The following is a 72,089-nucleotide window of genomic DNA, read 5'->3' as shown; positions in this document are numbered from 1 at the left end:
CTGGGTCATGTACAGATTCTCACAGCTGCACAGGAACTGGCCAGCAACCACCTATGTGGTGTGAACACTGCAGAAAGACCTATTCAACCAAGCACCATCCAAGCGAGTGGGACATTTAGACAGAAGTGGCTCACACAGATGGAGAACATTGAAAGGCTATCTGAAAGACTAGAGCGGCCTCTCCCTTTAACCACTCTGAGGTTGCTTCTGCACTAGCAGGTTAATCTACAACCGTCACCCTTTGTCTTTTTATAGAGAAGCCTGCACAAATCGTTGACATTTTTTCCACAGTATTTCCTGTCTTGCCCTCCCGTTTTTGTTGTTTTTGTTTTATGGAGCTTGATTCCTAGCAAACTGTATTTTTTTAAAAAATCCTCTCGTCGTATCCCAGCAATGCAATGGGAAGGGAGAGGACTGCATCTTCTCTCCAGCGACTGGTCTCTGAAGAGTGGAGATGGTGTTTTCCTGTCACAGTGCTGGGCTGGGAGGAGAGCTTCGTCCCAGTGCTGTGAGGAGCAAGAGAGCAGTTTTACATAAGGAAATAAGAAGAGCCTGTTGGTTCAGAGCAGCAGCATCCTGTTCTCTCAGTGGCCAGCCAGGTGCCTATGGGAACCCCACAAGCAGAGTCTGAGTGCAATACAGTAGAAGTAGTGTAAATGTGGCACCACTGCTCTTCCAGCTTCCCAAACACAGTGGGTCACTGGCACTTACTGGAGCAGGAGGGGCAAAGCGCTGGGAGCTAGTTATGTGCAGGCGCATTTGGGCGTTCAATTGGCAGCAGCACCCAGGACCAAGTTCCCAGCTTGCCATTCCTGGTATGAAAGCCCACCATGCCCACATTTTGCCATTCCATTTGATGTGGAGCTTAAAGTTTAATTGGATGGATGTTGTCCAGGTATGGTCAAAGGTTCCTAACGTGACAACGTCAAGCAATTTCTACTATAGATAAATTACAAATGATGTGCTTGTTCTGAATAGATTCCAGATACTGAAATGCTGAAGAACAAGGCTTTTTATTAGAATCATCATCATCATGTCAAGGATAATGAATAAGTTGAGTGATTTATTGCTTGGAGATCTCTAATTTCATGTTGTAGGTCACTGTGAAGCATTTGGACCATTAACGCAGCTATGATTTACACAAGACAATTCAATGACAGCCATTTTGCAAGGACACTGAATGTGCCAGAAATAACCTTCTGTGTCTGAAATTTGGGTCCATTACTGGGGAAATTCAATCATATGCATGTATAAAATATGTGTGTATAATATCACAAACCAGGAATATTAATGTACCCCCTTGTTTCTTTTATTAGTCTGGTGTCTCAGGCATGGTCTATTGGTATGAGTAAACATTATCTAAATGAAACAAAGAAATGGTTATACTCACAAACAAACTGAGAGGACCACAGTCTCGATCCAACAGATGCACTACAACTCTAACAAACAGTTTATTGTGACAGCTTTAGTGGCTTCTTTTTCACTCTTGCAACACCACATTTGACAGGTGAAAGGAATTCCCCCATGTACGTTGCTCATCTCTGCTCCTAGCTTGTGTTACTACTGTCTGCATACCTTGGCCTATAGCTGTATTTTGATGAAGCAGATCAGAATGAGCAGGTATCTCTTGGGGATGTTAATCATACATCAAGCATCCCATTGTAAGGGTTGATTAGATGACCCAAAGGCTATTGTCCAGCTCTAAGGGCAGATTTGCTGGTATGTTAACTAGGGAAGCTTGAATATTTTGTTCAGCATTTTATGTGAACAGACGTGATTTGCAGTAACTAGAAGGTTTGAAATACAGTTATCCTACAGTTTCTGCACTTGTCTGAATTTTGTGGTGTATTTCTAAGCTCCTCCCCCCTGCATATTTTAGGATGAAATGCAGTGAAAATAATGTGAATTTTTGTGTGTGTGTAAATTTGGGGAAAAAATTAAAAAGGGAAAGCATGAACATATGCAAAACTGCAGTGCTCTGGAAATAGACTGAGCTGGTGATCTCTAATGTTAACAGAGGCTGGATCCAGACACATAAAAAAATATATATTTCAGGAAAATGCATTGTAAACATCATAATGGGAAATTATATTGCCGAAAGATGGAACTCTACAGCACCACCAGGTGTCATAGTGTTGTAACGCATTTATAATGTGTGTGTGTGTGAGAGAGAGAGAGAGAGAGAGAGAGAGAGTTTTTTCCATGTATAAGACTAGGTTCCCCCCCCCCAAAAAAATAATGTCCAAAATTTGAGGGCGTCTTATACATGGATAGATCTTCCCCCATTTTCTTAAACTGGAGTCCACAAAAATAGGAGCTGTCTTATACATGGGGGCGTCTTATAGATGGAAAAATACGGTGTATGTGTACACACAATAATGTAGCTGAGTCCGGAGTATCATTATTTTCCTGGAGATTTGTATTGCTACATCTCTTCCTGTGGATATACATTTGAAACCACTAGGAGAACACTTCAATCTCCCAGGACATTCTATACAACAGCTACAAGTAACTGTCTTATTACAAAAGAATTTCAGAAATAGGCTGGAAAGAGAAGCTGCCGAATTGCAACTTATTACCAAACTTAAAACCATGGAGAGACCCAGTCTGAATAGAGACATTGGATTCTTATTTCATTATACATGATAAAGCTATTTTTAGCCATCTCACCCCTTGCTTTTTCCTGTAGGACCAATTGCAATCGTTAACAGTCGTCAACAGGTTTACCACACCTATCAGCCAATCACCCATTCCCACCACCCTTCTGAGTAATATACCTCCCCACCCTTTCACTATATATAAGGGCCTGATGACTTCTCTTTCAGTGTATCTGAAGAAGTGTGTGTGCACACGAAAGCTCATACCAATAACAATACCAATAACAAACTTAATTGGTCTCTAAGGTGCTACTGGAAGGGGGGGGGGAATTATTGTGAATATACAGTTCGACATTCCATCATATACATGGGGGATTCTAACATCTATCCATTTGTGTATTGTTTCTCCTCTTCTTGCGTAATTGCAGTTCTGCCTGCCATTCTGCACACATGTTTGTTTCTCTCCTCTCACCCCACAACGGAACATGATTGCCTGACTTCCTCACCTGCCTGTGAATGTTTTCAGGGAGGTGTATTGTCCAGGGCATCTCCAGCACAGTGGGTGTTCCTGGTGCTTTCAGGTGTGCTGAAAAGTTGTCTTCCAGCAGGTGTATGGAAAGACCCTGAACTGAAGGCAATGTTCCCCCAGTGTCAGGGTGTACCACAGCTCTGGTACTGTCAGGAATGAGCCAGCTCCTAGTGGAACTTTACAGCCGGCTACAGAACAGAGAGGTTTAGATCTGATGCAGACTGAACAGCAGGCAGAGGAGACTTCCCCGCCCCTTGGAATGCCAGTTACCAAGGGAACGACTGAGAGCGGGCTGGAACACAGCCAAAGCTCTCAAGAAGCTCCAATAGGCGCAAACACACAAAGACACAGTCTGTCGGAAAAAGAAGATGCTGGAGCTGATCCAATAAGTCTGAGGGGTCCGTGAATGGGAGGGCTGCTAGACAGGAAGCAAGAGACATAAAGGGCGATGGTTCAATATATTCTGTGGACACCGGAAGGAGTCTTCAGAAGGGTCATCTGGAGTGATAATGCCGGTGGCTGCGTTAGAGCTGCCTGGAGCTATCTGTTTGTTTTTGCAATGAATCCTCCTTGCAATGAAGCGTAGTAACCTACGCTTACTGTGTTATCAAGCCCGGAACCTGGACTCCTGACAGGTGCATTCTTCCAGTCTTGCCATCTCCTTCCGCACCTCACTCAAGGCTCAAAGGACACATCTCCTGGATTTTTTTCTTCCATGGTTACTTCCCCCTGGGCAATGTAAATCAGCTTTGGGCAGCTGCTTTTGAGTGGAGCTTGGGGAATTGGAGAGAGGCCTATTCATTCTTTCTTCTCCCACCATTCTTTAGCGTAGAACTGTCCGACACACTGGCTATATTCTCCTTCCACTGAATGTGCCTCTGAATGTCAGTTGCTGGGAATCTCAAGTGGGGAGAGTGTTGTTGTGCTTGGGTCCCACTTTTGGGCTTTCCATAGGCATCCGGCTGGCCATTGTGAGAACAGGATGTTAGTTGCTGTTTGCCACTGAGCAGCTGCTTAGAGTCACAAGGCTCTGTTCACATTCCAGAGACAGTCCAAGCTATTGGAAGTCTCACGGGAGACTAGAGACGGGTGTGACAATACTAGTTTCCTGTTTCCTTTGTTCCTTTATTGTTCAGTTGCTCTCTGCTTTCATAGAGAGAGGATGCATATTTCTTTGCTGTCTGCATAGTAAGAAATAAAGCATAGCGATGTAGCCATAAATCTCATCACTTCTGCTGCTTTGATACTCTGCTGAATGGGGGAACGTGCCTTGGAGCCTTATCAGAGGCTCAGGTCATTAATTATTCATCGGAGGAGATTCCGAAGCCTCAGCCGGAAGATGAGCTTTATCAGCTTGACCGAGTGGAGATTCTGACACAGAATGCTGGACTAGATGGGCCCCTGGTCAGATCCAGCTGGGCCATTCTTATGTCCTTTCTCGCTAACAGGGAGGAGAAGGAACTATGGGGACCCTCAGTCCTTGCTGTGCAGGTAGAAAAGCAGGATGATGTGAGGGTGGATTTTAAACTAAGAAAAGGACTGAGTAGGAAAGGATTAAGGATCACCTTTCTGCATGCGCTCCTTCTTCTCTGACTCGTCGGCTGCCCCATAAAATAAACATGAAGGAAAGAGTAATGGAACTCCAAGTACTTTAAACTTTTAAGTTCTACTACAGCTGGAAATGCCACTCATGTGTATGGGTAAGTATTCTGATTAAATGAGAACAATTTAGATCTAAGAGTCTTCCTGGGTATTGAACGATCCTTATTTGATGGTTCACTTTTGTGCACGTAGAAGGAAAGGTGGTTAAGAGGATGGGAAGCTCTATAATTCTGCTACAATCTTATTATGAGACCATTGACTTGTAGTACTCTGTTGATAACAAATTAGGAGGGGGAAAGCTCAATAAACTTTGCATCTTTAAAATGTAATTGAAACTGCAGAGGCTTAAAGTGATAAAACAGTTATCTGAAATCCCCAGAAGCAGAATAACAGGATAGAACTCAGCCCTGATCACTGACTTCAATATTCCTGTGTTTAGTTTCTCATCTCGTGGAGTTTGTTTCAGTTGCTTCATGATGGTCTATTTCACCAGGAAAGAAGGAATGCAGTCAATTCAAAGCAACCCAGTTCTGTTCGCTTTGCATGTAGCACCAAAGCTACTTGCTGGTATCCATGGATACTTTGATATGTACCTGCAGCAGCCTGAGTTGAACTGACCTGGATGACAGCACAATATGGAAAGCACTGAAAAGATGATGATGATGATGATGATGATGATAATAATAATAATAATAATAATAATAATAATAATAATAATAATTTATTTATACCCCGCCCATCTGGCTGGGTTTCCCCAGCCACTCTGGGAGGCTTTCAACAAAATATTAAAATACAATAACCTATTAAACATTAAAAGCTTCCCTAAACAGGACTGCCTTCAGATGTCTTCTAAAAGTCTGGTAGTTGTTTTTCTCTTTGACATCTGGTGGGAGGGCGTTCCACAGGGCAGGTGCCACTACTGAGAAGGCCCTCTGCCTGGTTCCCTGTAACTTGGCAGGGAGGGAACCGCCAGAAGGCCCTCAACGCTGGATCTCAGTGTCTGGGCTGAACGATGGGGGTGGAGACGCTCCTTCAGGTATACTGGACCGAGGCCATTTAGTGCTTTAAAGGTCAGGACCAACACTTTGAATTGTGCTCGGAAATGTACTGGGAGTTTCTTGAAGTTCTCCCAAGTACATTGCAGCATTTGACAGTGGCTGACCCAGACCATTGTGTTAACATTATACGTTTAATGTGTGCTTGAATGCATTGTATTTAAAATGCTGTAAAGGGAAGTTTACCTTCGGCAAGAGGTTCCACTTTGGCAAAAGCGTCAGAAAAGGATGGTATTTTACCATTACAATGAGTTAAGCTACCTGATGACTCATCACTGGAAATATAAGCTGCAGAGCTCTCACAGCAGAAAGCTGAAACTTGAGAGGCCAGTGTGTGCTTCTTGGAGATGGCAGCAGTTGCCATCTTTTTCTCAGAACCAGGACTCAAGATGGCTCACCAAATTTAGAACAAGCATGGATAAAACACAAAAAGTTAAAAACATATCAAACAGAATAGTTAAAAAGCAACTAAACTATAATTGAATTAAAACAATGTAGCAAGAAATTTAATGTGCAGATAGTAAAAACAGCAGTACTATTAAAAGCACTTTATTAAAATACAGCCCTTCAGCTTTTTGCTTTTTTTTAAAGATCCTCTTTGCTTTTAACGCTTTTTGCCGTAGGGCTATTTTGCTACTGATTTAAAATATCTTAATTAACTTTTAAAAATTGATTGTTTTTAATATGTCTGCCTTTTATCAACTTGTTAAATGTCACCTTGGTTGGGGGGGGCAGGAGGGGGAAGAAGAGTCTCATAAAATCTTGTAAATAAGACTTTACCTGGCTCAGAACTGAGAGTGAACTAATCAGATTTTCCCACCGTGTCTTTTCCTTCCCATAAGTCAGAGCTACACTTTCCTTTAAAAAGTGCTAGAACAGGCAGGTGCAAGCTAGGAACAGGTGTGCGCGCGCGTGATCATTGACTTATAGGTAGGGTTTTTGCACAGAACAGCATTAACAGCTGAATCGTTAATTTCTCTTTTCGAAAGTAATTTGTTTTTTAAAAAACAAAAAACAAACCAACCAATATTTGGTGTTTTACATATCATTTGATCCATGCAAAGTGATCTTTGTTCCTAATGCTCGGTAGAGGAGATCTTTGCAGAGTTTGCTGGGTCAGTAGCAGCACTCAGCATCCTCTGGCAGTTTCCAGGGTCCAGCAGTCTATCAGATCTCACCAGCACTGATGGAAGCCCTTGATTCAGGTTTACCAGGCAGCAGTTACATTGCCAATCAAGGTCTGCTGGGGCACAGCCCTTTACCTCTCATTGGCTAGAGAGGGAAGAAACCTTGGCGTAGTTTATTTTGTATGGCCAAAGGCAAGAATGGTTAAACTCTGGCCATCCAGAAATTGCTGGAGTGCAACTCTCTTCATCCCCAACTATTGGAAATTCTAGCTAAGGCTGATGAGAGTTGGGGTCCAGCACAGGTTCCCAATTACTTGCCCTACAGGCTTATCCTAAGCATCATGCTGTTAATATATCTCTCTGTTTGACTGCATACATGCAGCTATAAAGAAGTATGACTACAAGAAATGAGATGTAACATCCCGCAAAGAGCAGAAGCCCTCAGAATGATTTCCATGTATGTGTGTGTATGTTAAATAAAGGCATGCAGCAGCCTGATATTATTGGCTGCCCATTTGCCAGTAAATCTCACGCTTATTCGTGTTATAATGAAAATGACAAGTTCATAATATAATGCCGAATGCACACGATTTAATAGACATTTATGAAAATGACACCATGGTTGTAAATTAATTGGTTGCTTTGAAGACCTCTTTAGTCAAATGCCATTTATTGTGCTGCGGGAAATAATTGCAATGGCTAGAAATTGCTTTGTTTTCTACAGCAAGGAGCCTGAACTTTCCTTGCCATAAAACACACTCCCCTGTCTCTAGGGCAGCTACTTTGTCCTACTTTGCAGATAACTACAGTCCTCTATTTATAGAACTGTGAGGAGACAGCCCTCTCTTTGATGGGCTGCCGGTCCAAATCTGGTTTAAATACTAAGAACCAAAGGAATGCAGAGCAGCAGAAGGTGGGGCTTGTCCATCAACAGAGCTGGGACAGCAGACTAAGCAGGAACAAAATGCATCTGGCCCCAATGTGTGATTTATTTCTATTTAAATTACAGTACAGTAGCTATTTCAAAATTTGCATCTATCCCTATAAATTAGCATATGGTAATTTTATGCAAATCCAGGTCTCACCAAGTTTCTTTTTCAGGGAGGTGGTCATGAATAAATATTTGCCACCTCCACCCATGCAAGACACTTCCTCAATCATTCCCACTAACTAGAATATAATGGTCTTAAAATACTTGCAACTGACTATTGGTCTATGCAATGCAGAGGGTTGGACTAGATGACCCTTAAGGGTCCTTTAAACTCTACAGTTCTGTGATCTAGCTTATTATCACCTACAATGACTGGCAGTGGCTCTTTAGGATCTCAGGCAAGAGTCTTTTCTGGCCAAGGTTTGAACCTGGGACTTAATACGTACAAAACAGATGCGCTACAACTGAACTACAACCCATCCTGCAATCATTCCAGTAATGCAATGGCCAGGTAGAGACAAAATATGAGGAAATATTTTGTTCAGACAAAATCTGAGGAAACGTACACCTCCCTATAAATGAAGTACATTTTTTTGCACACAGCTCCTGAAAGTGCAATACAAACACAGTGACAATGTACGCAGTGCCAAATCCTCATGCGATTTTCTTTAGCAGGTCATTCAGAAGACAGGCCTGAAGTCTGGGCATGTTCTATATTGATTTAAACCAAGTGTTACCAGAGGTATAAAGCAGTCTTGAATCCAAAGTCTTAAATTCCAAGTTCCTCGATTTAACTGGTTTGTGCAATGGCTTATTTTTCCTGTTTAATGAACAAAAGTTCTAACCAGTGAAATATGAGAGTCAGGCTATCACACTGTCCTTTCGAGTTGTTGCAAAGATCCATTAGTTCATTAAGTCCCTGCCTCTCTTACAGCAGGATATAGAGGAATTAAACTGAGGAATTAAACTGATTCTACTTCATTAGCTCTTAAGCATTTGTTGAAGGAAAGTAGGGAGAGAAGGGATTAACTGTTCTGCTACCCACAAGCACCCGTAAATTGTGAGGCAGGCACTCCAAAATTATAGGATTTTAAAAATTAATACCAGTTTATTAGGTTCTTAAGCTTTTAGGCTGATTTTGCCCCCTCTCCCCCAGACTTAGCTGCACCTCAAGGGTGCTAAGCTGAATTTCTAAAGGGATCGGAGGAGAATATTCTGCAGCAGTATCCTAATTTTAGGAGCTGGTGTTACAAGGGCTTTGTAATTCTGGGTTCATGAAAATTGGAGGAACATAATTTTAATGTACTTATTTAATATTTAATTTGAAACAGTATAATACCTACCTTTCCACTGCAAGGTGATCAAGGCAGCTTATGAGCTGAAATAAAATGGAGTCACAGACTAAAGCAAGTTTTAAAAACACAGGCACAAGCCAGGAACGAGATCCACCACTAGCAAAACAGGGAGGCAAGAAAAGGCATGAATGTCAGGGGTTATATCCAATACAGCCATACTCTTAGTGGATAAACTTCTTCCTTTCCTCTCCCCATGTGGCCCTTGAAAACCTTCAATGTGTGTCAGAAACATAAGTAAAAACCCAGAACAGATTTATTGACGGGGGGGGGGGGAGGTAGGTGCCCACAGGCAGAGGGGAAGGAGAAGAAGTCCCATTGCATAAGCAGAAGCCCTTGCACTAACAATACAACTTCATTGGATATAACCCCATGTTATTATTGACCAAAAAAATGGTTTTGACTCAATGCCTAAAAGACAGGGGCAACATCTCTCTGAGAACATTATGTAACTGGCGCACGCATTTGGTAGCTACCAACCTACAGTAGTCTCCAAATGTACCTGGCCTCAAAGAAGGGACTCCATGAACTGACAAATTCACATGGAAGAAGGTAGCTCCTCAGATACCAGACATTACAGCCATGTCCAGACATTTGCCTGAATAGGCAAGTGTCAAAATGTGTAGGGCGGGGTGGTGGGGGAACCACAAGCAATCCCAACCTCCAACACCTTTGTAAACGTTGTTGTCCTCCACTCTGTCCCCAACCTTCTCCATGTGATGTGAGGAGGGTCCATGTGGAACTACTTCTTGCATTTAGGGACCCTGCTCTATCACCCAGTTCCAGTCATCCAGTGAGATTAATAACTGAGTGGATCTCCTCAGTCCTAGCCTGGCACACAGTTGTTGTTGGCACCCATCTGTCTTGAGAGATAATACGCCTCTGGGGGTGAAGTCAAAGCACTGCATTAGCAGTGCCAAAGTCGCTAGCCTGGGCAGTGTGTATGGAGGTCCTGTGCTGCCCAGTTGACAAGAACCCACCCCCTCAGCCTTGTTGATGTGGTCCAAAGGAAAGCAGAGCAGCACATTTGGCACCAGCTTGAGTTGCCAGAAGGAGACCTTCGCCTTTTTTCTCCTGAAGATATCCCACAAAGCAATGGAGGTTTAGGATCAGAGTTTTCCTTCTCCTAGGTGCACTAGGAGGTTGATGAGCCCCATCTGCCTCTTCTAACTACTATACAACTATTAGGCTACACACACACTCAGCATAACAATCTCCTCTGCTTCATTGGCTAATGCATAGTAAAGTGGTCCAGAGGAACTACACTACATGTCTTAATTTCCCAATTACAATTTACAATGCAGGTCACACCCTCGGTCCATCTCTCTCAGTATTGTCTACACAGACTGGCAGCAGCTCTTTGGGTTTTCAGGTAGTCATTTCCAGCCCTACCTGGATATATGCCAGGGATTGAACCTGGGACCTTTTGCATGCAAAGAAAGGGCTCTGCCATTCAGCCATAGCCCTTCCTGCTTCAATATAGAAGAAACTTGTGCCTGTTATAATGGAAAGAATCCCCCGCCCCTCGCAAGGTACCAGCTAGCAGACTGCTGTGTAAATATTAACTGGCTGATTAGCTGGGGTGAGTTGCTGAATCAAGGCTCGGTTCAGTCCTTCTATAACAGAGCCCCTTATACGACTGTAATTTAAAAAGTTAAGTGGCATACCCGCATCCTGCCAAAAACCGGAGAGCTTTCAATGAGGTCCTGTGGATAGGCCTCATCAATTTAAAAGGTCACCATGTTAATTTGTAACGACATAGCGGTTCAGAAGAAATATTGGGAGACCTGCTCTGGGATTTAATTTGAGCAGACTCTTCACAAGAAGACAATTGGTTTCCGCGGAGGAACATTTGAAGTCAAAAGCTCCACTGCTGATAAATGACTAGGAGGTTTTTTTTAAAAAAAATCTACTTTTGACAAATCGGTAGAAATGTACAAAATGTGAAGATGAGGGTGGGGGGAGGCCTCACTCTAAGCATGGAATCATGCCAGTTGCTTTGGGAGCACAGTTCTGCTTCGGTTTTCTGAGCACAATTCAACGAACGTAAGAAAAGAACTGTTGGATCAGGCCAAAGGTCCAACTCGTTCCCGCATCTTGTTCTCACAGCAGCCAACCAGATGCCTATGGGAAGCCCACATATTGCCTCTGTCAGTGGAGGTGCAGCATAGACATCATGGCTAGCAACCACTGGTAGTCTTATTCGCTGTGAATTTGCCTAATCCTCTTTTGAAGCCCCACAGGTTGGTAGGCAACACTACTTCTTATGGCGATCATTGCGTTAATGTCTTGGTACTTGCCTTTTAAGAGTTGCTTTATACTGAGCCGGACTGTTTTTCCATGTAGCTGGCAGAGGCTCTGCAGGGTTTCAGGGAGGGAGTTTCTCCTAACCCTACCTGGAGATCTTGGTCCTTCTTTCATGTGAAGCAGATGCTCTACCACTGAGCTATGGGCCTTTTCCAGCCTTTGAAGGCCTATACATCTTGGGATCTGGGTACCTGAAGAAACACCTGTTCCCTCCTCTTCAGCACTAATTCAGAAAGAGAGGGAGAGGGAGAGGGAGAGGGAGAGGGAGAGAGAGAGAGAGAGAGAGAGAGAGAGAGAGAGAGAGAGAGAGAGAGCAGGGTGGTGGAGGTTGTTCAGATTGTCATACATAATAAAAAATGGTGAAGGCAGATTATGTTAGCCAAAATGGAGCCACTGATTCAAGATACAAGTGTGCTATGTGGAAACGTTGACATTTGTAGAAGTGCAAAAAGGAGGAGGGGGATAAGGACCACTCCAGCACAACTACCACAACCCAAAGTGCCTTCAAAGAACTGAGCCTGCACAGTAGCCACAGAACATTGCCTGGAAAAGAAATCTGGAGAACCAGGGAAGGAGAAGGGATGGAATGTCTTGCTTGAGCTCCTCAACAATATCTGAGCAGAAGGCATTGCAGGCTTGCACAGACCCTGATCAGATGCACTCCCGCAAGGATGTTTGGATACACTGCGACATTTTGTTGAAGGTCTAGCTTGTCTGTCACCAGAGGCAGGATGCCAGACATGACAGCAAACACAGACTTCCCTGCCAGCTGCCATAAACAGATATTAACTTTAGCATAACTATTGGATTAAAATCACAAGTGTCATCTCATTTCACAACCTTAATGAAGCAGTGTTGGAGAGCACTGCTTTGCTTGTCAGGCTTCCGTTTGACACAGCAACTTGATTTTATATGGTCATGGTCAAACTCTTGTGATTTGTTTATTCACATTTGGTCAGGGGACACTTTGGAGTAAAGCTCGGTCTGTGGAAGGTGCCCTTTACAAAACTGAACAGTCCAGTATTCAAGTGATGTCCTGGCCAGTCTCCCATGTCCCCATATGCAGCACCTTATTTTACTAGACCCACGACATCTTGCCTGCTCTTACTATTAGATGGGGTGCCTGGTTTTTCTAAATTTTGCTTCTTTTTCAACCCAAAGGCAAGCTGGCGGCTCAGCTGCCACTGCCAGCCTTCTGCACTGTGCACACTGAAACCTCAAATGTCCTTGCAAAACAAAAGGGCATGATCATATACCCTTGTTTTCTGTGCCAGGGACACTGTGTCCTAAGAACAGCCACTTTCCCCCATACAAATGAGAACAGACACAATGGTTCATCATACCATCATTTCTCAGAACAAGGATGAATGAAGAAGAAGTAGAAAGACCATCTGGTCAGCCACCTCATCTCTTAGTAAGAGCCTCTCAGTGATGCACCTCCCCCTGGGACCAAAATGTCAGAAACAGGCAGGGCAGGGCCACTAGAAGAAGATAGCCCAGGACTGAATGAGGCAGAGTTGCCTTGTTGCGAGCCATAATCCATTTGCTAGTAGCTGTTGTGTAGCAGCAGCTAAAAATACATGGGATTAGAGGAGTGATCCCATATCCTCCAACATGTTGAAGGGAAAAGCTGAGACACCCCCTTCCAGAACACCATCTTCCTATTTTTTTCTCACAAAGGCACGAAGGCCATTTTTGTTGCCATGGTGCCATGTGATTTTGTGCCACAATTTCCCCCTGAAAAAAGGGCTTTCTTCGGGCATGACATCCAAAAACATGTGTTTTGGGGTGCCACATGAGATCACAACCCTGAAAAAAGTGCTTTTTGTGGAGAAATCGTGGCATGAAATCATGTGTGATCACAGCACCTAAAATGGCTGCCGTGCTCTCATGAGGAAAAAAAGGGATGTCCCAGTTTTTCCAGGACAGTTGAGGGGTATGAGATCCCACTCCCTTTTCTCATTTCCCATAAACTGTTATTCATATTTAGAAGAATGAGGCCAAGTGACCATTGAAATTAATTAGTTTTCTCCAAATGTTGTGCTGGAGGTCAAAACAGCCACTGGAATCAATTCAAGCAAAGTTGCTGGTTTGCTTGGCACAGCAGTCTTTGGGAACAGGTTCAAATGGTCAACAAACTAAAGAGTGATTGCCTCTGCAAGCAGATTTGTTTGGAAAATAATATAAAAGGATGATGTGTTTCTAAGGGGTTGGGGTAACAAGCACTGAAGCAAACATGCTCCCTGTTTGTTCTCCAAGGCTGTTTGTGGCAGCTTAGTGTTTCATACAGAGTTCAGTCTTCCCAGATAACTCCATGCATCGTAGGGGGCATTCCTTTCTGCAGCTGACAAACTGGACTCCTATCCATGAAACCTGAAGCCATAATAAATTCTATCCAAATGCTTACCATCCTGTTTAAGATGAATGTAATTTATTTAGGGGTGATTGTGGGGTGATGCCTGAACGGGGTAATTAATTGAAGGGCAGTTGATTTGAATCCACTTGGGGTAGGCTACGCAAAAAGAAACTGATTTGAGGTTCCAGGGTGAAGTGCAAATAGAATAATAGATCTGAAGATATTTGAGTGGGTAATGAATGGGAAGTATATTTATCGAAGGTGGGAGATTTGGATGGGAAGTGCATTAGCTTGCTTTCTGTGAAATTCAGCTTCAGATATATATATTTCTCACTTTGTGTCTATTATTGTGAATAAGCATATGCAAATTTGATGAGTTTGGAGAGAGATTAGACGACGTTGGCTATCATATGCTCAGATTTGTGTGCAGGGAGACTAGTAGAAATGGATGGATGGAAAATTCAGTTCAGTTTGCATTTAAAGGTGAACCTGCTGAATTTGAACTTTCTGAAACAATACAGGATCTGAGAGACAGCCATCCTTCAAAATTTGCACTTCTCCCATTTTTGCAGTGCAGTTCTCCAGCTTGTAATGTATAAAAAAAAAAAACAACCAAAACAAAACCACCCTATCAGTCTAAGCTCATAGTGTTGGTTTCAGTGTATAAAGCCATATGTACACAGCTTGGGACCAGATTACCTGAAAGATCATCTCATCCCTTATATACCCAATCAACCAGTGCACTCTGCAGGTGAAGGCCTCCTGCAGAGACCATCTTATAAGGAGGTCCATTCTGCACAATGTAGGAATCAGGGCTTTAGGATTGTTCCACCTGCCCCTTGGAAGTTCCCTACCCTTGAAGATGAGCAGGTGCTGTCTTTTCAGCACCCACTGAAGATTTTCCTCTTTCAATAAATCATGTAAGTTGAGATTTTTCACTGTGTGTATCTGTAATAGGGTTAATCTAAAGATGTCCTGAAGATATTGCTAAAATGCTTTTTTATTGTTTTATCTCTTGTTGTTTGCTGCTCTGGGGTCCTTTGGGAGGAAAAGTGGGATCTAAGTTTAATAAATGAATAAAAAGAACAACAACAAATGCATATACTGGAGTAAATTGTCCACAAAAATGCTCTTTCTTCCTGTGGTTCCAATTTCCATGCTTTTGAAAGGGACAAGATGGAAAGAGTAGACCCAGGCACCCTTCAAAGCTGATGAGGCCCATGTGTATCTTGTATTTACCACAGGTCTACAGCCAGGGTTGAAATATCTGAACTCTGCTGAACTGAACTTCTTGGGAAGCTGTATCAGTGGGCGCAAAGTTGCTGGGAAAGAAACCTTTCTCAGTATTTTCGAATTCTCACTGGATCAAAACAATTTCCTGTATCTTGGATTCTGGCAAGTATGGGAGCTTTAAGCAAAGTGCACTCCATTCAGAACGCCTCGCCAATTAGAAGCCTTTCCCGTTCATCTAAATTAAAAATCACCCCAAGCCAGCATCCCCACACTTCCAAGTCACGTGCCAGCCACAAGGAGAGAATTATCAAATGATAGGTTTGCATTGCCAAGTCTCCAAAGTAATTACCTTTTGTTCATTTTTCTAATTAATGCCGTGGCCTTTCCGTGAGTTCAAGCCCTGTAAGCATATGCCTGGTAGAGCTCCACATTAGCCATGCCTACATTGCCAACCTACTTACCACCTGCGATAGGAAGCTGGGCCGTGCCAATTTAGTCCTTTGGTGCAGGTCCTGGAAGGAAAGAATTTGACAGACAAGTCACTCCCAGTGGGGTCCTTCCCCTCACAGTGCCAGCCCTCCTGCCTCTCTCAGTGAGCTCACTGTCTCACCCCTAATTCCACTGGTTGCTCCTCTGTCTTCTCGCGGTTGTTGCCAGGGAGGCAGCCAGAGAGCAGGCCGGTGGCAGGAACTGCTGTTTCTTCTCCTGCCCTTCACTGCGCTGTTGCTCACTTGCTCGCTCCATCTGAGCCCGAAGGGAAGGGCGGGTGAGAAATAATGATCAGTGGATCAATGTACCGTACATATTTTTCATGCCTGGAGAACTTTATTGCAAAATCCATAGAAATGTGTATTTCAGCGCATAGCTATATTTTGGTTTGCATATTGCCTGGGGAAGTGAAAACCAGTTAGATGCATGTTAAGAATGTCCTCGCCTCTAGTTGGAAATCATGTGCGATGCTGACAACTGAAAGGGAGGGAGTTTTCAACCATGGGCGTGGGCCTCAGCAGGAGCCTAGCTACCCAATCTCTGGCAGTGGCCCTGGCTACTGTCTGCTGTGATTGGAGTGGCTTTTTCAACAAAGTCTTATGCAGAGGCCTTTCCCAGCCCAACTTCCTATAACCTTTTTAAATGTACTTGCTAAGAATGGAAGCATAACTTCTGGATAGCTCAGTTGGTTAGAGCATGGTGCAGGTAATGCCAAGGTTGCAGGTTCAGTCCCCATCTGGGGTTGGACTAGATAAAGCATGTCCAACTTCCAAGAGACTGTGATCTGCTCCCAGTATTAAAAAAAAAATGGCTGTGATCTACCGATTGTCATTGCCAGGAATTGCTGAGCTTTCTTTAGGGGAGGATTGACCAAAGTTGTTGAGCTTTTTTTAGGGAAGGAGTGATCACCGAGGACCACACGGATGATCACACCCACAATATGCATGGACTACATGATTCTCAGTATCACTTCGAAGTGGATGCAGACTGCAGACCACCAAAATGGTTGCATTCTTCACCACAGGATCACTCCACTTTCCCAGTGGTAAGATAGACCCACAGTATATGGGAAACATGGACGGGACACGAAGTGCCAGGTTTGGTCCTTACAGAGGTGGTTGAAGTTTGCAGAACAGTTGTTCAGGGGGCACAACGTCCCACAAAGACAGCTGAGAGCTGTTGTTGCTCGTGGCCCTCAAGCTGCCTGGCATAATGGCAATAGAGAACAATGCACAGGCGTGAGCCCTCAGCCAGGCAGCCCAGTAGTGCGGCCGGGTCTGAGGGGGGGTCCCAGGGACCCCCAGAACTGCCATGGCTGCTCCGCTGACACACTCTCTACCCCTCCCTGGTCACTTATTCAGCCTCCTCCTTGCCCTTACCATTGCCAGGTAAATTCCATTTGTTTCACTGCCTGGCATAACCAAAGGCATTTTCTGCTGCTGGGAAATGAACAAAGAAGGGCTCGTCCATTCTGTGAGATGTGTCACTGCAGCCTTTTCTCTTGAGCTGGACTCACCTCCTCGGGGGGGGGGCGGCTGGGGGAAGAAGTGACTGTCCCTTGAACTATCTCTGTCATACAGGCAGAGACCATTTTAAGTGTGACCTCACACATTGCGCCAAACCTGGAAGTGACACAAAAACAGCACAGAATGGGGCAGGGACAAGGCAGAGGCAGAACAGGGTATTTGCAGGCCTTTTCAATAGTGTTTCAAATATACGTGATTTCACTTGAACATGTGGTGCCAGGGAATGTAACCCCTGCATAAATTAGGAGTTGCCTGTACTGGGAAACATGGGTGGTGGTCAAAGGTTGGGCCTTACTTCCTCTATGAGACATCTCCCTCTCTCTGCCTACCAACCTTAGGAAGCCCCTGCCTTGTTGCATTGTTTTAAATGCCGGCTAGAAACTTTTCCATTTCGTCAATGCATATAATTTCATTATCTGTATTAGTTTTTTAAAATGTATACTGATTTTTAACAGTGTTTTAATTATATGTGCATGTGTACTCACTCTCTCATACACATATCATGTAGTTTTTAAGTCTTTCTAAATAAATAAATAAATGTTGCTGAGGGTCTGCACTTGCATATGCTACTTCAAATGATGAGTTCGGTATTGTAGCCATGGGCATTCATTTAACGCTTTTCACCACGTTTACTGAAGGATTTGGGAATTAATACAATTCTTTTCTGTTGCAGGCTGATTATATTAAGCTGTTGCGCTAATTAGGGATAAAACTAAATGTTTCATTTGAATTTCAGACAGGAAAAAGGAATTTTTTAATACAAACACACATACATATGCAAAGTCCCAAATCGGTTCTGTTTCTGCTCATTGCCTAATGCTCCAGCTCCCAAAGATGATGGATCATGAATTCCATTATATCAATGTCTGCCCAGAGGCCAGTTCTTGTCAAATTATATCTAATTGAATCTCTTTTCTTTGATGAACCAGAACTTAACGTGTACAGATAATGCTGAAATAATCTCTTTTTAAAATATACTTTATTTTTCTTCAGCTCTGAACATAAGAAAAATAAAAAATCACCCTGATGTTAAGGAAGAGTGGAAATAAATGTTTGTGTGATGACAAAGTGTACATTCTATGCAATAATGCTCAGACAAGTCCCCCATCCTCAATCTATAATACGATGCTGAAATATTAGCTAGATGCTCGTATAAATATAAAATCGAGACTGGACTGAATTGCAAGTGTGAGAGAGACTTTTATGTAGCTTTCTTCTTCGTTTTCATTACAAATTAAATGGGCCTGTTCAGAAAACTCAAGGGAGGCTTGAGATCAGAGGTGTGAAAGGAACAGAACACAGAATAAATAATCCACCCTTAGCAGAAATGTAAGGTCCACAGAGTGCACGGATATTTTCTTCCCCCTCCAGATAGGCTGATGTGAATCAGGTAACCATGTATACAGCCAGCCACAATCCTGCAATCATAGCAACATGCCCCTGCCAGTGCCACAATCACAGGAATTGCTGCTAGTTGTATTCAGGGTCAACTAGGCAGGACAAAAAAATCCATAGCCAGGAATGGTGGGATTAGGGTTGAACAAATCTTTCTCATTTCCATTCCATGTCATTTCCCAATCTTCTGTGCTGTTCCTGCATTAATCTCAGAGTGCTTTGTTTTAGTAGTCTCAAGAAGGCATGTTCTAATTTACATCCAAGTGCATATTTCAAAATAATATGTAAAATACAATACGATGCTGAGAACTGTGTCACAGCATTCGGAGTAGCACATCATCTGCCACCTTCTGATCTGAAAATTAGTCCGAGACGTGTGGATCAGTATTTTCATGTATAGCATTCGCAAAGGTCGGATTCCTCAAGCGCTACTAGGTGGGGCTGCTCACATGGAAAAGGAAATGCCATGTGTGAAGTAGCCCTAGGAGAAGACAGAATCGCCTCCTTCAGCCACACCAGGGTGAAGGCCATCAGTTCCCAAGGCTACTCTGCTACATCAGGTGTGCATTGATAGGCGCCTATTGGCATCATTCATTGCAGTATGGCCAATTCATTGCAACAGTGAGAAAGACAGTGCTGAGAACTTTGACAGCTAGTGTGGCGCAGTGGTTAGAGTGCTGGACTAAGACCTGGAAGAGCAGAGTTCTGGTCCCCACTCAGCCATGAAGCTCAGTAGGTGACCTGGGTCTTGTTGTGGTCTCTCAGCCTGACCTACCTCACAGGGTTGTTGTGAGGATAAAATGGGGAGATGGGGAACCTTGAGCTCCTTGGAGGAAAGGCAGGATATAAACATAATAAAGAAATAAAATATAAATCAATTGGTTTGCAAAACTGCCCAGCTTAAGTAAAAGCGGAAGGATCACCATCAGTTATTGTTACTACTCAATTTATGTGAACAGGCAAACATCACTTTCCTGCCCAGAGTCCCTGGCATCCCAGTCTCACTCTTCCTCTTTAAAACAGAAAACCAAATTTATTTAAAATTATTTACACTTAGATTTATATCCCCTCCTCGTATATCTAAACAGTGTTTTGTTTAAAAAGTGGATATGTACTCATTTAGTTTAAGCGCTACTGGAATGTAGTTCTTTGTGGCTGCAAGTCGAAGCCCAAGCTGGAATGCAAACTGCTTCCATTCAGTTGTTTATCCAATTTCATTTTCATCCAACCGGTAGCAAGCTCATTCTCCCCGTGCTGATCCTTATGCAGTCAGAATGGCACCACCCATGCACAAGAGGGCGGCTACGAGCGAGCTCAAGGGAATCCTATTCACCACCTTCGAGCATCTTCCTGACATGTTCCCCCATTCAGTGGAGGAGGCTCCTGTGGTGCTGTGGACCTTTCTGTTCAGCATCTGATCGTCACTCTGCAAGGGCAGATCCCCAGACCACAGCCCAGCAGTAGGCTGCCCTTGTCATGCAAGGTGGAATCACCAAGTTATGGTCAAGTCTAGATTGGGTTCTGACAATATGAACCACAATTTTCTTCTCCTTTCAACAAAGTCTCCTGATTTACTTCCTCCTCTGAAAACTTTCGTAGAATTTGGTGTCCTTCTCTGGATATAGATTTCAGAGTTTAAAAAAAACAATTTTGTGAAGGACTACTCTTTTGTGTGTGCTTTATTTATAATAAGATCCTAATCATTTCTTTAATAGAAGTGCTACATCAAGCTCAGGAATGGGGATTGGCCCTCAAGGCAGTGTTGGACTCCAACTCCCGTCATTCCTGACCACTGCCCATGCTGGCTGGGAGGCTGATGGGAGTTGGAGTCCAACAACATCTGGAGGGCTACACCTGAGCTGGATGTAGCACTTCTATTAAAGAAATTAATAAGACCCACCACAAGTGGTTGGCAAGGAGTAATCTTTCCGATTCCCTGTTTCCATGGCAATCTATAAAAAAGCTAGAGTGGAGCCAAACCGGGCCACTGAATTTTGAGAACATTTTTTGTGCATCTTTCAAATGCTCATTTTTGGCAAATTTTCAGAGGGTGCTTGAAAAGTTAGGGAAGTGTTTAGGGAAGGGGAAGGGGAAAGTAGCCAGGTTGCCTTGGCAACCGAGGCAATGAAATGAAGGTAATGCAGCAAAGCAAAGAGTATTAGCTTGGGGCACTCAAGTGCAGAGAAGCTGAGCTGGTGTTTTAAGTGGGTAGCAGGAATGTGCCCACAAGTCACATCTCTCCCAAGCCATCCTGCACCCTGGCCACCCCCTGGCAGCCATGTATTTGGCAGAAGAAAGTGGCAAAAGGCTGTATATGCATCCGCCTCCTTTGCCCAGTCAGAACTGTTGGGCTGCATGCACAGCATATATTGATGGCACACTCCAGCTACAAAGAATCAGGGGAACTATCATTTCCACTCACAGAGTTACAATTCCTAGCAGTTCCCAGGATTCCTTGGGTGCTTTAAATGTAAGGTGTGTTCAGAGTTTGGTAAATATAGTGCAGCGGTGTACAGAAAGAGTCTGGTAAGAGCCAGTGTAGTGTAGTGGTTAAGAGCTGTAGTCTCGTAATCTGGTGAACCGGGTTCGCGCCTCCGCTCCTCCACATGCAGCTGCTGGGTGACCTTGGGCCAGTCACACTTCTTTGAAGTCTCTCAGCCCCACTCACCTCACAGAGTGTTTGTTGTGGGGGAGGAAGGGAAAGCAGAATGTTAGCCACTTTGAGACCCCTTCGTGTAGTGATAAAGTGGGATATAAAATCCAAACTACTCCTCCTCCTCCTCCTCCTCCTCCTCCTCCTCCTCTTCTTCTTCTTTTCTGGTTGGAAGGATAAAGAAACATGAGGTTTCTCAGCAAACAAAGCCATTCTGAGTACAGTGGTACCTTGGAAGTCGAACGGAATCCGTTCCGAAAGTCCGTTCGACTTCCAAAACATTTGGAAACCAAAACGTGGCTTTTGATTGGCTGCGGGAAACTCCTGCAGCCAATCAGAAGCCACACCGGATGTTCGGCTTCCAAAAATCGTTTGAAAACCGGAACACTTACTTCCAGTTTTCAGTCGTTTGGGAGCCGAAACGTAGGAGTTCCAAGGTGTTCAGCAACCAAGGTACAACTGTATAGGCTTGTTCTGCTTGCAGCTGATATGGAGGCATGAGGACATACTATCTCCTACTGTAACTGGCTGGAACTGACTGGGAGAAAAAGCAGGAAGGAAGTAAAAGCCAGAAAAGTAGTTACTATGAGAGAAGGGATCAGTGAGGAGGAAAAACAGGTTCTCTTTTTGTCTATTGCCCCTGACTGGTTCAGGTAACTTACTGCAAGTGCTGTTGCTTTACTCCCAGCATGTTGTGTACAAAGTCTCGATCAGCTAGACTCCCTAGACTGGTAGAGGAGCTATGTGTACATAAGACCCATTTTGCATTAACACTGAATATGTGCAGCCACTGGTGGTATGGCCGGTAAGCACATTCCCCTTAGTCCCCCACATTAATTGACTGCAGGGGGCAATTTGGTGAACACCTCTATGGTCTCTCCATTGATCTCAGTGGGGTATATGCTTGAATGGACATTCTGATACACATCTAGTGTGCATTCTGGAACAACTAGAGCTACATCACGACTTAAGAACTAGGACAATATGTTGCCCCTTTTTTTGCCTTTACTGGTAAAATTCCATTGGCTATGAAACTTTGTGCATTGCCAGGTTCACTAAATGTGGCCCAATATTCTTAGGATCATGTAATAAAAGAGAAAGGAATGGCCCTGTTAAGTTTTTTAGTGTGTTTTTTTAAGCTTTCACCAAAGCTGCAGAATGAGGAATACAAGCTTTGAACAAGTAGTACAAGTTCATTTTGCACCCCTTGAAAGGACACTGTTTTGCCTTGGAAATGAGGTAGAAATCCAACACAGCCTGATGAAATTCTGCAATTACCTGCACTTCCTGAAAACAAACTGAATATTTTTGTTTGTTTGATCCAACAAGCTTTCTCAATTGAATGAATAGGTCTCTGCTGTGGGTGTCCATTTTGTATTGCTTTTAAAATTCCACTTCTGTTGTTTTTAACTATATTTGACCATTTTCACTATATTTTGTTCATCACCTTGTGATATAGGTGTAGAATGCAATTAACAACAACAACCAGATAGCTTTCCTTTTATTGGTCTTCTTTGAATGGTCAGTGATAACCGTGACAGCTGTGCAAGGACCACTCTGTGCTGAATTACCATGGCACAGATCATTCTAGCGGTGTAGCCTTTTGATTTCCTCTTTCATAATACAATAGGGTCCCCACATTTAATCTTGAGTGCAGGAACCCATTGCAAGAAGACTGTTCTGCTGTTGTTCTCAATCTGCCTGATCAGAGCTTTCCCATTCTCCTATATGGAAATATTAAGGCTGACAGACACTCATTCTATCACTCTCACATCATGGATTCCATTCAGATCTATCTGCAATGTAACCCATTCCTTTGAGGAAATCAGTCTGAATTAGCAAAAGGCATTCATTTATGTATGCAGGAACCAGTGCAATGAATGCTGATAATGAAGTATGGATTCATTCCTGGCAAACTTTGACAGAATGTTGTCTGGGTAATATTATTTATTGTTATCACTACAAAGGACAGATGTGACCCTCATGAAGTTCAAGGCAACAAACATGGTTCTCTGTGAAAAAAGGGGTATCTACACATAAGAACAGGAAATACAGTACACAGAAAGCTGCTGAAATCATACCACCATTCATATAATTTATTAACACATTTTAGCACACCCCGAAATGACATTGAAATAGGATAACAGACACATAAATTAAGGGTTGTGTTGAATATATTGGGTTATGCTTGTTGAATCATCTGAAATTCACTGTAACCCTATATTTTCCTAATATAGTCCAGTGATTCACTATCACCATTTAAATTACCTTCTATGTCAAAGAGAAATGATTTCCTATTTTAGACCTGATGGCTGCTTTTGAGTAGATCTCATTTTTATCCTTTTGTCCCTTCTTCTTTAGCCAGACATTGGCCAAATACAGGGAACGAACCGATTCACACAGAACACAAACCTCCCTTGGTCCTCCTGTTGGCCACACAGCTTGCAGCTAAGCTATGGTGTGCCTTCCTAATTCAGGCTCATGGTACGTCTCCTCCAGACAAAGCATGAGCTGTAAACCCAAGAACAAACCTTGGTCACAGCTCATCCTTGTCTGGAACAAGACAAACCATGTGGTAAAATGCTAAGCCTAACCATGGCTTAGCTCACAGCAACACAGCAACAAGAACTTCAGGAAGAGCGAAGTAGCCACAATATCCTTCCCAAGGAGTGTATGCGTTCAAGCTATGCCTTCGTTCTCTTAGCATTACATGTCAACCAGCTCAGTATCAGTTGCACTAAAGCCCAAAGGAAATCAACGGGACATGTTAGCCAAGGGTCAAACTAGATACGATGTTAACTGCATCCAAGGAGTTAATGTGCATCTTTTAAACAATTTAAATAGCTGCCATGTCTTGGGTGGGTGGGTCATTGAGCTAGGTTCAGAACAGGATGCAAAAGGGGCGGTTGTTTCAATTCCACCCCAGGCCCACCACAGTTCTGACAAAAATCTTTAAATGGAAACTTCCATCCCAGGGAAGCACTGGGGATGATTTCTTCCAGGCCTGCGGTATTGGTGAGTCCTAATTCTGTTCCCTCTGCAGCAGCTAATTAAATTTTTGAAGCATGCACTTTAATTTCTTTACACACAATTCAGATCTTTTTTCGCACTATGGTTGTAAGTCTAAGCATACTTACCTGGGAGTAAATCTGGACACCCTTTTGAGTAAACCATGGTTAGGGTTTTGCTGCAACTTCTCATCTGAGACAAGCTTGGCTAACCTTTTGTGCATTGGAGCCAGCCCAGAATATTTCGCACCTTGCAGTGGCAAGCATCTTCACAACCACAATCCTTTGCTTGGAAAACATTAACAACCCTGCAAAATACATTCTGTATCATAGTCCCTTCCTGAATATTCATAGCACTAGGAAACTGGTATATCTAAAATGCTGCAAGTTTATTTCCCATTTGTGCCTCCAAACCATGGACAGGTTGGCAAAGCATAGACTTCCAAGAAAGCTTATATAATATAAATCTAGTGGTGTCTACACTTCCCATGATTCTCAGCAACAGGAAGAGGAGCAAGTTGCAAAGGAAGTGAGCAAAAAAGGGGGCTGAGGTGGAATGTACAAAAAATAAACTAAAGCTGTGTTGTTACCCTTCCTATTTTGTCTTCCTGGTCAGAAACAAGTTGTTAAAGAACTGTAACCAAGTGATCTTTATAATTTACATTGACTGATAAAGATGAAAGGTTGCACAGACTTATATCCAATGCAGCATTAAGCAACTGTCCCATCCCCACAAGGAGTTCTACTTGCATAATGGGACTTTCCCTGCTCTCCTCCCCCTGTGCACCCCCTAAATCTGATCTGGGGTGTCCCTCAAATCTCCAGAGCAGATCTGAGGAAGGTGGGAGGGGAAGTCTAATTACACAGATGGAAATCCTCGTGCTGAGGGGGATGATGGCTACTTAGCATTGCATTGGATACAGGCCTCAGCCTCCAGTTCCCATCTACAGTTTCTTCTGTTGCCACAGCTTTTCAATTATTTCTCCTTGCGAGGGAAATATTGATACCCAGGGTGAAATTTTGCCTGCTCTTGTTGAAAGGTTTATAAAAGGGGGTGCAAGAACAACTAACAGGGACAGTTGGCAAAGTCATCGAGTTGGCAGGACAAGTAGAGCGAGCCCCTCACAATAAGGCACACCTGAGAGGGACCTCCCTCGCCATTTCAGTCATGCATCAAACTGCTTATTGCCTATGCAATCTTGTCATCTTCTCTTCCCCCCACCCCCAAACAAAGAAAATGGTTTATTTGTACACAATGATCATCGGTTCAGCTGAAGAAAAGAAAAGGCGATCAAAAGAGATGTCACTGTATTCTGCTGAAGTACATTTAATACAATATACCAAGCTCATTGACTTTCTTTACAGTATCCCCTTCCCAAGAAGACCCTGTGTGTTTCCTGAGCCCATCACATTCTCCTTGCAGGTTGGATCTTCAACGCTGTTCCTTGCGCAGCAGTGCCTTATTCATTATATGACTGTTTCATCTGCATCCAGTCATAAGTCATGGCTCTTTTTTCTTGAGTAATCAGAGCTCCTCCTGTTCAAAGAAATAAAAACCACAGAAATATATCAAGATGAATGTTCTTTAACTTATAATCATAGCATACAGAAGAAGATTCCCTGTCCCTTCAGAGAGTCCTATGACATGTCAAGGATGGGCATGACAGGTCATAGGAGACTTTTAGGAACCGGCCCTTTGAAAGATGGAGGTCAAGTAGGATACAGACAGAATTTGGTTGGTTCGGAAAGCAAGGTGGCATCAACAGGAAGCCTTCTCAGAATTGTTCAAGAACAAGTGAAGTGATCTAAAGGTTAAATGGATAGGTGAGAGACCAGTGCTTAGGAGACAGCTATCACTGCAGGTTCTGATCAGAAGTTCCCACTTGATGGATGCGTCCTTTCCTGATTGATTTCTGGGAGGCTGAGGACAATCACAACACAACACAAGTGGGGGTTATTTGTCTAAGGTGAAAATCAGTCAATAGGGGTTTTCTGAGTGATGACTGCAAGGGAAAAAGGGAGGAGGAAGGACAGAGGATAGAGCTGCGATGCTCCTAACTCACCCTGCCAAACATCAGCTCAGAAATGTTGCAGGCCTCTACTTATCAATGGTCTCAACCCCCACGCAAATGGGGAGTTGCCTGTATATGTGTGTGTGTGTGTGTGTGTGTGTGTATGTATTCTGGTCTCTTTGTCACAATTTTATGTGACCAAGACACAGAACTTAGTTGAGGGGCTAGGACACTGATGAGGTAGGATTCTATAGGTGTCTTGGATAACAGAGGTTCCTAGGAATTTTTGTAAAATGAAAACAAGAAAGCAGACTACAGACTGAGCCAAAGATATGGAGAAAGGAAGCAAAATTGCTTAGAAACAATCTCCCCAAATCAGGCTTAAATCCAAAATATGTTGACTTAATTGAATTTACAGATGTTTCCTAGTCCTCCTTCCGCCAGGACACACACACACACACAGAGAGAGAGAGAGAGAGAGAGAGAGAGAGAGAGAGAGTTATTATTCAGAAGGACTTTTCAGTGGCTGGGGGCAGGGCAAAATCAGATTCAGAGAGGAGAAGGAAATGGGAAACTTTCTTTCTGTGAATTTCAAGTTAATTTGCCTTACGATCCACACCTCTCATTGCTTCATAGCATGTCATTAATGATCAATAGATTAAGCCTTAACCTATTCAATGTGTCTTATTACGTGTCTTATTAGAAACACTCTCCTTCCACGAACTTCCTTAAATGTATCTTTGGATGCAACCCAGGAATTCCAATTGTGTGTTTGCCCTGTAACGGTAATGAAAGGATTACCTTTTTCAGAGTAAAATGAGTGGGATTCTCTACCTCTATATTCAACATTATAAGCAGAAATACAAAGAAATACATAAGTAAAACCAAAGAACACATGAATAAAACATTCTGTGAAATATCAATAAATAATAAAATAGAGCTATGTGATCAATCTTATGAGCCACAGAAACCTTCTGAAATAGATGGGTCTTCAGGAGATGTTTAATACTTTCCATTAAACCTGTTTTTCCTCCAACTGTACTCCAAGAATAGAAATACACTGATTTTTTGGTGGAATAAACATCCCAAGATGGGCATTTATTTAGGGAAAACAGTGGTCCTGGAAGCACCTCCTCTTTGCTAATTGCCCTGCTCCTATGCTAAGCTCGACAGTCACACGTTTGGAAACATGGGCTTGCTTGTGGCAACATGGAATTCAGCTTTCTGGAAGGTTCCTGTATGGAAAGATTTCTAGCTAGGTTGGCGAGAAGAAAGACTTCCTCCCACTGAAACTAAGTGCCAACACAGAGGTGTTGAAAATTATTCTTGTTCATCTAATAATAGCATGCAAATAGTGCCCAACAATTGTGGGTAGAGCTCAAAAGACATTTAAGGCTGTGGTCCAAAACATGTTTGCAAGGGATGGAGTAAGTCCCACCAGACACAGTGAAACTTTCTTCTGAGAAAATGAGCACTGAGGACTTATCCACACTTCTTGTCTCACTGCTTTCCCCCAGGGAAAACTGCTCTTTGCTGCTCAGTCAGAGCAAACAGCAATTCAGGTTTTCCCCAGATTGCCATTTGTTCTGCTCTATCACGAAAGAGCAGCTTTTCCCTTGGAAAGGTGTAGGGCAAGGGGGAAACCTCTTGGACACCCCCTTAGTTGCATTACAAGGCACTTAGGAACTGGAAGTACTTTTCTAGCTCTGTTTACTGACATACGTAAAGCAACACTGTCACAATAGTGAAAGAAGACAAAGGCCAAATCCTGCCACTTTCTCCAGCGCTGGTTAAAAAACAAACCCAAGATTGAGCTGAGTCAATATGGAGGAGTATTTGCAGTTTCATGTGCAAAAATATTTTGCACATAGAATCCTCCCCCCCCCCCCCATATGCAACAGAGGGGTATTTGTCCTCAAGGCTACCAAGTATTCTGTCATTCAAGCCTACCAACGGTCCTTTGAAGGTGGAATTCATTTCTCTCTGCTTACTTTTTCGAGGAAACAGAGGAGATGGCATGCATTCTTTGACAGAGGGCAAGTGTTTCACTGCCCAACGCCCAGCCACTTGGATGTACAGAGATTCAGGATTTAGCCCTAAGGGTAGAACTACATGCTACACAGAAAATGGGGCTTCCTTTTCTCTCCATAAACATCTGGTTTAACATGTGCTGTGCCCATGAAGTCATTACAAAGTGCATTTCCTTCCATCAGCGGGTAAGTTTTGAGTGGGCTGGAGAAATGCACACTGCAATGATGTAGGGATATGGGTTAAGTTGAGTGAAATGTTAAAGCCAGAGGATGGAGGATGGGGACAAGAGTCAACCCAGGGATGGTGTGTTCAGCAGCAGCTCCATGTTCTTTGTAGTAGGGTGTAGTTTTGCCCTAAAGAACACAAACAAGCAGGCATATCAGCAGGGGGAAAACCCCATTGCATACACACAGTATGTTCTTTGGTACACCCATCAGTCTAAGCATCATACTCTGGTGGGGAAGGGCAGGAGGTGATACACAACCAAGCACATTGAAGGGTGAAGATTTGCAACAAACGTCAGAATACGATGCACGCAGGGTTTGGCTTTCATTTTATTAGAAAATAGGCAAGCTTAAGTTTTGAAATCAAAACGAAAATAGGCATTAGAAATGAAATTAACTAACCATGTGGTTTTATCCAAGGTCAAAACTAGTTTCAGAAGGAAGGAATAATAAATAATAAAGGTCAGTAAATGAAACAAGACAAAATGAACCAAAAAGTACTCTTTTTTTTACCGTTTTATGTTAAGAATGACTGACCATCAGTAAGAACCATATGTTTGCCTGTTAGAAATTGAAATATGTTCTTATACAAAGCTTATCATTCCAGAAAGAACAAGCAGTGCAGTTAGGTAACTTTGCATTACTTTACTTACTACTGAAAATGTGGTATAAGCCAGCCCTGCTGCCTTGGGAGCCTTGGAAATTTGCCCCAAAGTCTTCCCCTGATGGCACCACTGGCTGGAACAGGATTCCTGGCCTATTCTAGATCTCTTACAGCTCTAAGCATGTTTACTTAGAAGCAAAGTCTCACAGAGGCTGCCAGCTTATGCAGCCTTACTTATTTTCCAAGTAAAACCTCCTTAGGGTTGGGCTGCAAGTTCAGTGGGGCTTACTCCCAAGTAATGCATGCAAATGACTGCAATCTTTTACAAAGGACAGAAGCTGTCCCCTTGGGAAAGCCCTGGTCAGCGACCCAGGCCTGAGCCCAGCAGAATCAAACAGAGGAGGAGCCAAGGCTGTGACAGCCTCAGGAAGGTAGCAGCTGTAGGTTACAAGCAGAACATTCTGGATGTAAGGCTGAGAAATTTAAAAAGAGTCCACTGCAAATCTGGAAGAATGGGCCTTTCCCAAAACTACATGGGCAGCGGGGGAATCCCTCAGCTGCAGTTCTTCTGCACACCAGGATTGTCCACGTTTCCAAAAGAAATGATAGAAGGAGTTGCAATGTGGGCTGAGATTCTTTTTCATACAACGTAGGTTATTTAGTTTCCCTACTTTCCCCAAACTATCTTTGAAATAAACAATTTGGCTTGTTTACCCAAAGAGCCAAAGCATGAACTCCGCAGGATAGTAGGCCCTGATAAATCCTACCTTTAGGACCCACAATGAATTTTGAAGCACGGCAGGAGTCATTTAGCATTTTTAAAAAGAAAACAACCACCACAGTCTTCCCCCTTTCCTGCCAACAAGTGCCTCTGATAAAGCAACAGCTTCATCCATTTAATAAGCAAATCCTCAGCTCAGCAACTGCCTGCAGCAGATTTATTTCAAATCATTTGGCACGTCTCTTACCCTGAACAAATATGGAACACCATCTGTGGAGTGGAAAATCAAAAGCTATGCTTGCATGTGGTCTAAACAGCAATGTAAACAAATAGGTGAAGATACTTTGAAAAATGAACGTTAAGAATTTCACCAGCATCCCCACTTGCGTCTACATACTTTCCAGGTGATCTTCCTCCATGATGCTAAGTTTTAGGGTGGTCTCAAATAACCCAGTGGCAGGGTGGAGGTTTTTTTTAATCTTCAATTTTATGGCATGGGTAGGAAACCTTCAGCCTGTAGGGGCCTCTGTCTGGCACCCAGGACTCTCCCAAGGCCATTCCCCACTTCCTGGCCCTGCTCCACACCTTCCTCGATTGCTTTCGCCTGCTTGGAATGTTTTCCTGAACTGTGATAATGGTTCCTGCTTAACTGGAAGGAAATATGGAGGGGTGTGTGTGTAGAAACCTCTGGCTTTTGTACAGCTGGACTAGAGCCTACTGTGCAAGGGTAAGAGTCGCATCCATTGCTTCGCTCCTCTCTGCCTCTGACCTTACCCACCACTCACATACAGAGCCCGGATGGTTGCCCACAAGGAAATGTGGTCAATGCACTGGAAAAGGTCCCAGAACCCTAGTTTTATGGTGTACTCCCTGGTATCATTACAGACGAAGGGTGGGCTAGAAACCCTTATTAATAAAATAAGCGCACCAATAGATCACTGCTGAGGTGCACATCCAGGACTTTTGGTGACATCACAAAAGCACAAAGCAGGTGAGTGAATACAAAGGTGAGCCAAGTGAAAGGTCTGTTGATTTAAAGTCCTCTTCCTCACCAGGACACAGCGGGGACCCCGCTGTGGCATGCCTCATTGCCTGGTCTTCTTCCATGTGGAGGAAGCGAGTGGGCAAATGGAAGGTGGTGGTCATCTGGCTACAGAGTGGTATAATAAGGCAAATTTGCTTGCTGAGTGGGATTGCAAACAAGTGGGGGCATGGGAAAGTGGCTGATATCCATGGTAGGAAGCTGGCCGATGTCTGGCGAGGGACCCAGCAGAAGCTGGCATGTGTTGGTGGATGGAAGCCAATGGAGGTCACATTCAGAAGCTGCTAGGTGCCTTAAGGTGGAAGCAGGCTGATATTTGCTTGGTTGAAGCTCATCTTCAGAAGTCCGTTGACAGAAGCCAGTGGTTATTTGTGAGTCAAAGCCAGAGTACTAATGTGAATGAGTGGAAAATGAAAGATGAGTGCATGAGTCCGTTGGCATTCTTCATGAAGTCAGCTGGCATGTGTTTGTTTGTGTGTGTGTTGAGGCAAATCATGCGTGTATGTGCTCGAAGGTGATGTGTGGAAGGAAAGTGGTGGATATTCATGAACAGATGAAACCTGTGGACGTTGGCAGGCTGAGTTTAGTGGCTGAAATTGCCAGGCAGAAGGCAGCAGGAGTGCCCGGGGGATGCTGCTGGAAGGTAGCCATGCCAGTCATTGTCCCCAGGATCCCCCACCCGCACCCCGCTTTCTAGGGATGGCCAAAGCCAATGAGGTTTTCTGAAGACCACTCATGAAAGCAATGCAGAGAAACTGCATGTCTTAAGGAAACCAACTTGTATTTCTAAATAGACATCCTTCTAAATACATATTAGTGTTTGAAATATTTATTAACCACCCTTCATCAAAATATTCCAGAGCAGTGCACAAAAGTATAAAATAAAACTAATGCAATAAAACAATAGTAAATAAATATATCAAAATACCGCAATGCAAAAGCAAATCCCCCTGCCCCACACCCCCAAGAAACCCTACCTGGGCAAAACATAAAACAAAAATGATCTGAAAGCAACAACCCTGACATCACTCCTGCCATTGTTTATCGTGTTCTGGTGCCTAGTATTACTTTCACTTGATAGCTTTCATGCCCCCAATAAAGGAGAGAGGGAGAGCACAATAACTTCCTTTCTTCAGAATGATGGCTGAGCGAGAGAGCACACAGGGCCAATTTTCCTACAAAGAAGCAGATGCTCTCAGCAAAGTCCTGCCAATAGACCACCTGAGCAAACACCTGAACAGATCACACAGGCCTCATTCCCACTAACAGCAGAGGAGGGAGACATCCTGTTCCTTATCTACGCAACGTGGACAGAGGGCTGTGCAGAGAAGTTGGTATGTGCAGTCAGGCTTTTGAGACCACTGTGCTACTGAACAGATTGTCCCCCAAATGCAGGGTAGCACCAGAAATAGCCCAGCAGAGTACCAAGTTCTGCTGCCAAAAGGAAAAGAAAGAGAGAGAAAATGATATCCTAGTGCAGGGGTAAGCCAACGTCATAGCTTCAGATTTTTTGGACAACAACTCCCATCAGCCCTGAGTAGTATGGCCAATAATCAAGGATGGTGGGAGTTGTAGTCAGCAGCACTGGCTATCTATGCACTACTGCAAATGTGCATGTTTTTATACATGCCTAAAAGGGCTCACTGGATCACATCATATACAATAGGTCTGTGGAACCTGTGGCCCTCCTGCTGAACTCCAACTCCCATCATCGGTTACTATTGGCCATGCTGCCTGGGGCTGATGGGAGTTGGAGTCTATCGCCATCTGGCGGACCAAAAGTTCCTCACTCCAGTTATACAATTCACCCTGTTGTCTATGTTTGTCGTTCCAATGATTTCAAATAATAGTAACGTACCAAAGCTCTCAAGATAGTACTGCTTCTTTTTGTTAGTTTCTCAACTTCAATAGAGGATCAGCAAGGATTTTGGTCAAGGTCCCAGTGTTCAAAGATGCATTTTTTGCAACAGTTAGCCTCAGCGGACCCTGCAATCCCAAATCCACTTATTGTTCTATAAAAAGTCTTTGGGACTGACTCAAAGTAAATAATGTTGAGATTCTGCTCATAGGCTGTGATCAGCAAAACTATTGTTTATTTGGGGTCCATCTGTCCTACGAAACTCTTATGCTTTCTAAACGCATTGTCAAGCTAAACTTCAAGAAACAGTGAGAAATAAGCCTAGAAGACATCAAGCAGGCATGCGCCTAATCATTTGGACAAAATGCTCCATGGATCATTCACCAGATTTTGCTGGTAATCTGAGGAGTGCAGGAAATAACAATGGGAGCCAATCAATGGCAGCATCCAATCACAAAGCAGAGCTTTAAAAACAACAGCTATGTGCCCACAACTATTAGGCCTAATGGCTAGTTTGTGGTTATGCTCTCCTGCGGAAAAAAAGTATAAGCAGCTACCAAGTTTGGAGTAACACAGTTTTGTATAGGTACACACTAGAAGATCTTTAGACAGAAATCCTAAATTAAGATGCTCACTATCTTTAAAAACAACAACAACAACCCACCGTCTTCACATACAACTGCTTTAATACAAAGAATTTTGGTACTTGGGTATCCAACTACTATGACGATGCTAAGCACTCACACATGAACTTATTTAGTTGTTATTCTGTCTTTCTGGGGCAACTGTAGTTGGTAGAAAAGGGAACTCTAATTCTTAGCATTCTCTCCAGATTCTTGAGGGGAAAGCCACAACAAACTGGGATAAGACTGACAGAAATCTTCAACTAAAAAAGAATAATCTGCAATCAGACACAATCATTCTTATCTGTATTTGGTGTTACTTGGAAGAGAAAGCTTACACAAAGAACCAGCAAATAAGTGTAATAAAAGGCAAAATGACCTTACAGAACAAACTCTGGCTTTTCAGCAAGCTTCAGGGCTTCGTGCATGCCTGCGGCCGATAGCTTACGGTTGATATTCCTATATCTGCATTGCAGCAGATTGCGATAGGTTGTCCTCAGGTCCCGATTGAAGAAGGCATATATAAAGGGGTTGATGAGAGAGTTTGCATAACCCAACCAGAGAAATGTCCTCTCAACCCACAGGGGGATACAACTGCAAGACGTCCCGCAGATAAAGGGTCTGGCGGTGGAAAGTATGAAAAACGGCAGCCAGCACACCGTAAATGCCCCGACAACAATCCCCAGGGTGGTGGCAGCTTTCTGCTCCCTCTTGAAGATGGAGATGTTCTTCCGCTCGTGCTTAAGCAGCCGCGAAAAATTTGTGCACTCTTCCGATTCCTTGTGCAGTTTCGCGATGCCATTCGCCGAAACGATCCCTTCGTTTTCTTCAGGGCGGGGGAAACCGGCGAACTTATGTTTGGCCGCACTCTTCTTGGCGGCTTTGAAGATCTGGTAGTACATGAAAAGCATCACGGACATGGGAATGTAAAACGCCACCGCCGTGGAATAAATGGTGTAACCAAAGTCTTGGCTGATGAGGCAAACTTTGTCGTCGTTGATATTCTGAGCCCAGCCAAAGAGGGGTGGCAAAGTAATTGAAGCCGACAGCAGCCACACGCTCAGGATCATTTTAGCCATACACTTCCCATTCTGCCTTACGGGATAGGTGAGAGGCCTGGTGATTCCAAGGTACCTAGAAAGCAGAGAGAAAGCAGAGTTAGTGTGCCTTTCGTTAGTTACAAAGTTTGCGGGCAAAACCGCTACTGTTGTAACTTGCAGCGGGGAGCCCCGCAGGCTAAACTGTAGCTAGTAATAAGAATTTGACCTGCAAACAAAAGATGAAACAAGGTGTTTGCATTTCATACAGGCATGGATCTTTAAAACACCCAATTTCTAGGGTAACTAGCAAGCAGGAGAGTAAAAGGTAATGCATGCACCAACCAGATTTTATTCTCTCTCTCACAAACACACACATGAAACAATTCCAGTTTTTGGTTTCTTTTGCGCAGCTTTATAAGTGTGCTTTACAGCAACCCATCTTCAGGGGTTTGGCCTAATGGGAGTTGGGAGTTGCATGATGGGAAATGCCAAAATAGGACTGCAACTGTCCAGTACTGTACACAGCTCCATACTGGTTGGCCTTTAGGTCAAAGAATCGAGAGAAAGGCTTCCACAATATAAAAACAGGCTGAACACTGTAGCAAGTGTGAGCATACATAAATGCTGTCTTTTCTCATTTCTACTCAGAGGCTGATTGTCTTCATGGTCAGAGCCAAACTAGACATTCAATGGGCAGGTATTTTTTTTAAAGAAAATGAAGATAGCATGCACTGGGAAGGATGATGATTACCAGGTTCAAAGCAAACATGGGCACAGGGTGGGAAAATACAGACCTTTTCTTCCCTGCCCTTGTCCCGAGGATAATCCTCCTTTGAAACTGGTTTTGCCTTGGGGGGGGGGGGAATCTGCATTGGCACCAATAACTATTACTTTAGGCTCTACAGAGAGGGCTTCAGGATAGTGGTGGCCAGTAGTAGCCATTGGGACTGGTAAGGTGATTGGGAGGGAGGCCAAGAGGAGGTGGAGCCATAGTGACTGATAGGCAACATTTGTTCCCGTGCTTCTTCCTGCTAAGATAGACAAGGACAAAGCTGAGATTAAAGACAGCCAAGTGCCACTCCTGCCGCTCCTTAGAAAAGTTGAAAGTAAGAAGGAAGGAAGGCAGTTGGGGGCTGGCTGAGGCTGGTGGGGCAATGCCAGATTCTCCCTGATGGATCAGTCTCCACTGGTTTTGATTCAGGAACAAAGATTGGGTCCGGTTTTCATTCCAAGTTTGGTTTGAGTTCATTCTCCCTAATGCTTCTGTGGGCTCCCCCCCCACCAAACATTTCAAACCTTGCCTTTAAAAATTTGCATGTGGGTGGAGCGGGGGTTGGGGTATAATTCTTCAAAGCAGAATAAAGCAACAGCTTCAATGAAAATGTTAGTCTTTGGTTTTTATAAATGTTCTAAATGCGGCAAAATCAATTTCAAAGGGAGTTAAATGTTTTCGTTCTGCTTAAATGAATAAAGGCATTTCGCAGCATTATTGAGTCGCGCTTCTTACGGGGACTATTTTGGAACGCGCAGATTTCTTCCACGGTTTGATTAGCTTACAATGACTTGAAACAAAGGAGCATTCCGTGGTCATTTCACTGCATGAAAGGGCTGCTTGCTTTAATTCTCATATCAATGGTTTCTATGTTAAATAAAATGTGTCCAAGTGTTTTTAGATTCCATCCCACCCACAGGATTAAAAAGAAGCTTTACAAGATGGAAGAATTCATGAAGCTAACACCATTTATAATGCTACTCAGCATCGGGTGGGTAACCTGGCATCTTCCATCTACAACTACAAATCCCATAATCTCTGGCTGTTGTTCATGTTGGCTGGCGCTGATGGGAGTTGGAGTCCAACAGTATCTGAAAAGCCACAGGTAAGCCCTTCCCTGCTGTTAAGGAACAGGCAGCTTTTGGAATAGGGTAAGAATAAAACAAATGCTTATGTTTCACCTGCAGTTCCACATGTTTCTCGACAGTTTTGCCAAGACAGACTGATGGGACAGTTCAACAGTTTGGAATTATGTTCAGAGGGAAAGCAGCGCCCATCTGTCCCTGCAAAAACTACCAAGAATCTTGTGGCACTTTATAAGCTAAGCCAATGTGATGCCATCTAGATGTTTTTTGGGTTCCCATCCCAGCCAGTGGTCAGGAATGATGGAAATTGGGAGTCCAACAGCATTAGAAAATCACCAGGCGCCAGGCACATTTTGCACCTGGCTGAGCCTAGGGCTTGCCAATCGGAAGGTCGGAAGTTCGAATCCCCGCGACGGGGAGAGTTCCTGTTGTTCGGTCCCAGCTCCTGCCAACCTAGCAGTTCGAAAGCACGTGAAGTGCAAGTAGATAAATAGGTACCGCTCTGGCAGGAAGGTAAACGGCGTTTCCGTGCGCTGCTCTGGTTCGCCAGAAGCGGCTTAGTCATGCTGGCCACATGGCCCAGAAAAATTGTCTGCAGACAAATGCTGGCTCCCTCGGCCAGTGAAGTGAGATGAGCGCCACAACCCCAGAGTCGTTCACGACTGGACTTAACTGTCAGGGGTCCTTTACCTTTATCAACCACTTGATGCCAAGCAAAGATGCCCAGGGACCAGAATGGCACCCAATGTCTCCACCATCTGGAGGTGCATGCCTGGGAAGCTTGGGATCGTGACTGTTTTCACACACTAGCAGCACATTAGATACATTAGAATTTGGCTTGGGGTAGTAAACCAATCCTTTATTTTTTAAGCTTCTGTTTAGGAAGGTTAATGAACATCTAGCCATTTCCTAACAGAGTTTTTTTAAAAAAATATAAGTGGCCAAGGGTTACAAACGGTCCCATTTAAGGTCAATTATATGTATATTATATATTTCTGAAGTGCCCACCAATGAAAGTTAATGCATTCAGGTATTTTTGAGAAATCGCACAAGCAATAGAGCGACGTGATTAAAATGCATTAGACTGAGAAAGACATGTCAGTGCAAAACTATATTGGTTCTACAAAATATGCTATTTGAAATTAAAATACATTAATCTACATAAAAATACATCAAACTAGTCCCACTAATACTTCTATTTCAGCTGCAAGATAAAAACAGCATCAATCTTGTATGCCTCAAACCATTCACCTCAATATATACATTCGATTAACCTTGAAAATTAAGATTCTTCTTTAACACAAAGTAAATAATTCAGTTACCTACTCTGCAGGAAGTGTGGAGAATGGCTGAACAGAAATGTATACATGTATCAGTAGGCATAAGGACGAATTTTAATTTTTGTTTGCTTTTTGATAATAATCTACCTCATTTGCAGTTATTGAACCAATATGTGAACTGAAACACCTCTATCCTTTGAAATTCACACTTTTCCAAATTTTGCAATGCAGTTTTCCTACCATACAGAACGTACAGAAAATGCATATATTAGGGGGAAATGTGCAAATATTGGTGTGCATATATTGGTGGAAATAATATAGAAAAATGCATTATATATATATTGGAGAAAATTGCTTGCAAAAATACATTATGTTAATCAAAATTGCATACAAAGATATGTGTATTGGGTAAAATTTGCACTGAAATACTGTTGAATTTTCATTGGGGTAGGGGCTTGGGGGGGGGACCACAGATTGCTGCAGAAATGTAGAACACTGTGTTTAAGACTGGAAACATGACAACTTAAGAGAACTAAAACTAGCAGATTTGTACACCCCTATATACCAGCCCCTGTGCAGAAAATCACTGAGAGAGGATCTGCAACTTGACACATTTCCCCCCCTCCTAAAGAATCATGAGAACCCCTCACAGAGTTGCAATACAGTCGTACCTTGGAAGTCGAACGGAATCTGTTCTGGAAGTCCGTTCGACTTCCAAAACATTCAGAAACCAAGTGCAGCTTCTGATTGGCTGCAGGAAGCTCCAGCAGCCAATCGGAAGCCGCAGAAGCCCCATCGGACATTTGGCTTCCAAAAATATTTTGCAGATCGGAACAGTCACTTCCAGGTTTGCGGTGTTCGGGAGCCAAAACATTAGAGAACTAAGCTGTTCAAAAACCAAGGTTCTTCTTTTCTTTACCAAAACCAGACTACTGCCCATACCATCACGAACATTACAGTGGTACCTTGGCTTAAGAACTTAATACGTTCCGGAGGTCCGTTCTTAACCTGAAACTGTTCTTACCCTGAAGCACCACTTTAGCTAATGGGGTGTCCTGCTGCCGCCGCGCCGCCGGAGCACGATTTCTGTTCTCATCCTGAAGCAAAGTTCTTAACCTGAAGTACTTTTTCTGGGTTAGCAGAGTCTGTAACCTGAAGCATCTGTAACCTGAGGTACCACTGTATGTTCTATGGGATGGTGTGCTTCCTGGACTCAGGACGGTGCAGAGTCAGTGCAAGCATGACTACCTAGAAGTGTTCAGAGTGGAAATGTAGAGTGAAGCATACCAGAATTTGTCATCACTCCCTGGTTCTGAAGTCCAACCAGTGGAGGGAGACTCTTTGTTTAGGCAGCTGATAAAACCTGGACTGGAATACCTCCAGATTCTGATGCAATAAAACTAAAACGCTGTATCAAAGCAGGCCTTGCAAACATTACACATAGGGGAGCTTTTTTCCTCCAAATCTCAGTTTTAGCATCAACTCCATCATCAGTTTTTTCCCCTTTCCTAATTTTAATATGATCCGCGTTGATGTCTTTTTGTACTTCCTGTGTTCTTTTCTTTGTCCCTGTGATTGTCTTGAATTCTTTTTTAATGAGTCCCCTATCTTGCAAATGGCTTTTTAAAAGCCTTGTGTGTGTGTACATATATTTACTCCATTTATCTGTCATCCACACGCTTCTCATTTGGCTCCCCTACTGCTCATGGCTTTCTATTTTCCTTTTACCTCCCTGTATGTTTCCTTGGCTATTCATTTTCCTCATTTCTGTCTTCAGAAATAAGCGTTTCATCCCTTTCGAGATCCTTCTTCATTCCGCTTTCATTCAAAAGTCGTTTATAATCTGGCAGCGGAGGTGCTTTCACAGCAGGGTTTCTCCTTTGCCCTTTCTTTCCTCAGATGCCGAGTTTTGAAACCATTTACTTCTAGCTCCCAATACGTCCGCTGCAAATAATTGCTGTGCCTCCTTTCCTTATCCTTTTTCTGTTTTCTGCACTAGTGAGCTTTTCCAACCCCTCTCTTATTCATGCAGGTGCTTATCGGTTTTTCACCATTTTTCTTCAAATATATATTTGTATCTATGTTTATAATGAAATGGAATAAAGAATTTTTTAAAAAAACCCTCATAATAATAATAATAATAATAATAATAATAATAATAATAAAATTTTTCTTTATACCCCGCCTTCCCCAGCCAAGGCCGGGCTCAGGGCGGCTAACAAGCAATAATAAAAACAAGTTGAATGAATACAACTTAAAAACAAGATTAAAATACAACATTAAAATATTGAAACAATAAAATATTAAAATGCAGCCTCATCACAGGAGGAGAAAGGAAAAAGGAAAAAGAAAGAGGAGGAGGGAATCAAATTGGCTCCAAACCAAAGGCCAGGTGGAACAACTCTGTCTTACAGGCCCTACAGAAAGAAATCAGATCCTGCAGGGCACTGGTCTCATGAGGCAGAGCGTTCCACCAGGCCGGAGCCAGTGTTGAAAAGGCCCTGGCTCTGGTTGAAGCTAATCTAACTTCCTTAGGGCCCAGGTCCACTAGGGTGTTGCTATTTACCGGGAGAGGTGGTCTACTTATTTCTCTGTTATTCTTACATAGGAGCATGAGAAGCTGAAAACGCTTCTGTATGCAAACCAGGAGGTGACTTCTCCAGGTGATTCTTCTTATCTCTGCAGCTGCAATATTCTGGGTGATACAGACACCATTAGGCAGTTGAATGTGCATGTGTACTCCATCCCACTCTTCCTCCACGCAGCCCCGGGCACTGGCAACCCATGTTACGCCACTGGCATTGTCCATACTGACTGACCGGGTTTCTGACAGGGTTCTCTCTGTGTCCTGCCTGGAGATGCCAGGGATTGAATCTGGAGCCTTCACCATCCAAAGCTGAGCTAGGGCCCTTCCCTTTCAAAGCACAAAATTCTCCACCTGCTTTCCAGGCATTTCTTGCTCACCCTTCACCACAGGTGATACAGAATGGCTTCCCTTAAGTGACAAGAGAGAGGCGATCCAATTGTGGGTTCTGCCTTGTGACATTCAGCAGGAGAAAGCGAGTGGACTGTAGCCCAAGTTAAACAAGATGCAGTTGCCAAGAATAACATCCAACACTACAAGCACACACTCCTCGAGTCCTGAGCTGTTTGAACAGCTGCCTTTGTTTAGTAGATTGTTTCAGTGCAGTATGGTTTATTGTGAAATATATGCACACAAACAATGGCATAGACAGCACACACACATACACAGAGGATTATGACTGCAGTGGTGACATGACAGACATGTGTTTCGCCAGGAAAATAATGAAGAGGCTCCTGGCCAGCTTGGATCAGGTTCCCCCAGCAGCACTGCAGTTAGCATGCTTTGTGTTCAATGAATATTCCTGGCCCCAAAAGCAATAAGTGAAGTATATAAACAGTGTGATGCACCAACTTAGATCTCTGGGACCTGCCGTCATTTTGTTGCTCTGTCTCCCTACTATCTTAAGCACTAGATGCACCATCGGTTAAATGCAGCTGGCCAGGACGAAGTCTGCTCCACCAGATAAAGCAGACGGTGGGGAAAACTAGGGCCCAGTTGAGGCAGAAGCATTTCCCAACCCCTTTGTGAAGGGGAAAGGCTATGGCAGAACATGTCAATGCTGACACAGAGGCCATTTGCCTTCACACTCATGGGGCAAAGGAGGCTGGTGGAATCCATAGAAAGGAAGGACAAACCCTTTTCTCCCAGAAATGAAAGCTGGGTTTTGAAATATCTCTCTCTTGCGCACGCGCACACGCACACACTGTCTCTTAGTCCAAGGGTGGGGAACCTCTGGCCCCCCAGCCCACTGGGAAAGGCTTTCAAACCACTGCTCAAGACAGTGCTTTGAAAGGGGCTTCTGTTGACCCCTGCCGGCAGAAATAAAGGCCACCGGACATGATGTCAGGTGATTGACAGGTGGGGTGGGGAAGATAATGATATTGGGCCTACGGACCAGTTCCAGGTTCCCCCACCCCCCAACCCTCGCTTTGTTGGTAGTAACGGATTTAATACCCAACAATACTTCCTCCTTTCCTCAATATATTTAAGTTTCTGAAAGGTTAGGGGGGTGGAAATATGCTAAGACTTTTAAAAAGAAAACTCCTTAGAATGCAAATGATGTAGGAAATGATGAATGCAGCCTTCTCAGCCTACTTCATAGCTTGGATGATAAAGCTGTAACAATATTTATCTTTGGAGAAGTGGAGTCATTTTCAGTGCGCTGTTTTATCCATTACTTGCCTTTGTTCTTCCCTGAGCAATCACAGAAAATATAAAGTCTTGAACTATACCTGTAATTCGAGAGCCATCCATAGAAGCACAATCAACACTGTGGAAGGCCGCAAATCACTCAGGACACGAAATGAGTGAATAAAGCAGAGAGGAGAAACTTTCCCCAATGGACAGTCTTCCGGGGGGGGGGGGGGGGCATGTTATGGCTATGACCTGAACTTTGTACAGCAGGCTACATTCCAGAGGCACCTACAACACCCACAACCTCAAACCCCACCATTGTCTAACCAGACCGAAAGCAAGAGGCCTTGTCACACTTCGAGGAGACATTCAAGCTGGGCCAAATGCACTCAAGGAGGTTGTGGAGCAGGGCTAGTGAGGGCTATTTATCGGCTTTCTTCATTCGTACGGTGATCATGCTGAGATAGACTAGGTAGAGTTGCCATATTTCAAAAGGTAAAAATCCAGACGCAGAAGTTGCTGCAAAATTTGCCAAAATCTACACTTTCAACATATGTCCGGATTTTCACAGGCATTGAACGATTTCTATCCAGACACTGTTTCTGATGGCCGAATCCCGGCTATGTCCGGGAAATTCCAGACACATGGCAACCCTAAGGTAGGGGCTTTGTTTGGAATTAGCGCATGGTCATTCTTGGTTCTCGGCAGTTTGCCTCTATGACAGTTATGTCGTATTTGTTTAAAAATAATCTTTATTAATTAATCCTATTTACTTCTTTCTTGCATTCATACCCACCTCTTTCTCCAAGAAGCTCAAGGTGTAATACATGGTTCTCGCTCTCCTAATTTATTTCCACAACAACCCTGTGAGGTAGGTTAGTCTGAGAGGCAGTGACTGGCCCAAGGTCACCCAGTGAGCTTCATGGCTGAGCGAGGATTTGAACCTGTCAGGGAACTGCCATCAACTCAGAGGCGAGAGATAGAGGGGGAGTTGTATTACAGGGAGCCTCCGAAAATCTGAAAATCTTGCGAAGCCGTTCCTCTTCCGGCGAGGAGGAAAGCCCCACCTCCAGTGGAGAAGAGGTGCGGGGACCAGAGGATGCTAGAAAGAGCCTTAACACCACACCTGAGCAAGCCGGAGAGGAGGGAAGCACTGCCAGAACCTTTTCTACTGTTTGCTGTAAGTCACATTGATGCCTTCTGGCAAACAAACACTATAGAAAGGGCTTTTTTATAGAAAAAGGGGTGTCGGGACTTTGCAGGGAGCGTCCCCCCAAAGTTGTTGAGCTTTCTTTAGGGGGGGCAAGACTTCTCTTCTTCACCGGCTCACCCTGCCCGCATTGCACAGCCCTGAGTGGGGACAGCACCACAACACTACGGGGCTGCCACAACACACAAAATAAGTGCTGGAACACAGTTCTGGTGAGTTCCAGCTTTTCCCTGACTATAGAAGCCTGGAGATCTGTCTTGCTCCCACCCTTGGTATAAAGGGTGTGGGAATAATTGCGTGGCCCATCTTTACAATAAAACAGTGCACCTTCTTTCTATTATGTCACAGAATAAAAGCTCAATTCTTGTATCACTCAACGAAGCTGGCATGAAACTAACAGGATCAGTCATTCTGCCCCTGTACTGATTCCCTCCAAATATCACCAAAATGGCACAGGAAGCAGACATACTAATTAGGCCTTAGTGGACAGTTGTACCTGCTCACATACAAGGAAACTGCCTTACACTGAGTCAGACCATTGATTCATCAAGCTCAGTACTGTCTACACTGACTGACAGCAGCTCTCCACAGTTTCAGACATGGACTCTCAGCCCTACCTGGAGATGCCAGGGACTTTCTGAGTCCTGCGAAAATGAAGGGTGCTTCAGAGTCCATAACTTAAGGGCCAATGATACCATAGAGTGTTGGTATTTAGATGTGAGAAACCCAGCTGCAAATCCACTTTGATCTCCATAACTCACGATGAAAGTCACACAGCCAGCATAATATACAAATTATATGTTGGCATCAATCATCCTCCAAGTGGAAAAGCCCAGCTGTTAAGAGTTGAATGGAAATTTTTCTGCTTTTACTAGAGATGTCAGCCAGAGGCATTCCACTGTCAGATGTCAGACCAGAGGGCATTTTAAGAGGTTCACAGATATATGCCATAGCTCGGGGGTCACCAACGCGGTGCCTGCAGATGCCCCCAAGCACACCTTAGCCACCCACAAAACTACTCCGTGACTACAGCTGAAAGTAACCAATAGCCACATTTGAAAACCTAGCTAGAAACCAGGCCAAAACATATTAATTGTGCTAAAACATATCAAAAGCTAAAATTAAGTCAAAGACTCATTTGGAATGCAGTCAGAGTCACCATTTGAAATTTGGAAAGAGCTTTTACGTTCATTAGCAAAAGAGGAATAGAGAAAGACGGTAATATTTTGGGATGGAATGTTTTCCCATTGTTATACATGCTGCTTAAAAGCATAATATTTTTCTAAGTGCCAATTATTGCTGTATGTTCCCATTAAAAGGCAATAAAAACACAAGAAAGCACTAAGTTAATGATACAGGAGTGCTTCCTTCCACCATGGGGAGGAAGGGAAAGGAACCCAGAAATATAACCCCAGCATCGAACAATGGTGCCATTTTCCAAATATACATAGCACAGAAAACAATACGAATGAGTGAACTTGAGACAAAACTGCAGAAACTCCCCTACTGGAGTTAAGACTGTGCTGAAGCAACAAAATACAGGATCACAGTAGCACCATAGTGTACATGCAGGAATTCAAAAATCTCCCTCTAGAACAGGTGTGGAGAATCTTTGAACCTCTAGGTGTTACCAGACTACAACTTCCATCGGTCCCAACAAGCATGGCCAATGGCAGGGGAATTATGGGAGATGAAGTCCAGCAACACTTGGAGGGCCAAAGATCCTCCACATCTACTCTAGAGGCCCACTTTGTCTAACAGAGTGCCGTCCCAGAGCCCAACTACAGGGGCCACTTTTGGAGGGATGTAGGGAGATACTACTGTAAGCAGGGAGCAAAGAAGTGGACAGTGTTAGAAACTCAGGTATATAATCTAATCGCTAAATGGCACCTTAAATCTGGGTTACAGGTGGCGCTGTGGCCTAAACTACTGAGCCGCTTAGACTTGCCGATCAGAAGGTTGGCAGTTTGAATCTGCACAACAGAGTGAGCTCCCGTTGCTCTTTCCCAGCTCCTGCCAACCTAGTAGTTCAAAAGCACAACAGTGCAAGTAGATAAATAGGTACCGTTGTGGCAGGTAGGTAAAGGGCATTTGTGTGCGCTCTGGTTTCCGACCCTGTGTTCCGTTGCACCAGAAGCAGTTTAGTCATGCTGGCCACATGACCTGGAAAGCTGTCTGTGGACAAACGCCAGCTCCCTCAGCCTGAAAGCAAGATGAGCACTGCAACCCCATAGTCGCCTTTGACTGGACTTAACCTTCCAGGGGTCCTTTACCTTTACCTTTGGTCATCTTTACCTTTACCTTTCCCAGCCGCCAATCTAGCATCTAGAGATCTCCACATGGTTGCAACTGGACCCGCACTAGTTGCAAAACACACCTGGCGCCTGGCTAATTTCTAACACTGGGCCTTTGGAGACTGCCTGGGAACCTTATGTCTTAACTGCCATAATTGAATGAACTGGGGTGGGTAGAGAAAAAGAAGGAATAAAAATTAAGCTACCAACTTTAGATCAAAGACATCAGTACTACCAAAAAAAAAAAAAGCTATTAAAGTCACAGGTAGTTTCTTTGGGTTGGGCCTGGCAACCCAGTAAATTGTTGAACCTTTAACTCTTGACCATTTTTCTCTTTTAAACAACAATACTTCAACACACATCCCTTTGTTTTTGTTTCCTGATGAATAATATCCCCCAGACCGGTGGAATGATACATCTCCATAATCTTACAGGATGTTTCTCCCATGCTAGAAATAATTTATTACTTTTAAAACAACCCACTGACATGTTTAATTTAAAAATATTTAATTGCTGACTGGAAATAGAGGCACAACTAGTCTCTCATCTGTACTATAACTTGGCTTTCTGTACTCCTACACAAATGTTAAAACTGTTTTGTTACCCTTCTTCTCAGTGTAAAGAACAGTGAAAGAAAATGGGGCTGGGGAAAATCATTCCCTGTTAAATCACCTAAAGATTTTCTAGAATCGATCTTCACAGTTACAGCCTGGAGTTGATAAACTGAGTTTTTGGATACTTTCATAAAGAAGCCGGCTAAGGGGTATGTATCTCAGGAGAGGGGCGTGTTGTTGTTTTTCCTTTCATCATAGCACTAAGGAATATAGCAGCCAAGTCTTTTAAAACAAAATAAAATCAGAGTAAGAGAAATGCTAATGGCCATGGGGTCAAATTAGACAGGGCATAAAATGCATCATGCGGGCTTTTAAAAATGCAGACTGAAAACTGGGAGAAGGCTGATAGTTACTGAAATATCATTAATTATGTTTCTACATCAGTCATTGCAATTCACTTTTTTTAAATACAGTGGTACCTTGGTTTGCAACCGCTTTGGATTACAACCGTTTTGGATTACAACCACGTCAAACCCGGATGTGCGTGTCCCCTTTTTTTGGATTACAACCCATTTTTTTTTATTTTTTGGATTAATTTTGGGGGGGAGGCCCCACTGGTGAAAGCACGCCTTGGGTTACAACCTGTTTTGGTTTACAACCAGATCTCTGGAACGGATTATGGTTGTAAACCAAGGTACCACTGTATATATAAAAAAATATGCACATCAAATGCAAATGTGAATGTAGTCTCTGGTCTAGTTAGGTGCCAGATTGCCTGTGCAACTTATGAGGGATTTTGGAAAGAAAAAAAAATCCTTTATTTTGAATGGGCAGCAGAGCTAAGACTGCCCGGGGGGGGGGGGGGGAGACACATCCAAAGCTGCTGGGCTTTTATTGCAGCCAATGTTTCCTAGCCTGACAACAAAGGAGAACAACAAATGTGGCAGGAATTAGGCAGACTCCCAAGGGAGGTGTGGGGCCATTCCAAGAAACATCCTTAGTTAAGCTTGGCTTTGTGAAATGGCAAGTTCTGAGGAACGTTTAGGCTCCTTTAAAATACCCATGGACCACCGCGACCGTGGGTGACATGAGCTGTGCCTTTCAACTGGTGCAAGTATCCCAAGTCCCACATCCGTGGTGAAAGGGTGTGGTGTAGTCAGGGACAAAGCTCTTGCAAAAGGTTTACAAAGAGCCATTATAAGTCTTGCTGAAAACGCCACTTTAAAAACCGTAACAGCATCCCCATTGTGGAAGCTGTAGTGTGTTATAAGGCCATTGCTGAGAGAAGTTAGGAGACCCCTTATCCCTTTTCCAGAGCTACAATTCCCAGAGTTCCCTGCGGTGATTAAACCACTGTAGCTCTGGGAGGGGAACAGGAGCCTCCTAACTCTAAGCACCCTTAACCAACTACAGCTCCCAGGATTCTTTGGGGGAAGCCATGACTGTTTAAAATGGCATTGTAGTGCTTTAAATGTCCTCTGTGAATGTGGCCAAAACGTGTGTGGATAAGAGAGTAAAGGAGAGAAAGCTGTCAGGTCTCAGGCCTTTTGAGTGAGCCCAGCCTTTGGATTGGAAGGAAGCCTGTATTATGAACTCTGTGAAGAAAGGCTGCAGCACTATCTAGCAGTGAGATGTTTTTAATGTTGGTTGACCCTTGTGCTACAGAGGCCTGACTGGGCTCAACCAGAAGTCAAGCACTGATAGCTGTGCTCTCATTATCCAGCCACTATTCTGTACTTGGCTCTGGTTGGTGGACCTCGGGATTCTAGTAAACATCAAAACAGATCTCACAAGCCTGAAGACTCCCTTCACTGTACCCGATACACAGAAATGAAGCAGCATCCTAAAATTGCTGAAAAGAAAGAAAATCCCTGTACGTAGTAGGATAACCAGACCCTCCAAGGATCATTCCACACAAACTATGCATGGTGTGCCATTTAAGCAAAGAATGTACTGGAACAAAGTATGCAGGACTAAAATGGCACAGACAGTCCCAGGAAACTCAAATGAGCTCTGGATAAAAGCTTCCCTTGGCCTCCTAAAAAACAACAACAACAACAACATCCACCATATTCCACTTCATGGTTACTAGCCAATCCGATCTGAGAGAAAAGACTTTTCCCAACTGCATCTACATTTATGGATTAAATTACATTTCAATGCACTTAATATTGAGGATACAGTGTCTATTATGCGCAGCCTTGATGGAGATTTTGGCCAAGGACAGCTAGAAAAGATCTAGATTCTCAGAATGATTAACTTTGCCAATTTAAGTGCATGAACCCTCAGTCCTTTTTCAGAAGCTTACATCCACATGCAGCATCCTAAAATAATTAGTTTTATTTTCAAGAGGTTTATGGCTCCAGTCAAACACAGAGAAGACCACTGAAGAAAACTAGGCTAAAGTGCTCTTCATTGTGCTGGACTGTGGTCTTGTTCCAGAACATTCTGCAACAAGCTCAACCAAGTAATCAGAGCAACTGAAACTTGACAATAAAATAATATAATATTCTCTGTGCTGAGCCTTCTCCGAGCACAGTGACCTGTGAGATGTTTTTAACTTACTCTTTTCTTGGGAGTATCTTGCAAGAACATAAACCTCAATCTAAGGGGTGTGGGGAGTTTTGTCAATGGTGTGAATTCTGCAGCCCTTTCCTATCGGTCCCGTAACTTTCAAACAAGTTGGGACATCTTCATATCAATACGTACACAAAGGGCAGAGACTTGTTATAAAGTAATCATTGCTGGGAAATATCATGACCTTTCGGAGAGATAAGTGAAACCGTGGGTTGCAGCATTTCCTGCCGAGCGAAATGCCTTGGCCTCAGTTTATGAAGTGTTTGCGACTATTTTTAAGCACTGAAGAAACTTAGCAATTTGTTATAGTGAGTGCTCTCGCTGCGTGGCTTGCAAGAAGGATTAAGCAAGGTGATAGTTTCATGAGCCAGCTGCTGGATAGGAATCTGCAGTGCTTTCAAGTTTCATAGCAATCTTTCAGAATGAAGAATCCAGGCATTGCAGAAGATGATCACTGAAGTGTATGCTCATGCTTATGCTTCTTCTTCCTCTTCTTCTTCTTCTTGAAGAGCTAACTGCAGTTTTTATGCTTCAGCTCCCTCCCTCCCTCCTAATGAAATCGAGTTCGAAATGCTAGTTCTTAGCATGCTTGTGAGTAAGTGCATTTAAACATCTGTACATTTAAGCACTGTTGTCTCTCTTTTGGCTTCATTTATTTAAAAAGCGGGGAGAGGAAGAGATACAGATTTGTACAGGTATAATTTAATACCAGAAGACATGTGCAGAAGAAACTAATGTGACACACCGGATCTGGAAAGAGTGATTTTCTTTTCTCACTTTCAAGCTACCAAGGGAAAGGGAACAGCCCCTACACAGTTATTTAAAGGAGGATGCTGACAAATTATTGTTGCTGCTGCAACCCCTCAGAGATCAAGCAGAATGGCGCGTCCCCCTTCTATCTACAACAACAAGGTATCACATAAGCGTATCCCAAGGTTACCTTGACCCAGTTGTTGTGGCCTGTTTATTATCTAGGACTCTCTCTGCTGAGGCCAACAGCGAAAAGTAGCTGAAATGTGGCCTGATTTAAGAGAAGCATGACTAAGAGATACGGCTTGCGTAAAGTTACCTCAGGCAGCTGCATAACACAGAGCTCTGTTTGGAACAACATGAAACAGAAAACAGCAATATTTGCTGTGGCTGTCTCCCTTTCTCGATAAGGATACGCTCCTGTCTCCATCCTCCAAATGGCTTTCTTTCTGGCCATAAATGGCCCATTTTGGAATAACCAGTAAACTGCTCCTTCAGGTTACAGACTCTGCTACCCAAAAATATTGCCTCAGGTTAAGAACTTTGCTTCAGGATGAGAACAGAAATCGTGCTCCAGCGGCACGGCAGCAGCAGGAGGCCCCATTAGCTAAAGTGGTGCTTCAGGCTAAGAACAGTTTCAGGTTAAGAACGGACCTCCGGAACGAAATAAGTACTTAACCCGAGGTACCACTGTAGTATCATATCACTATGAGCAGTCTTTGGCTTCCTCCAAAGAATTCTGGGGACTGTAGTTTGTTAAGGGCGCTGAGAGCTGTTATGTGATTCCCCTATTCCCCTCACAGAGCTACAATTCCCAGAGAGGTTTAAAAATCAATCCCTCTTCACAGGAAACTGGGAATTGTAGCTCTGGCAGGGGAATAGGGGTCTCATAGCTATCCATCTCCTGCCATCCTAATATTGACTCTGGTTTGGGGAAGGTTTGCTTTCTAACTGCTGAGAAGACAGCGTGTCTGAACAAAAATTCGTGCACTGTCTCACTCAGACACAATGTCCAGTTCACAGGAGTTGCAAAACCACTGTGTGTACCCGTTTTCAAGTACTGGTACTTTGCTTACTGTGGCAGACCCTCACCATGATCAACACCCACCCGGAAACCTATGTCCCCACTGTGGAAGGACGTGTGGATCCAGAATTGGCCTCCACAGTCACTTACGGACTCATTGTTAAAACCGTGTTTATGGAAGACAATCTTACTCGGCTACGAGTGAACACCAAAGAGAGAGACGCTTGGGCAGCAATTTTCATTCTCTCGTGCACACGCCCTTTGTGGTATTAGAAAAAAAAATCAAGTAAGCTTTTGATAATCTGTTTGTATTGCAGCTAATACATAAAGATAGATACTGCACATGGTTTCAAAAAAATAGAGAGATTATGCAAACTCATAAGACATTTCTGTGGCAATCACTAATTAGTCAAGCTGATTATGGACGCAACCTCGTGCAGAGGCCATTTCTACATTTCCTTCGTAGGCAGTTCATTCCCAAAAGGCCAACAGAGCTCTTGATTGTGTGTCATCTTTCTTTGAGTTGTCTCTGATGCAACTCTTTGCTAGTTACTGTTCTAACATCAACAACTGCCCTTCACTAGGCATGAAATATGCCTCTTCTGGGCACCGCCTGTTCCTCAGGGCAGAAATACAAAAATGGAGTCACCAACAAGCAACAAGCAACCAGAAACTGTTCAAACTGGGAAGGGCTGAAATAGCTCAAGAGGTGACCCAAAACAGGTCGACTCACAGGAAGGGATGGAGGGAGGAATTTGATTCCTAAAAAATGACCAAGGCCTACATTTCCCTGGAGTTAATGCCTTGTGAAAGCGGGATGTATTGTACGGCCTGTATTCATGTGCCCTTAGAGAATACCGTGTTTGTTTTGTAATTTTGCATGGTTTGTCATTCTGAAGAGTTCCCATAAAGTGGCCTATGACCTGTCAGGGCTTGTTTACCAGATTTGGCTCCCCACAATGCTCAGCACTTGCTGCCTTTTCTGTCAACACTCAGAAATTCCGGACCTGAATTACAGTGATACCTCAGGTTAAGTACTTAATTTGTTCTGGAGGTCCGTACTTAACCTGAAACTGTTCTTAACCTGAAGCACCACTTTGGCTAATGGGGCCTCCTACTGCCGCTGCGCCACTGGAGCACGATTTCTGTTCTTATCCTGAAGCAAAGTTCTTAACCTGAAGCAATATTTCTGGGCTAGCAGGGTCCGTAACCTGAAGCGTATGTAACCCGAGGTACCACTGTACTCCCAAGAGAAGGGACGCAGAAGAAGGGGAAACATTATTAAGACACAGCACTGTCATGCTGCTGCAAGGGCACGATGGAAGAGGGTGGACAAACACCCTGTCCCTTCAACAAACAAATAAATCAGGTTATGGCTCTGGTACGCATGCAACGGCATTGCTCCAAGGGCCAATTCACACACTGCCCCAGTCTGCATTTTCTAACAAAAGAGTGTGAAAGCAATTCTCAGGATGCTGCCTCCATGCACATATTTCACATGTCAAGGTCTACATTTGATTAGAGTGGTGGTTCTCAAGCTTTTTTCCCCTCTGAGCCACACTTTCAGAATAAAAATTTGCTCCCACTTCGCCGATTTTTTAATTGATACACTGGAAAACAAAAAGGAAACAACTTCTAGCGGTCTTTGATTTGTAACACAGAACACAGCTATTTTATACTAAGATCAAGGGACAGTCAGAAAGCATAAAACAATGCAGCTACATAATAACATGAATCATTCCGCAAATACAAATGAATCGCTTACATATGTACCTCAAGTAGGTATGCAAAATCAGTGAGATGTGTGAGCTTGTAATATCATATGATTCTCTTGCTCTCGTTTTGAAAATTTATCTATCCATATTCTGCACACACAAAAACTTTGATACTATACTACCCTGAAATGTTTAAACATTTCTTTGATTGTCCTTGAATCTTCCTGCCACGCTTGTCATCCTCTCCTGCCACATCAGTGTGGTGCACAACACCCTTTGAGAACCACTGGATTAAAGACACAGCTGTAGGGAAAGATTTTCTTCTCCTCCCCCCCCCCCCCGCACACCACCATCCTTCATCCCTGCACGCACGCACACACACACACCCAAAACCTGGCTGATATTTGTAATTTTCCCCATAGGGAAAACTAGCAGCTTCAGAGACTGGAAAGTTATTTTGGATTGAGGAAATGGCACAGTGAGAAAGAGTGAAACATAATACGCCTTCTCCCAAAACACCCTGGCCTCAGTCAAATGCAAACACTTCTTACTTAGGGTGGCCATTTATGAATTGCCAAAAAAAAAAAAAAAAGAGGATGATATTTGCATCTGCTAACTTACGCATATACACAATATTTTAGAAATAGCTACTATAATGCAAATGGAAACATAATCCACCTCATAATAAGGAAGACTGCTACGTGTTGTACAGGTGCAAACTAGTGATGGTCATCATCAAGGACCCTCCTCTTGCCTCTTATGGTGCTTTATCTGTAAACTGGATTTGGACCAAGTTACCCTTCAGACAAATACAGAGGACAATTCTCTGGGTGAAGGACACAGAACCACCCTAAGCTTGGATCCTAGAACAATAGGCAGGTAGGATCCTAGAATGCAACAACTGATTGGCTTGCAGGAGAAGACCAAGCAGGCTCCAGGAGGAAGTTAATTAGCCTATTAGGCTGGTAGGATCATAGAACGCAACAACTGATTGGCCTGCAGGAGAAGACCAATCAGGCTACTGGAAGGAAGTAGAATCAGCCAATCAGACGGGACTCGTTGTGTAAATAATGTAAAGTCGTACCTCGGGTTGAATGTGCTTTGGGTTGAGGGCGTTCGAGTTGTGCTCCGCAGCAACCCGGAAGTAACAGAGTGCATTACTTCCGGGTTTCGCCGCTTGCGCATGCGCAGACGCTCAAAATGACATCACGCGCATGTGAAGAAGCGAAAAGTGACGTGTGTGTGCACAGACGTGCCATCACTAGTTACATTTGCTTCTAGATGTGAACGGGACTCCGGAACGGATCCCGTTCGTATCTAGAGGTACCACTGTATATAAAAGCCTGCGGTTTGGGGGAAAATTCAATCACTGTTTTACAAGCTGCAATAAAGAGCATGAAATCACTGCAGGACTCTGAGTAAATTTCATCTTATCTGCTAAAAGCCTTGGAAAAGGTCAAAAGAACCAACCACTGGTCTCACCTGTGGTTCATCCTTTAGGATGAACGGGGTCCAGAAACGCACTAACACATTTTTGTACCTGAAATTTTAGAAAATAAAATCTAGATGCCATTCTTCCATGTCAGTAAAGATCATAAACTAATTAGGTCAAGCTTGCCAAAGCAATAGAACAGCCTTTCTCAACCTCAGGTCCCCAGATGTTGTTGGACTACAATTCCCATCACCTCTAGCGAGCAGGTCCAGTGGTCAGGGATGATGGGAGCTGTAGTCCAACAACATTTAGATGGGAGCAACGTTGGCAACCCCTGCACTAAAATAAGGCAGGGAAATCAGTGTGGTAGGTTTTTGTTCCCTTGCTTGTTTGCTGGTTGTTGTTTTTTTCCAGGCATTGTAAGTTTTGTGGGCTTACTTACAAGGTTGCAATAGTCTGTTGTTGCTTTTCTTTTTTCTGGACTCACAAATATATTAGATTTACTGCAGGAGTTGGCAGTCCTAGAGGCTTTGCGTTTGTTCACTGTATATACAAATTGACCGTGCTCACATGGTGTGCCCACCTATCACATGAAACCTTTCAATCACACGTGGAAAGCTTCTTGGGGAACTAGCATCTAAATATAAGGGGATATGAGTTCAAGGGTCTTCTCCACACCCCGTAGCAAAAAGAACACTCTGGGCTCTGAGGTTACTACCAGATAAGGAATAAGAAGAATATCCCTGCCAACCTATAAGCAAGCAATCTGTGCAGCCTTAGAATGATAGATGCATCCATTCCAGATACCTAGAGGGCAATCTCTAACAGGCCTTTTAAAACTATTCACTGAATGCTGGAATGGTGCTACGATATGCAAAGCATGGACTTCCTTTTAGAGTCTCGGCCACCCCAGGGAAGATAATTCTAATAACAGGGATCTTAAATCCCACATCTGAATGATAAAACAGGCACATAAATGTTGACATGCTGATCCAAAGAGCCAGAAGTGGGTATATATTCAGGGACCTGTATTGTGAAAAATCGGAGCCCAGGGGTGGAAAAGACAAATTGTAGGCTGTCTTGCATCTGATATATGCCTTGTATGCCTCTAGCAAGACAGCCAAATTACCTAGCGATGCTTTAATAAAATATACGGCCACATTAGACTATTGCCCCTTCCCCCCACCCAGCCCTTCAGTATTCTTTCACTTGCTATGCACTGAAGTTCTTCCTCAATAAGCTACATATTACGCAAATCTATTTGGCGCCATTCTTCCCTCTCTAGTAAATAGGACCCCCTGCATTTTACGTATCAGCAAATAGCTTCACTTGGGAACATAGGTGATAACTATGCAGGGCCCTGGGTGCCCAGGCACCTACAAATTTTGAACGAAGGGGCTGCCTCCCCCCAAAGGTTCTATGCCACAGGACCTGCTGACATCACAAGTGCATGTCGCGGTGACATCAGCACACACTGGGCACCCACAGTTGCAGGGGGCAAGGCAGCGCGCCTGCTTGGGAAACATTATGATCCTTCAAAAAGAAAAGCTTTGCAAAACCCAAAGTCAAGATCCAAATCTGCAAAACCTAACCATGTGCATGTTTACTCAGAAGTAAGCCCTCAGCCCCTACCAAGATCAATGGCATCTACAGCATGGTTAGGGAACCTAGATTCACAACATTCAACTGAACTTCTAAGTCAGGGTTTGCCAACCTGGTGCCCTCCAGATGTTTTGGCCTATACCTCCCATCAGCCCCAGCCGGCATGGTGACCATGCTGACTGGGGTTAATGGGAGTTGTAGCTAGGGATTGGGGGGGTATCAATTATGTTTGCATTTTAATCAGAAACTGCTAGCAGTCACATTTCTCAAACCGATGAGCAAAACAAGCGCACCACTGTCCTCCAAAATTTATACTTCTCCATATTTTATGTTGCAGTTCTCCAATCAAACAATGTATACAAAAAAAATTGCCTCTGTTGGAAGAAAGCGTACATAAAAATATTTTCCTGGAAAATAAAATAAAATAATGCATTAAATTAAGGAGAACTGATGGAGCAAAAAAGGTACATATTAGTCCAAACTGCATACCAAAAAAAAATGTGTACGCATTAGGAGAGATTCACACCAAAACTGTTGATGAATCTTCTTTTGTTAAAAAAAAAAAAAAAACCTCAGATTGATGTGAAAATGTGGAGAACTGAATTTCAGACTGGGAAATGGGATCCTGAGAAAGAAACAAAAACTGACAGATTCATTTATACCCATCCACAAATTTCAATACCTCAAAGACCATCTCTCCACATATGAACTGACTCAAACCCTGCAATCATCATTTGAGGCCCTTTTTCTTGCGCCCCTTCATGAGAGGCCTGGAGGGTGGCAACACAAGAATGGGCCTTTTCTGCTGTGGTTCCCCATTTGTGGTATGCTTTCCCCAGAGAAGCTCACCTAAATATGTTTGTGGGAAGAGGGTTATTGGTTTGCTTATTATTTCGCCTTCACATTTTGTATTATGTTGTGAACCATTCTGTGAAGGACAGTATACAAACTTAATACTTAATATATAATTTGTAAAAGCATCTGGGTTGGCAAAGGCTGATCTGCGCATTAGCACAAAGTTGTCACTTATGTGAGACGCAAGCTTTGTAAGCAAGCAAACTATGATTATTTATACAGCACCATCCATCTGCTATGTACATAAACTGCTATGTACTATTGAATTTCACATACACCTCCCCTCCCCAAATGTCCCATTTGTTTCGGGGGCAGTGGGGGAGGTAAGAGGGATAAATGTTAAGTTTCTTCTCTCCTGTTCCCAGTTGCCCTTTATGTTATGACTTCCAAGCACAATTAATCAGAAGTGTGATCTTTTCAGGTGGATACATACGCAATCTCTTTGCTGGGGTGTGGGGGTAGGTGCAGGTCAAGTGGAAGTGCAAGGAAATGGGTGACAGCCAGGCATAGCAGCAAACAGAGGAAAACGCTCCAAGGTGATGTTGTGAATGGAGCCGCCAAAGTACGTCTGTGTGTCACGAAAGGTGAGGGAAGAGAAGCCCCAGATTAAACATGTCCTTTGTTTGTATTTTCTTCTTCCTGCCTCGCTAACAGCTGCCTCTTGCTCTCCAGCAGATGTATAAGCCACAAGAGGCCATGAGTGCCTTTGGTCCAAGAATATGCTGTTGTTGTCGCTTTTATAAAGAAAACCAGAAAACAGGATACCCAGGAACAGGAGTTATATTTCAGAATAGCTATGGTTTGAAATGAACAGCTTCACGTTCCATTTTTTTCCCCCACCAGTCAGTACATAAATTCAGATTTCCTTTGAAGACTGAAAAATGTGGGGTGCCAAAGGGTTTGGCTCTGCCCTATGAAAACCCCCAGTGTATAGGCAGTGCTATGGGGCCACATCAACCCTTCACTGGTTATGTGAAATGTTTCCAACTTTTGCATTCACTGGATTCAAATCATGCATCTATAAAGTGCGCTTTAATCAATCTTTTAAATCCATCAATGTAATTAAAATAGTTAATTAGTAGGCAAGCAACATTTAGTCCATCAATCAATTTTTGATAATTACTAAGGTGTCTCGGTCAGCAGAGGCATACCTAAGGGTTGGTGAAACAGGCCCAGGAGGTCACAAAAATAATATGTCAGACTATGGAGAATAATAATAATAATAATTTATTTATACCCCACCCATCTGGCTGGGTTTCCCCAGCCACTCTGGGTGGCTTCCAACAAAATATTAAAAACACAATAAAACATTAAACATTAAAAACCTCCCTAAACAGGGCTGCCTTCATATGTCTTCTATAAGTCAGATAGTTGTTTACTTCCTTGACATCTGATGGGAGGGCGTTCCACAGGACGGGCGCCACTACCGAGAAGGCCCTCTGCCTGGTTAGTAATGTGAGTTTTCCAGAAAATTTGGAATTGCAAATTAGTGAAATTTGCATTGGGCTATTTCCCATCGGCAAGTTTTCAGTTTGCATTGGATAACATTCTGATGCCCTAGAGTAAACTAATTTAGCATGCTTAAAGGTAAACACTTTGAAACTGCCAAGCTGGCCTCAGACTGGATATGAAACTGGCATATATTTGTTGTTACAAACCTATGGAACAGAAATTTTTCTGCGGGAAAGTTAGGCAGCAGGAAATTTTCCTCTATGCAGCACTTCCCAGTAGCAGCTGGTATGGAGGGAGCTGCCCTCTAAACCCCAGCCTTGCTATAGCTTAGCTTGATGAGGCTGGGGCAGGACAGGAGCAAGATCAGGGCTGGGCAGACACACCAGCGGGAGCGCCAGCCTTGACCTCACAACTGGCCTACTTCATCCCATCCCCATCCAAGGAAGCTGAAGACGCACACATGTTGGGAGGGCGGCTCCAAGGCTCTGCCCTACTACAGCAGCTGCTATTGGCACAACCTGCTGTTTGTCAAGCAGCTGCAGTTTGATTGGCCATGGAGACTATTGCTGTGTAGCAACCTCAAGCTCCTTTGGCAGCAGAATCTTTTTTCCGTCTGCTCATACTCCATTCTCACCGGTTTCTGCCACTCCCCCCCCCCCAGCCCCCTATTCCCAAAACTCTGACTGACCTGCTTTCTAGTTCAGTCTCATTTTCCAGAGAACTGCATGCAACAACATGCTGTCTGGAATTCTGGCGGTTGTTTGCTTTGTCTGCGATTCTTCGGACATCATCTTCCAAAACCTGAAACGGGCTGGGGGCCTCGAGGTCATGTGGAATTTCCTTTAGGCTTTTCTTAATCCTGAGATTGGCTCTAGCCCAGGGCTCTGAAGCCCGAGCCCCACTGAAAGTAGCGGAGGAAAATTTGACCACCTGTGCGCTGGAGTAAACAAACCACAGGGGATTCATTTCTCCAGAATTACTCTTCTTTCGTGGAAGCAATTTTTATTTACGCAAAACGAAAAGTAATTGCACTGTCAGCAATATGACATGTTCATTCCTTTCTACTTAATTAGGAGATGTTCTGTAGGTTCGCAGCACTAGTTCAGCACAATAAAATTAAAAAGCCACTTTCCCCCCTACCGCTGTCCATGGCTTCAGCACAACCGATATATTTTGTTAGATTAAATGATAAACAAAAAAGCTGTTCTGACAATTGATAGGGGCTGCAGGATTGCACCCGTAAGCAGCGCCTTCCAATGTGTCCACTGGCCAGTGGCTATACCCTCAGCAGCTTGGCTTCAGCATGAAAGAGGCAATGTTCATGTAGAGATTTATGTGCTCAAAGCTTCTCCGTGGGACTGAGAAGGATCTGCGTACAGCTAACCTAATACTGAATGAGTTTAAAGTTTATCTCATTCATGTTGATGTCAATTCCACTGAATTCAGTCCAGATGAGCATTCACATACCGGAGAGGACAAGCATATAGAAGTCTTCCAGGGTTTCACTTGTCCTGATTTTTTAAAAGCAGCAAATACCTGCCTGCTATTCAAATCTGTTGTTCTCCCCGACTTTGCCTTCTTCCTCATGGCCAACATTTAGACTAAGCTCCTTTCGGGAGCAAGGATCCATCTCTTTCACTTAGGAAATAAAAACATACACATTGATTCTAATAATTAAATAAATATGACTAATGCACAAGCACAATATGGCTACCCACCCTCCAATCCTTGTGTGTGTGCATGCACAGAATAGTACTAGATTGGGCCTAGGAGTAAGTATAGTGGAACCTCGGGTTACATACGCTTCAGGTTACAGACTCCGCTAACCCAGAAATAGTACCTCGGGTTAAGAACTTGGCTTCAGGATGAGAACAGAAATCGTGCTCCAGCAGCACGGCAGCAGCAGGAGGCCCCATTAGCTAAAGTGGTACCTCAGGTTAAGAACAGTTTCAGGTTAAGAACGGACCTCCAGAACGAATTAAGTACTTAACCCAAGGTACCACTGTATAAGGCTAAATAATAAATCTGGATTATTATTTTTAATAGTACAAAATAGCTTTGGATCCAGAACCAGATATTTCAAGGACCGCTTCTTCCTCCATGAACTGGCTCATCAATTGCATTCCACCATCAAGGCAAGTGTGATTGGCAGGGGCACAGTGCAGAGCCTTTTTGGTTGTGGCATCCTAACTATGAAGCTCTTTCACAAGGGAGGTTTAACTGGCCCCTTCTCTGTTGTCCTTCAGGCATTGGATTAAGACTTTTATTTTTCTTCCACCAGACTTGCAATGATTATTTGCTTATGGTTTCCTTTATCTCTTTTAAAATGGGCTGTAAATGCTCTTTTTAATTGATGCTGATATTTTATTTTTGTAAGCTATTGTGAGGGCTTTTTCTATCGCCAAAATGTTGCAAGAGTAAAACCAAGCAAATCCTTACACTGGAAAGGAAGCAGTTCATGAGTCAACTGCAATTAGCCATTTACTATCAGCATAAGGGGAATAACCTAGAGACTTTTGCTTTGACACATTCCTACACAGCATCCTAGTATTAAAAGGTAACCCAATGCACCCAGGATGATTTGTAAACAAGTGCAGGTGTCAAAGATTTAGTAGCTCTTTAGGGAGTGCCACATGTTGCCTTCGTATAAATGGAGAAATAGTTCTAACAGACTGCAGCCCCATGCAGAATTAGGCAGACTTAAGCCCACTGATTTAAGGGGCTTGGGAACACCTAATTGCATGATGGGGCTGACAGAAAGACCCTGTTTACTATAGCATTATGCAAAGTTGGGAGGCCAAAGGAGGCAGAGATAGGTAGAATCAACTAAAGGCTCACCCATACTGCAGTTTAAAGTGACTACTAAGCTTCCAGGACCTCCATTAATTCTCCCTTGTCTGTATGAGGTCCTCCGGCAAAGCACTGCCTTTGCCCACAATTCCCCCTTTTCACATTCTGGATTTTCTCATACCAGGGATACTCCAGAAAGAAGTGGAAATCCAGACTGAGGGAGGGGAAAGTGTGAGAGGGCAGAGATTTGCAGGAGAACATCATATAGGCGACAGCAAATTAATGGAGGTATGGGAAGCTTGCTAGTCACATTAAACAGCAGTTTGTTTGGCCTGAGTTTTTACACAGTGTATCTGTTCTTTTACTTCTCAGGTACGAAGATAAACAAAGCAAAAGTGACCCCTGCTGGAATGGTTGTAGAACCTGCCTTTCTGCTCCAGTCAGACAATTTACTACTTCATTCAGTTTTTAGAGCCTTGCCGTAATGCATCGGTTAACTTCGTTCAAGGTCCCTCCATCAGTCTTGGCAACTCAGTATCACAAAGCTGTGATTAGTCCTCATGCCTCAATAGGGGCAACTTTTTTAAAAATGGGAAACTTAAGATGCACTCAAGCAGAATCTCTAGCCATAATGTGAAGGGTGGGCTTTATTTAAAAGGTAGAAAAGCGACTAGGCACACAGATGCCTTAGACCGAAGGTTTCCTGCTTCTGGAAACAGAACAAATACTGTACCACAGCAGCCTGGTTCCAAGCCTTGTTTTATTCTAGATTAAATTCCTCCAGAATGATTACTCTCAATTCAGTTTCTCCCTAACAAAGCTTGGAATCACCTCTCCACGTAAGACACACGGATAAAACCCACCTTGTGCAAATTTGTTACGGGTTTTGTTGCTCACCTCAAATGTTTCTGAGCAATTTCCTTCACAACTTACGCAGAAAACAAAGGTCAAGTGATCTTTAGTACAGCTTGCTATTGCTAAAACAGACCAGAGCCACCAGTCGACATAAAAGCATGGGGAGACCGGTAAGAAATCCACTCTCTCTCATCATTCTTAAAACCACGTTGGTGAAATGTATATCAGAATGAAGGTCAGCAAGGAGAGTAAAGAATCTACTTCAAATCCCAACATCCTCAGTATGGCAACACATGTTTTTTTTATTAGGCCAACCAACATACCACAAAATAGTGATCAATTTTCTGAGTTCTTCAGAAAAGAACTCTCATCCTAAAGATGAAGCCTGCCATTATCCGAACTTAATCCACATTCCCGAGTGGATTAAGGAACAAACTCCTCTCTAACCCTCTCATAATATTCCTCCTCTACTCCGAATCGGAATTTCAGGGCATCTTCCCATCTGCACGCCGATCCACGGGAAAAAACCGCGGCGTCTGAAGAGGCGACCTGATCTGCTGCTTCCCACACGGCAGCAGCCTCCTGAGGCGCTCGCGCGTGTGAACGCACCCGCCGGCCGTCCCGCGAGCAAGTTTTACAAACACACCCAGGATCCCGAGCCTGAGCTGCTTCGACGCGAAGCGCCCCCCCCCCCCCGGTTCCCTCGACGGCGCGCCGCCCGCTGCTCGCTCACCTGTCGATGCTGATCACGCAGAGGGTCATGATGGAGGCGGTGCAGCACATCACGTCCATGGCGATGAAGACATTGCAGAAGACGCTGCCGAAGATCCACTCGCCGCCGATGAGGTCGGTGACGCTGACGAAGGGCATGACGGCCACGGCCACCGACAGGTCGGCCAGCGCCAGCGACACGATGAGATAGTTGGAGGGCTGCCGGAGCTTCTTGACGAAGCAGACGGAGATGACCACCAGGCAGTTGCCGGCGATGGTCAGCAGGGTGATGAGCGACAGCGCGGCCCCGATGACCACTTTCTCCACGTTGCCGTAGCTCAGGATCTGCTCCCCGCACTGCGTGTCGTTGTCCGCGAAGCCCGGGCTGGGGCTGCCGCTGCCGGCGCCGCTCCCGCTGCCGCTGCCCGCATGGCCGCCTCCCCCGGGGCTGGCCGTGACCCCTTGCAAGAGCTTGCCGCCTATCCCTAAGCGGGGCGGGTGCAGCGAGCCCGAAATCATCGCCGCCGCCGCCGGCGCCGCCGCGCCGCCGGAGCCCAGCTGCCGGGGAGCGTGGGGCGCGAAGCAGCGCCGCGGGCTGGAGACGAGCGGGCAGCTGCCAGCGCCGTGGACGTCGAGGACCATATTGAGGAGGGCTGCCCACCAAGCCAGCAGCAGCCAGCCCCCCGCATGGCCGCCTCTCCGCGCCGCCGCGGAGACTCCCAGCGCTCTGGCGGTGGCGGCGGCGAGGGGCTCCGCCTGCCCGGGCAGGGAGCTCTCCCTCTGCCTCGGCGCCAGCCACCCCCGCCGCGCGCCCCCTCCCGGGCTGGGATCCCGCCACCACCAGCACGATCCCCGCGCAGATCCCGCCGCCGCCGCCGCTGCCCCGGCGCGGAGGGCTCTAGCATAGTCCGCTCGGCTCCCGCTCGACGCCGAGGTCCGCCTCCGCAGGGGGCAGTGTGAGCCCCGACACAGCCCAGCCCATTGGCTCAGCCGCAGGCGGGACGCGGCAGCCCCACGCGAGCCGGTCGAGGTCCGGCCGGGAAGTTTCGAGGCAGCGACGGCGCTGCTGCAGCCCTCTGCGCAAGCAGCCGCGTCCCTCGACCGAGAGCACCGTCGGAGGCGTGGTCGTGGCGCGCGCTCTGGCCCCAGGGGCAGGGCTCCGTCGAAGGCAGGGCTGGCTGGCTGCCCCCACCCCTGAATAGATCTCGCGTGTCGCCGACGTTGCACTCCAGGACACGTGCACCGACGGCACAGCGCGCTCCTGGGAACTCAGAGCGCCGTTCCGTCTCCGCGCCTGGTTCACGCCTTCGCGTGTCTGGATTCCACGCTGTGTATTGCAGGCGCTGCGGGGACTATTCACATGCGGCTAGGTGGGGCCGACTGCTGAGAAGATGTCACGCGATGCAGATGTGAAGTGATCCTGTCTTGGTGCCCACCCCACCCCCTTCCCCGCATGATTCCAGGGCTTTGGAAAGCAGGGCAGGCAGAAAACCAACAGGATGTGGTTATTCACACCACTGAATCTCCTCCCCAGATATTAGGCAAGGGTAACAGAAGGTGTGAGTTCCAGTGAGTGCTGTATTTTCCAGTCTTTTCCTTTAAAATTGCCCTCTGTGTGTGCCTAAATGGGCCAGCACCATCCCATTTTATTTTCTTCTAGCCTTCCATACTTCCATTAATTCTCCGTTGTCCATATGAGGTTCTCCTCCAAATTACTGCCTTCCCTCACCTTCCCTTCCTTCCGTCCAGGTTTTCCCATCTCCTTTTCCGCGTGTCCATGGAACACACAGAAATCCAGAATGAGGGAGAGAGAGAAAAAAATCCAGTTTGTTTGCCAGGAGATTGGACAATGTTTGCTATTTAATGAGCACTCACCCTGAACTTGCGGGTATGTGACTGAATCTCACCTGAAAATAGAAACTCTCTTAATTACCTTTGTGGTGATTCCGCTGCCTCAGCCCAGCACCCCCCCCCCCCTTCTCGCACCCCTGCCAGCTGCTGAAGACCAGGGTGCGAAGGAACTGGAAGTAAAGCACAATGAAGGCAGAGCAGTGCTGATTCACTGCAATAAGAAAAAGGAGAAATGGCGAGGCTATATCTGACAAGAGGCCTGCCGCTGGATGGACACAGCATTTTCAGAGGCAAAGCTGCTCGCATTGTTTGGAGGGTGGGAGCAAGATGGCTCCATTTCAATTTAGGCCAGGTTCAGTGACCTCAAATAAAGAGTGTGGGGGTCTTTCTTTTTTTATTTTAAGCCCAGCTGAAATGGGGTTGGGGTGGCATCCGAGCCTCAGAGCTGCTTTTGGGCCCCCTCCTGCAGTTTTTTATGTGAGTGTACGGACTTCAGTAATGCAGAATAGGAGGAAGTGGAAGGGAGGCATTCAGAATTCAAATGCGCTTTCTGGCTAATGGCAGTTTTAGATTCTCTTGTGTAAAGCTGCACAGATCATCTACGTGAGCCAGGAGTGCAGACCTGGAGCGATTAGGAAGAGAATGAAACGCCATTCAGAAGGTTCAGAGAACCTTTTCTCACATCACAACCAGCCAGCCTAGCTGGATCGGACCAAATCTAGTCCAGTGTTTCCTAAACTTGGGTCTCCAGCTGTTTTTGGACTACAACTCCCATCATCCCTAGCTAGCAGGACCAGCGGTCAGGGATGATGTCCAAAAACAGCTGGAGACCCAAGTTTGGGAAACACTGACCTAATCCAGTTGCCCTGTTCTTACCCATGGGAAGCCCCCCAAGCAGGACCTGAACGCAGATACCCATCTCCCCACCTGTGATTCCCAGCAACTGGTATAGGGAGGCAGGTTGCCTCCAGCAGCAACATCGACTATGCAGGCAGTGAGTGGGGATAGATCTGGGTTCAGACACTTCAGAAATCATTTAATCGTACAGATTTTATTAGTTATCTGTGCCACCAGATGACTCCGTTCACAGGGCTGCTTGCATCAAATGCATGAAGATAAAATTGCTCCAAGCACCTCTGCCAGCAGGGCCAAGAGGGAGGGAGGGGTGGGAGTTGGAGTCCAACTGGCCACAGGTTTCCCATCTGTTTGACATCTCAAATTAGGTGCTGCTGCCGTAGCAGAAAAGGGTTGCTTTTTCTGTTGAAAAGTGTGGCTTTCCTAAAGGAGCAGCGAGTGAGCTTCCTGCTCCGTGTTAAGCTGTAATAGAAATGGAATGTTACATCTATCTTCACCTGAATATCCCCTTTGCGCCTTTGCCTTGGGCTACTTCTGTGCTCTGTGTAGCAGCAAGGCATGTGGGAAGAGAGAGAACAAGAGAGAGATAGAGAGACCCGCAGTTCCCTCTCTGCGGTCTGGCAGGGAACACCAAAACAGGCTGGCGCAAGGAAAGGCCATAGCTCAGTGGCAGAGCATCTGCCTTGCTTGCAGAAGGTCCAAACTTCAGTTCCCAGCATCTCCAGATAGGGCCAGGAATGACTCCCTCCCTGAAACCCCACAGAGCTGCTGCCACTCACTGTAGACAATACTGAACTAGATGGACCAATGATTCTGACTTGGTATAAGGTAGTTTGCTGTCTTCCTTTTTAAGCTGTGCGCAGACAGTAAGCCCTCTAATTTCTGGAGTGCTTCTTTCTGAAAATTGGATAGGATTTTGTTTTGTTTTTTTTAAAATAATATTTATTGATAATTTCAAAATTACAAGAAAAATAAAAAATAAAAAATGTGAAAACCAATATGACAATACAGCAATAAAAAAAGTAAAAAAGAAGAAAAAAAGAAGAAGAAAAAACGCAAATCCCAAATTGCATATCCATAATTTCCATTTGCTTGTTTCATTGACCTCCTCACACCTCCATTTTTGTCTTCTAGTTTAGTAATTATTTTAGCAAATTCTTTCCATCTTTCTCAATTTTTGTTATAAAATTTATCTTAACAATTTAACCTAATAATTAACTCAACAAATCCTTACCATCTTTCCCCATATTCTATTATTCAGATTACCTTAATTTATTTAACCTTATCTTACCCCTAAGTGCCTTAAGACTTAAATCTTAAATTTCAAATATACATAACTCCTAATATCATTTCTGCTAGAGTCGTATAGTTTCATTCCCACATTTTCCCTAATATTCATTAGCTGATTTTAAAATAAAAAAGTTTCCATTATAAATTCTCTTCCAATCATCATCCAGCGTCTCTTCTTCCTGGTCTCGGGTCATGTCAGTCCTTATTGTCCATTCCGTCTAGTCCATCAACCTGGAAGCCTTATATCCGAGGCCCTTAAATCTCTTCCATGTCCCTTCTGCAATTCTTCTTCATCTTGTTTGTGCTTGCCCTTTTCCTTGTCTCTTGTTGGTCTCTGTCTTAGTTTCTTTCCTTTCTCATTGAGGAGTAGGTCTCTGGGGGATTCCAACCCAAAATTGTCTCCATCACCCTTCATCCAGCTCACCCATTCCCTACAGTCCCACTCCCCACAGTCCTCGATATAATCCAAAATGAATTTAAAATCAAATTTCAAAATCTCTCCAAAGCTAGGAATCTCCTCATCTCCAGACTCCCCTTGGCCCACTCCAGCTTCAATCTTCAATAACAGCGGCTTATGCTCCTGTAGGGTCTCGGGTCTCTCCATTTGTACTATTTGGGGTGCAGCCACATCCTCCTCCATTGTCAACTGCACTTACCCAGTCGGTACAGATTGATAGGTTGGTTCTTGGATGATTTCTGTATCAATGTTATTAACCACAACAGTCAAATCCATTTTCTCATTCATCAAATCCATCTTTTCATGCATCTGTTCCAGCAGAGCATTTGTCTTGCATAGAGCAAGCAGCCAGTCTTTCTCCCAGCTCATCTTTGTTCAAGGTCGGAAAAGACTGTTCCCACAGTCTTAATCTCACAGATGTTGGGTCTCAAATATGCTGCAACAACAATTTAGCAAGCTCCCTCTAGAGGAGACAATCTACTTGTATCCTTTTTTTTTTTTTTAAAGACAAAGGAAAGTTACTTTCATTTTTCAGATATTTCAGACATTTTTCAGATATTTTGTTTCTTTAGGATGCAAAAGGCAACATTAGAATCAACTTGTTTCTCTTCATTAGCTATCTGTCAAAGTGTTACGTTCACAGTCAGTGAACCTCAGCAACAGTTTCTGTCTCTGACACCCCGTTCCCAGTTAGAGACGGTGGAAACTTATCCTTCTTCACTCCCTCTCCTGCTAGGGTTAAACAGAGTTCCCCCCCCCCTTTTCTCCTGCTTCCAAGGGGGGTTTCAGTGGTTCTAAATGAAGGAAATTTACTCCTTTTTTAACAGCTTCCCAGCTTTAGCTTGCAAAATTTTTGCTTTAGTCTATATACAAAAAAGCGGAAGGCGGACTTCCTGTTTACACCTTCCCGCTTCGGTACCAAATGAAAGCAATTTCTTGATCCAATTTTCCGTTTCTACTCACGGGTACTTGGTTTAAGTCCAATTGTCCACAGGAAAAAGTCAGCGCTCTCTGGCAATGGCTATGCGGATTCACTCCATGAAAGTAGCAGTCAGTTCGTAGCACCGCGCTTCTCACCCCACTTTGCTCCGGAGCCCCTAGATGGGATTCCCCGCGAGTAGGGGGGGCGCTTCTGGTGCCCTGCCGAACCCCACGTTCCCAGGCTTCCTCTGCCTGGGATTTCTAGCGGGTCCCCACCTTCGCCGCGGCAGGAAGACCCAGTTTTCACGGAGCCTGTTCCTCCGGTTGGAGGAACTCCGCCATTCACCAATGGCGCTGACCCAGAAGTCCTCAAAAATTGGATAGGATTTTGAAGGGTGCAAGAGAGAGAGAGATGGGAACTGCTTCTGAAAGGAAAAAAAGAGACAGAAGTACATGGGCGTATGGGGAGCCAGCCTGTGCCTCCTACATCGCTGCACAGAAGGAAGACACTTAAATGAAATATTCCTCATCGCCGTAAAGCGGATGGCATACTCCGGTTAGAATGAGGTGTGGGATTTCACAGCCTCGGGAGCTTGCACTACATTTGGCAATTTGCATTGAGCCATGTGTTTCGGCAACATTTCTAGCACTTCATATAAATGGATCTGTTCAGGGCTTGCTTCTCCAATTCCCCATTTTTAGCTGCTCTTGTTTTTATCTGTGCTATGAGAGTTCAAGGAAGCTTACCACCTACCACTTTGAAGTTTGATGGGCTGCCGATTCAGGTTTCCCCTCCTGCCTTGCCCTGGACAGCAGTGGCTCTTATGACTCCAAACCTAGAGAGGTAAAACGACTGTTCTTTGTATCAGCAGCACTGCATCCATGTGAGCTTGGGTGGGGAAACCTTTATATTTGAGATTTAAAAAAAAAAAAATCAGCTCCATCCTACAGAAGCAAGTCCTATCGTTTTCAATAGGCCAGGCCTCTTGAGGCGACCTTTTTTTCTTGAATAAAGAGTTAGCTGCACGACATTGTGTGATTTATTGCTGAGCTGCTCTTGGCACCTGCTCCTGACACTAACTAAAATAATTATTATTATTAAGTCCACTTGACAAGCAGGTTAGGATTTTATGCTCCCCACGTGGACATTACAGTAATATGTTTCAGGGAATCCCAGCATGACATGACCAGCCAGCAGACTCTACTGCCAGAAGCGGAACAGCAAATGTTGCCCTCCTGCCCACCCAGTGAAGGTGCATGATACCCAAGACAGGTCAAGTTATTTTAGTACCTGAGGCACAAAACCCTACAAGTGCAGTAAAAATACAATAATAAATAACCAACAGTTAGCTAATACGTGATTGGGATTGCCCTACGGCATGGCTAGTTTCCTGGGAGGACAGACTGATTCTGTTTCTTTATCAATGTATAGGTTGAATCGATGGGTAGCAAGGATGCTCACAGGCAGAGACAGTGCCAGCCTCAGAACAGCATCGCTTCAGTCCCCCAAGAGCCTAAAAAGCCAGCAGGAGGAGCCTCTTTGCAAGGCAGACAGGGTCTCTCTCTGGCAAAGCTGAAAATGCATCTTTCTCTGCTTGCATCGTAATCCCAAGACAGGCTTTCAGCAGCCACCTGTACGGACATTCCTAGCTGAGCTGTTTTCACACAGGAGCACTTGGTGACCCAGCACAGACCAAGATGTCTATGGCTGTTGGATGAGGAAGGAAAACGGATTGACTATTACTGTGTGTGTGTATTTTGCTCTGCTTTCAGGCCAGCTGAAGGAAGGAAAGTGAGAGGAAAGGCTGTCTTTCTCACCCACTCTCCAGATACCCCCTTTTTTTATTTCAGCGGTTTGGACTCCTAAGAATAAGACTAATCAAAGATGCACACGTCACACCTGGTCATGATGCAAAATGTGTGATTCCTTATAACTAGAAAGATATACTCTACCATCTCAACTACTGCATAGCTTAAGCCTCACATGAAGTATGAGGCACTGACATCCACATTTAGGACCTTGTAGCTGTTTTGGCCTCTCCCCGTTTTCCCGGGTAAAATAACTTCTCTCCAGGAGCACATGTACGTTATTAAAATTTGGTGCAGAATCTTTCTGCAGATCTCGGCTGCAACCCCCCAAGCTACTCTGAATCCATCTGCCTTAACTCCTTTGAGACGTTTGCTCTGCGTGAGCCCCGTCAAAATGAAGGGGAGCTGTCCTCACGGTGCCCTTCTCTCTACAGCTGCATTTTGTTTAAAAGAAAATCCTTGAATGCTGAAGATATTTAAAATCCACTTTGCTCCTTCCCAGGAGGCAACTCTCTGCTGCCTCCGCCTCCAGAAATGTAATCGGACCATTGCAGACCTCAAGTTTCACAAAGCTCCTGAAGCAGAATAATCTGTTAATGTTCCAGCAAGTTTACCAAATGCTTCTCCTGGCTCACAGCGAATAAACCCAGCTGCATCTTCCCATGCTGGAGAAGGGGACTGAAGACTCTTAACAGTGTGGAATACTGCCAAGTTCTCCCCCCAAAAGCTGTTCTCCATCCTGTGCCAAGCAACACTCCCCATAGAGAAGGCATTGGCGTCTCCAGTTTTCTCCAGCATCAAATTGAGCTATGTCAACCATAATAACTAAAATAGCATCAAGAGTTTGGAGGAAGCCACTAGGAATCTTGGCTCCTTTCAGCTTCATGGCGACATACCTCAATAAGGTAGAAAGAATAATGTCCAATTCCTACTCAGAATCGAAACGGAAATAAATGTTTGCCCCATTCCTATCCTGCTCGCCTTTCTTTAAAACAAATATGGAAAGGTAGATTTCTACATTGCAGGGGGTTGGACCAGAGGACCCTTCTACAAATAATTCTAAGTTCAAGAAGAAAATGGCTGCTCAGCCTCATAATCTCTCAGTTCTGATGAATAGAAGGCACTATCTTCTTCTAGATCTTTTCCTGCATGGGATGCATTCAGATTAACAGCATGCCACATGACAAGTACATGACCCGCCACAAACATGCATGTCTGAATTGGCCCTAACAGGACAAGCGCCCCTAAAGACCTAGCCTCTTTCACTTGGCTGCTTGTTGAAAAGGAGCTGCTTGTTGAAAAGGCTGCTTGTTGAAAAGGAGCTTGGCTGCTTGTTGAAAAGGTGTATAATGAAGGCGCCAGGCGAACTTCCCTGGGGAGAGCATTCCACAGATGGGGAGCCACTGCAGAGAAGGCACGTTCTCGTGTTGCCACCCTCTGGACCTCTCAGGGAGGAGGCACGTGAAGGAGGGCCTTAGAAGGTGATCTCAGGGTCCAGGTAGGTTCATATGGAGAGAGGTGGTCCTTGAGGTATTGTGGTCCTGAGCCATTTAAGGCTTTATAGGTCAAAACCAGCACTTTAAATTGAAACTATTTGGTAGCCAGTGCAGTCAGACCAGGATCAGCGTAATATGCTCAAACTCTCTTGTATAGGATTTGGAAGTGGTTCCACCGGTGTAGCAGAGGCTTCTCTCCAACCAAACCTGGCATTTATGGGATTGTTTGGTAATTCATGTCAATGTGGAAGAGATTCTCTGGAGGTAGCAACTTGAGAAACTATCACGCTTCATCACTTCTTTCAGTGCAACTGCTTCCCGGTTGCTAGCAATAGACAGATAACTAGTGTCCTTTGCAATATACTTCCTTATAGGTGCTAGCATAATGTTCTTAAATGCCAAGAACATTGTCTAGTCTCAGGTGGGAGTCTTACTATCATTCCACAGACTGCCCCCCACTCTATGTGAAGGTGACCCAGTTTGTCCTCTGTCTCGTTCTTACTTCCTTTCCTCCTTTATTTGTCCTATCCCTCTTTCCCTTTTTCTGACAACAAACAACATAATCTCTACAATTCCTTTTAAAGTTATGTAAATTCTTGCCATTATGAGCTGAAAACAGCAAAAACTCTGTGCTGGAGATACGTTGTCTAAATATTTATCATTTTTTAAAAATGAAAGTCTTAAGTAAGTTCTGAAGCTGTGTCATATTTTAGCTTGATATTGATTCCCACCATGAACTGTTTATTAAATGCAGCTCTTGTTTGACTTCCAGGAGAGATGTTGCAGCTGCTGTCTCCTGTGCTGCCATCTCTGCGTTTTGCACAAATAAATCTCCGTCACTTTGCAGCAGAAAGAGGCGGCAATAAAACTCACTTCTCTGGCACTGTCAAAATACATTTCAATGTCTTGACAATTTAAATGCGGAAAAAAGGTTTTGCTGATTTAAACAAATTCTGACTCAGTGTGTAGGAATGGGAAATCAAAATATCTTTTTATGGATTTGAGAGGAGGTCATTTTTCTATGTATCAATTTCTCTAGGTGCCTGGATGGAGACATCTGCACATAGGGTGCATACTTCAGAATACTTTCAGGTAATAGTTTTGCAGTCATCAATACTGCAATCCGTTGTGCTCTCTTAAATTCATGTAAGAAAAATAAATGCACAGGACCCTAAATCTGTGTCTAAGAACACAGGAAGAGCCCTGCTAGATCGGACTACGGGACCATCTAGTCCAGCACTGAAAGGTGTTGTAAAAGGCATCTGACTCGATGCAAGTATTATTTTCGCTATCTGGCATGCTCCAAATTAGAACGCCGCCTGATCCGAAGCACCAAACGTTTTGACAGCATAAAGAGGAAATGCGAGTTCCCCATGAATTGTTTTAAAGGCTATTTAGCAGTAGTCATTTTAGTGTCTCAAAAGCACACAATAGCAAAAGGCATTTGTGTACATAGGCATGATTTTAAAAAAACAGCAACCATAAACTTAATGATTGACTCGAGCTTGGAACAGGAGAAAGTGAAAGCGCACCTAGTAGCCTAAGCTGGATAGAGAAGCCAACTTCTGATAAGCTTCCACAGCAGTGCCAGATTTACATATAAGCCAAACAAGCTATAGCTTAGGGCCCCACTCTCTTGGGAGCCCTCCAAAAATATACTTCTTCTTAATTGTATTTCACTATTAATATACTTCTTCTTGTATTTCAGTTCAACAGATACTTTGATAAAATACATATTTTGTTATGTGCAAATGGCTTTAGATACCTATTAGGTCCATAACTTACCTTACAGCATATATACAACACAAAAAACAGTGACAAGTTGTTTCTGACAAAGGACAGCGGGACATATAAAGGGCCCCATTACCTTCAGTAGCTTAGGGCTTCATCAAACCTAAATCTGGCCCTGCTCCACAGG

General features: G+C 44.2%; 1 protein-coding gene across 1 annotated transcript; it reads right to left on the bottom strand.

Annotated features, from left to right (window-relative positions):
* Nucleotides 1-23,079: 23,079 nt before the first annotated feature.
* On the bottom strand, nt 23,080-62,295 carry HTR7 (5-hydroxytryptamine receptor 7). Its single transcript, XM_081007598.1, has 3 exons — nt 61,515-62,295; nt 33,660-34,409; nt 23,080-25,697 (listed from the first exon to the last, which is right to left on the bottom strand). The coding sequence occupies exons 1-3, from the start codon at nt 62,132-62,134 to the stop codon at nt 25,655-25,657; spliced, it is 1,413 nt and encodes a 470-aa protein (XP_080863724.1). The 5' UTR covers nt 62,135-62,295; the 3' UTR covers nt 23,080-25,654.
* Nucleotides 62,296-72,089: the final 9,794 nt, after the last annotated feature.

This window comes from Podarcis pityusensis, assembly GCF_964106645.2.
Source record: "Podarcis pityusensis genome assembly, chromosome: 5".
NCBI lineage: Eukaryota > Metazoa > Chordata > Lepidosauria > Squamata > Lacertidae > Podarcis > Podarcis pityusensis.
Note: the sequence above shows the minus strand (reverse complement) of the source record. Positions and strands in the feature narration are given on the sequence as shown.

Excerpts from the sequence above, each read along its gene's own strand:
- HTR7 (XM_081007598.1), bottom strand. The coding sequence starts at position 62,134 with ATGGTCCTCGACGTCCACGGCGCTGGCAGCTGCCCGCTCGTCTCCAGC. Across the intron at positions 34,410-61,514 it reads TGCGTGATCAGCATCGACAG|GTACCTTGGAATCACCAGGC; the intron begins GTGAGCGAGCAG and ends TCTGCTTTCTAG. Across the intron at positions 25,698-33,659 it reads GAAAAGCCAGAGTTTGTTCT|GAGGAGCTCTGATTACTCAA; the intron begins GTAAGGTCATTT and ends TTCTTTGAACAG.